The sequence below is a fragment of the Miscanthus floridulus genome, chromosome 19 (assembly GCF_019320115.1).
Source record: "Miscanthus floridulus cultivar M001 chromosome 19, ASM1932011v1, whole genome shotgun sequence".
NCBI classification, from domain to species: Eukaryota; Viridiplantae; Streptophyta; class Magnoliopsida; order Poales; family Poaceae; genus Miscanthus; species Miscanthus floridulus.
Window position 1 is genome coordinate 46,566,540 of NC_089598.1, and position 72,089 is coordinate 46,638,628.

Below are 72,089 nucleotides of genomic sequence, written 5' to 3' on the forward strand. Positions count from 1 at the left end.
TAGGTCCTAGGCACACGCATATGTTTCAGGAACCTGGACTTCGTCATTATGATGGAGGGAGAGTTGATGCGGTCTTCTGCTACCACACTACCCATCCTCTTCACTGGCCTCGGCGCAATCGCCGAGGTGCCCAAGGAGCTACAGCGGCCTACAACAGAGGTCCACACCCTAGGAAGCAATCAACTCCTCAGCTTCAATTATGGAAGGCCTCGCACCGTGATTTCGGTGCACGAGTGTCTCGAGCTCCACCACGATGCGCGTGACACCCTCGATGCTCATAGACATGAAGCACCCTCAGAACAACCCGACAAGGATGTATCAGTCCATCAGGCCCAACAGGGAGGCAGGCCACGCACCGCGATCCTAGAGCATGAGCGTCTTGGCCTCCACTACGACGCCCACGACACCCTCGATGCCCACAGGCATGCCTATGGCAATGCAAAGGAGGGGGCTAGCCATGGCTACCATCCACGTCGTGGTAGACGCTATGACAGCGGTGAGGACCAAAGCCCGAGCCCTAACTTGATGAGACCTTAGGCCTTTAGCTGACACACCCTCAAGGGCAAGGCAAAGCGGGACGAGGACACCGACAAAGGTGCCTCCAAGCCTCCCAACAAAAGGAAGAACAAGCGGCGGCACAGGAGCTCGCTAGTGGCCAACACTAACTGCACAGGGGGCTAGAAGCCCACGGAGGGCACCCCAAGCCACTTTGAGAAGCTGCTCGAAGGGCAATGCTTGAACCATGCTTTCCCCATCAAGCACCTATACAAGGCTATGTTCTTTTGAAGCTATTCTTGTCTGGAAGCTCTAACAAGGGGGAGCATAGGACGGAGCCTAGCTAGATGAAGTGCGTGACATCGCCCTCCTTCGCTCGGCCAAGTATGCAAGGACTGCCACAAGCTCTCCCCGCCATAGGAGGGGCTACGCGTCGTCATGGAGATGCTACGGCCAGGCACCTACAAGCTCAAAACCATCAACAGTGAGGTCTTCATCAACGCCTAGAACATTGAGCAGCTATGTCACTTTTACCCTTAATAAATGCACACTCTCTCTTATTATTAGTATCGCTGTCGAACTCCCTGATCTTTTGTGACACCCGACCCCAGCAAACAGCTGGGGGTCAAGCCTCACTCGGGGACTAATAAGGGCATATCTGTCTGGTTGATAATATCTGTGTCCGACCCTTTCTCACGATTAAGACCCAAAAGCAAAGTTTGCGAAAATAAACCCTGGGTAAAACTGGTCGGACCACGAGAAACCTATGCCCTAGTGGCTACGGCGCCTTTGCTCACCAGCGTAATCAGAGTTTCTTTTCCGCACCATGGGCTTTTTTGGCCTTACGCGTTTAAAAATCTATCCGCCTACCAAATATTCTCTGTACCTGACCCCCTTTCATGTTAAGACCTAGGAGCTAGGTTTGCAGGAACAAGCTCTAAGTATAACCAGTTGAGCTTCGAGAAACCTACACCCTAGCGGCTATGGCATCTTTGCTCACCAGAGTGATCAGAATTGGCTCACCCACATCCCGAGCTTTTATGACCTTAACAACAGAAAGGGTTAGAATGCACTAATCATTTTACACAAAAAGGCGAGAAGAGCTGAAAAAGTTGTTTGCTATAACGAAATTTAAGAGCTTGTCCATTTATTACAAAGTTCTCCGCCTGGCTTATCTACCTAACTAAATTCTTGCACAGGATGTCCTCATCCTCTATCTCTGTAGGAAAGTCTGGTCTCAGCAGGTAACACAAGTCTACTCGATGGCTTGGCCACTATAGGGAAATGGGTAGGGAGCAGCAGGATGCCCCATGCAGGTTATGCCGACCCTATCGTGAATGATGGACCTAGATCCTGCTCCATCATGTCTGGTAAGAGCTCCCCGAACCTATTGCTCTTACCATTGAAGTAAATCCTATGTCCAGGTCGGTCGAACGGCTCTAGGAAGCTGCCGAGAGACGAGTGCATGCCAGCCAAATCTTCCTGCAAAGGATCCATTGAGTGATGGTTTGCCTTCAAAGGCTATGGGCCACCATAGGTAAGTGGGATATGGAGCTAAAAATGCTCCCACAACCAATTAATGCCCAGGAGTTCAAAGGCTGGCCCACTAATGGGTTCACGGCCGCTCTAGGGCACCCTAGAGTGAGGAGAGGTTATGGACCAGCCCGCTAGCGACCAATACCCAAAGCGCATGAAGCGCCATGGGTGTCCCAACCCTCATTTTGAGTCTTGGATGTTGCAAGGACCATGGTTTTTCCTCGAAAGAAAGGCATCGAGCCCTTGGATTGGTTGAACAGATTCGGGAACTATATGGGTTAGCCACCAAGAATTTGGAGTCAGTCACCAGCTGACCTCGAACCGAGCCCCCGTGAAGGGGATGCTGGGGCTCCACTCGAACAAGCCCGTTAACAACTCACCGAGCACCGTGCTCCATCCAGCGAGGAAAGCACAGCGCGGCTCAGCCCCTCTATTCTAGCGAATGGACGCATGAGGGACGATGATCCTAAGACAAACTGACCCCCCGATAGGACCCCTGCTACGCGTGTGGGCTCGGAGGCTTGGCATCACAAAGAGACCAAACACGCAGTCATGGACAAACGACGAGTCACCTTTGTCTATGGAAACCAAGGATGGGGAGATGAATGAAACATGGTCGACCCCTATCGAGCCCCACGAGGCTCTGTGGCTCGAGCCACCTGACCCTAAAATTGGGAGACCAGGGTTCGAAGGCTGGCCTACATTGGGCCTGAGGCTGCCTCACGTTGAATAAGAGCCAGGGGAGAAAATGCAGATGAGCCCCAGTAGCCTTCGCTCGACCTGCCTAGAAGCGGATAGGATCATCTCAACCTTCTCATTCGATCCTAACTCCTAGCCAAGCCCATAGAATCCCCATTGAGGGGGCATCTGTTGGAAGGTGGGTTAAGGAGCAATGGAATGCCACATGAGGGCTTTGCTGAGCCCGTCATGAACGATGGACCTAGATTCCACTCGAACATGCCCGTTAGCGAGCTGACCGAGCATGTCACTTGAGCCATTGAGGCAAGTGACATTAGCTCAACCCCTCCGGTTGCGAAAGCCATGGATGGGGCAACAATCACAAAGTTGAGCTGACCCTTGATTGAACCCCCGCTACGCGTGGGGGCTCGAGGAAAGTTGGACTCATAAGAAGACCGAACGCGTGGTCATGGAACAATAGCTTGGATCCTAGGGAGGGGGTACGTACGAAAACAAGAGATGTTTTCTCCTACTAATTTAGCTATCCTCCCCTTGATCTTTAGTGACACCTGACCCCAGCAACAACAAGGGGTCGGAACTCACTCAGGGGAAGATAAGGGTATAAATACATCCTTTCTAAAATAGTCGCCGCCCCCGACCTCTTCCTCACATTAAACCTAGTGGCAAGGTCTGCGGAAATAAACAAATGAGCATGGCTAGTTGGACTATGAGAAACCTATGCCCCTATGGCTATAGCACTCTTACTCACAAGTGTGAATTAGAGCTTCCCTCCTACACGTCGGGCCCTGTGGTCTTAACAAATGGAAGGGGCAGAACACATGAACCCCTTTTCACACATAAAAGGGAGGAAAAACAAACTCAGTCAAACAAAACAAAATGATAAGTTTGTGCGATAGTACAGAAGGGTCAGAGTTTGTCTGCTTGTTACATGAACGATTACTCGACCTATCTGACTAACTAACCCCTCCAGGGGAGAACTATCTTCTATTTTGTCCGCCAGGTCCTGCAAAAGAGGAGCCACCGTCGTCTCTATCTCGTCCAGCTCATGGGCTTCATAGCCAGGCGTGAAGCCAAGGCTCATCGTCTCTAGGTCGATGTTGTCCCCATAATGAGAATGAGCAATCGTGAAGGATTAATGGACCCCGGCGCAAAGGGCATTCCTCTCGAGCTAGCACACCCGCGCCATGATCTCGACGGTATGGGCCACTAGCGAACTGGTCCCCTCTGACCGTACCACCTCTAGGTCATCATAGACCACTCCAAGGGTAGTGCTCGGGATACCGAGTTCATCGCTCTCCGCCTGAAGGTTCCTCCTCACCTCGGTGAGGTCCGTGGCCAGCATGGTAGAGATGCGCTTGGCCTCTAGCCTCTAGGTCATCGTGGTTCCAAGCTCGGCCTAGAGGGAGCTGATCTTCTGCTATGTGTCATCGTGCTCTCGAAGGGCCTAGTCGTGCTCCTTGCGAGCTGCACCATGCTCTGAGTGGAGCCTCCCCATGGTTTGGAGCAGCTCGTCCTGCTTCTTGTGTAGCCGGGCAACCACCACAGCGTCTAGACTCGCTTTCTTCTCCATGGTCGCGAGCTTCTCCTTGGCCCCTAGCTTTAGCTCCCGCTCCTTCTCTAGAAGGTCAAGGATCCACCGATGAGTCTCGGTGTCCTTCTAGAGTAGCTGGTCCCTCTCCCTCTTGACCTTGGTGGCTTCCTCATCATCCTTCTGCAACCTCACCGACAGAGCCTTGAATGCCCTCTCAGCCTCGTTCGCATGCCGATGGGCCTCGGTCACCCGCCATCGAAAACTGTTTGCCTCCTTGGCAATGGGAGTCAATTTGACCACCTTTTTCTAGGCAGCAGCAAGCTGGGCCATCACCTCCCTATGCAGCTATGCCTCCTCAACGAGGCGGTCCTAGGTTCACTTCTGCTCATGAAGGAACTGTGACTTCCCCTGACTATGAGCAATAAGGGACTAAAAGAAGATGATGGTCAGAATACAAGAATATGCGTAGAAAGGAAAAAGTAAGAAGCAGGATCAAAAGCAAGTACCTAGCTAGCGGGAATGACAACATTGACCAAGGCACCTTGAGCATGGTCTAGAGCTTTGAGCATGGACGTGACTCACACATCGAGGCTCTCCCACTCCATGCTCTCGGTGGCATCATCGAGGGTGAAGAGCGTTGATGATGGGTCCTCTGGATTTGACCACCGGAGCAGGGGTTCGCCCTACATAGGCAAGTGGCTGCCTCCCAATGTTAGGACTAGGGATGATTCCCTGCCGGTCCTCTCTGCCACTGCCACAATGTCTGGAGACCTCTTGGTCATGTCCCCCCCGTCTAGCCCACATTGGGTGCCGCTGCTAGGGCTGTCGGTGGCGTGGGTTGCAACATGGCCTCGGGCGCCGCCACGATTGCGTCTGGCTATGGCTTGCCTGTCATGGCCACCTCCACCTTTGCCTGCGTTAGTAGGACCTCGACTGCCTACGTCACACCCACCGCTGTTGGTGCCACCAGCGTGGAAGGTAGCTCCATCCGCCCCATCATCGGAAGTGGTATTGCCTCCATCGTCGGCTGCTCGGTGACATCCAAGGGCGTCCCTTGGGCCCCTGCACCCGCTTGTTCTACTGAGGGCACGGGCACCACCATGGGCGGCGCCTAACTGGACAGTGACGCGGTCACACCAGCACCGCTCCCGCCCAAAACAAGCGCGACACCAACCAATAGCTACCGCCCTGCTTGAAGGGTGATGCTCTTCTTTGGCACTAGCGCCAAACGATTACGCCGCTTCATGACGCTGCAAAGAAAGAAAATCATAAGTCATGATGAAAATAGACAAAAACAGATGAACTGATGACTTACATTGGTGTTGTTGGGCGGCGGATACGTTTGGGGGCGAACCCCCAGACCCCTGCTCCACCTCATTGGGGCAGGGCCATTTCGACCCCGCCCCCTGCTCCCTAGCAGAGGGCTCACTCCCCTTGCATCTTGGGGCATGTTGGAGGAGCCACCTATCTACACTTGCACCTCGGGCGCTGCGGCAGATCCGCCCACCCCTTTTGGCTCTTGGGCCAGGCCGATGGTCGGTCCTATCTTCACTGATCCCACGGACACACCCTCCCCTCTATGGAATGGGAAGGGCCCTGACTCCTGCCAGGATGAGCGGATACCTATCAGCACATCCTCGCTCTCTAGGTCATCCCACTCGATGTTGTCGAGTACCTCGTTGTCGTCTTCCTCATCATCATTGTCATCACTATCGGTGGCCTCCCCTCACTCCCACGCCCACAGCTTCCACTGCCTCTTCCTCCTCTTGTCCTCCTTCACCTTCCTAAGCCGCTCGCCCTCAGCGCGATTCGCCACCCTCACGGACAAATCCCTTGGCAGCGGAGCTAGGTGATATGAGAGGATGAGCTCCCATGGCTGGTCCCCCCATCTCAATGTTAGTGTCAAGGGGTCCAGAGATCAATTGTAGAGGAGGCATGAGGAGAGGAAACTTACAAAGATAGTGTAGCCTGGTTCCAGCCACATCAGAGGATGCCCTGGCACTAGGTACACAAAATCAAGAGGGATGCCTGTGTTGTCCTATGAAAGCTCCATCACCTCCTTGATGCGCTACGTGACTTCAGAGGGGGAGAGCTCTCCCTCGGCCAGCACCGTCCCAACGAATGATGCCTCGAGTGCCATCCCATATAGCGGAAGTGTGCGCCTCATTAGCGGTGCCACCCTCCTCGCATGGTAGGCCCTGATGATGCCCGACCCCTTCAGGCCCCTCTCCTTCAGGATGCTGATGGCGGCGAGGTGGTCCTAGATCTTCTTCTTGTCCTTCTCTAGGGCACCCCACTTCCTTCATGAATCTGAGGCCTCTTCGATTAGGCATCCGGTGAACTCCAGCAGGGGAGCGGTAGTGTTGTTCTTGAGATAAAACCACTATGAATGCCACCCCTTATTGGAGGTCGACAGCTGCATCACTGGGTACTCATCAACCCGGTTGTTCCAGAGGTGGATGCCGGTGCATCCCATCGACGTATGTAGCTCCTGCTTGTTACTCTTCTCCCACTTCTTCTAGAGGGCGATGGTGAAGAAGTACCACCACAGATTGAAGTGGGGACCAGTCCCTAGGAATCCCTCACATAGGGTGATGAATGCCACCATGTGCTAGATTCCATTGAGATTGAGGTGCTATAGCTCAATCTTGTAGTAGTGCAGCAGCCCCCCAAAGAAATCTATGAGCAGGGGTAGCGAACCCACACTCATGGAAGTGCGTGAACGACACCACATAGCCATCGGGCAGTGACGACATGTCCTCCTCATCCTCATCGGGCAGCAGCCACTCCTCGGCCGCGCTCCATGAGCAGAGAAGACCACGATAGAAGAGGCCCTCCATGCGCTGGAAGGTGATGTCAGAGAGGCACCATGGATCCATTAGAAGATGAGGGCAGGTGGATGCAAGCTCGATGGCAACTAGGATGCGGATGAAGGAAGCCTAGGCGATTGGTGGTAGAGGTTGCAGATATGAAGGCAAGAAGGCAAAGTATGAAACCATAGGGGCAAACCCTTTGGTTTTATAGGAGCGACAGATGCAAGGAAACCAACCTTCTGCCTAGATCTTCGCACCTGCCACGATCTGCTATAATGTCATGTCATGGGATATGCGCACGCAATCCCTATCCTTTCCCTTAGAAGACTCGCTAGACATTTTGCCTCCCTAGGCGGGCCATGACTCATTGCGAATGAGAAGAATACAGATAAAAAACACCTCTACATCCTGTCTAGGCCTAGGGGTTTGACGGTTGGCCCATCAATAGGTTCGACAGCCGCTCTAGGCACCCTTACGATAGGGGATGGAAAGGGATGAGCCCCGCAAGTGGCTAGTACCTAGGCACATGAGTGCCATGGGCATCTCAGTCCATGATCGAGTCTCAGCCAGGCTGACCCTAGCCAGATCCCCGTGAAATGGGATGCCAGGACCGCAATCGAACTATCCAGCTAACGAACCACAAAATCTCATGGCCATACCCGTGAAGGGTCTAACCTCAGCAAGAAGGAATCACCATTCCCAGGACATGCCATGGACAACAAAAGAAGGCCAAGACCCTCGAAGTCCTCCCTTTTGAAAAACATCCAAAGGAGTATTCTACTGCTCCGTAGGCTCAAGGGCTACACCCACTAGGTGCGCTCTCATGCACCTACTGACAAGTCAAAAAAACACCCAAGTGATTCTACCCGAATCACCCGGTGGCTCGGGGGCTACTATCAGGGACCAATACTAGGGTACCCTAAGAGGAGGAGCTAATAACTATCAACACTGATTCATCCAAGCGGTCAAGAGCACAACTACACCTCTTGCTAGGCTCTGCCTCGTCTGACCACCGAGGCCATGGGCTCCGCCTCGTCTGACCCCCAAGGGTTGGCTCTGCCTCGATGCACACTGGGGCCACAGGCTCCGCCTCGCCCAACCCCTGAGGGTTGGCACCACCTTGGCTAACTTTCAAGGGTTGGCTCCATCTCGTCCGACCCTTGAGGGTTGGCTCTACCTCACCTGACGTATGAGGGCTGGCTCCACCTCACCCAACGTCTGAGGGCTAGCTCTACCTCACCCAACATCTGAGGACCGGCTCCACCTTGTGGCACCCTTACAATAAGGGATGGAAAGGGATGAGCCCCACAAGTGGCTAGTACCTAGGCACACGAGTGCCATGGGCATCTTGGTCCACGATCTAGTCTTAACTAGGCTGACCCTAGCCAGATCCCCGTGAAACGGGATGCTAAGACCGCAATCAAACTATCCAGCTAACAAACCACCAAATCTCATGGCCATACCTGCGAAGGGTCTAACCTCAGCAAGAAGGAATCACCATTCCCTAGACATGCCATGGACGACAAAAGAAGGCCAGGACCCTCAGAGTCCTCCCTTTTGAAAAACATCCAAAGGAGTATTCTACTCCTCTGTAGGCTCGAGGGCTACACCCACCAGGTGCGCTCACGCACACCCACTGACAAGTCAAAAAACACCCAGGTGATTCTACCTGAATCACCCGGGGGCTCAGGGGCTACTGTCAGGGACCAATACTAGGGTACCCTAAGAGGAGGAGCTAATAACCATCAACATTGATTCATCTGATTGGTCAAGAGCGCGACTACACCTCTTGCTGGGCTCCGCCTCATCTGACCACTGAGGCCATGGGCTCTGCCACGTCTGACCCCAAGGGTTGGCTTTGCCTCAGTGAACACTGGGGCCACAGGCTCCGCCTCGCCCAACCCCCGAGGGTTGGCACCACCTCGGCTAACTTTCAAGGGTTGGCTCCATCTCGTCCGACCCCCGAGGGTTGGCTCCTCCTCGCCCGACATCTAAGGGTCGGCTCCGCCTCACCCGACGTCTGAGGGCCGGCTCCACCTCGCCTAATGTCTGAGGACAAGCTCTGCCTCATGTGACGTCTAAGGGCAGGCTCTGCTTTGGCTGACTCCCAAGGATAGACCATGCTTCAGCAGACTCTTGAGGGTAGACTCCGCCTCGGCCGACCCCTGAGGGTAGGTTCCACCTCGGCCAACATCTAAGGGCTGGCTCCACCTCACCCAATCCCTCAGATATACTTCCTAATGGAAGCTTACGTCACCGCCAACCACTACGGGCCAGAAAGTACTACTCGAGGTCAAACTTCTAGCATCATGCAGGGAGCGGTCACATCTTAGCATGACCCATCCCCACAACATGTCATTACAGGGAACTCACATCACCCACAGTGATGGACATGTGGTCACTATGCTACCAACTCCCTGCCTAACCACCATCCAACATTAGTCGATCGGTATCAGTTAACTAGCATTGTACCGCTAGCCCCCTGCATGGCCCCTGTCAGGGGACTCTTTGACCATTCCATCCGCTCAAATGGGATGCAAGACAAGAACAACGCATGACGCCCGCACGCATGCTACAGCAGCCAATAGGACCCCAGTATGACGCTGATGCTACCACGATCTACAGGGTCAGAGAGACCCACGTGAAGAGGAGAACGGCACACCTCTGGGAGCCTATTTTATCTTTCTCTTTCCCTCTTCCCTTCGGCTATAACCCCTGCTTTCCCTTGGCTATAAAAGGGAAAGTAGGGCATCCCACTAAGGGACATCGAACAAGTGCATCACGCAGCATCAGTTCACCGCACCTCATCACGAGCAACACATCACCAGAGACTTGGGACCAGTCCCTCTCTCGCCCATTTGTAACCCCTACTATGAACTTTCAGTGCTAAGTAATACAAGCAGCAGCCAAGAACTAGACATAGGGACATTCTGCCTGAACTAGTATAAACCTTGTGTCTTCTTAGCACACCATCTAGACCAGACGCACAATAATACAATTTTACTTGTTGGTGTTTACTCAAAACACCGACACAAAGTTTCCCTATGGATATGAAACTTTGAATACTTGTGGTTGAAAGCTTACGGATTTATCTATGTGCGTTAATAAATACCAATAGCTGGTGTGGTTAGCCGGGCAGGAGCCAAGGGCTAGGCCTGGATGCACCGTAGATCGGGTGCTTGAGGCCCAGGTGGAGGTCATGGCCAAGTCAGGCTTGGCTGGGTCTCTTTACAAGAGGGCGCGCATGAGCATGCCCGATGGGCATAGCCCCCGAGCCTCTAGGCGATCCTAAAGGGGTCAGTCAGAGGGGTCTTCTTTGATCAAGAACCAATGGACCCGAGGCTTAATATACCCATATGTTAGGATCTTGTTAGGAGCCCCCGAGCCCTTTGTGGCCTCTCTTGGCGTGCTGGTGACCGAACCCTCCTTGGTGGGGATGTCTTCTACTAACAAGGGTGTTGCGCCTTGCTTGGGGCCTTCTTCTCCAATGTGTTGGGTGTTCCTCGGCTGTCGAGGCCAAGCAAAGATGGAGCTGATCCCTTCATGAGTCTATGTCGCATGGGTCTCTGACTCGAGCGAGGGCTCGGTGAACTCATTTGGGAGTCACCGACCCTAGGCCTGGGGGTGCCCTCCTTTCTGATCGGAGCCTACTGTGGGCCAAGTGATCAAGAGCGTTGGGCTCTGGCTCCAATCTGATCATCCAAAGTGCCACACCTTTCTGTGGGCTGTGGTAGCCAGCCCCAATCTTCTCAAGCTAGCCTTTTGGGGCTGACCTCTAGCATCCATACATCGGGGAGTGGGGAGCGCGCTGAGCCTTGGACGAGGACCCTTGTTGGGCCCTTCGCTCAGCGTCTCCTGACCCAACTCTGAGGAGTTGGTTGTTTTTTGGGGGATGCGCCACTCGAGCGCCTATCGATCGAAGGGTCGGGCTGCTCCTTCTCGGGTGCTGGCGCAGCCCCTGAGGCTGTTGGTGGGCCTCCTTGCTAGTGGAAAGGGTGGCTTCTGAGCATGTCCTATCTATTGATGTCTTGTGTGGGCGGTTGATGGCGTCTAGGCTGTCGTGCCTGGTGGAGTTATGGCGCGCACCCCCACGCCATCCCGTCTCGTTTGGGAGATGGGACATCGGGGCCACGAGGAGCAGATGTGGTGGAGGAGGAGCCGCTGCACTTGCTACGTGTGGATCCAAGCCATCGATGATAGCCGATGGGCCCTAGGGGGAGCCGAATCCCTCTAAGTCCCACGAGGAGGTGAGCACAGAGTGGGCATCGCATGTGGTGGAAAGTGGAGTAGGGACTTGACTTGTTGTCAGTGGTTCCCTGACTCCGCCTTTACTACATGGCCGTCATTACGCAACTACCTAGGGTCATGCTGTGGGAATTGAAGGGGCGCCTAGCCGGTTCCCTAGGGCCCCTTCTAGCCACTGATGGCTGATCGGAGGGCCTAGAGCCGCTCATAGAACACCATCTGGGCTATAAAGGGGGAGCCCTCGAGGGACGCGGTGCCCTCAATCCCTTCCTCTGGCCCCTTCTCTTCTTCTTCTTCTTTAGATCTGTCTTCTCAGCGGTGATGACGGTGATGATGAAGTGCGATGCTTCCCTCTAGGTGAGCTTGGTCTTGTCCACTAGGCGATTACTTCTTCGAGGGTGGAAGGACTCCAGCAACAGGAAGGTCATGGTGTTGCATGGAGGGGGTGAGGGTTGGCGCTGAGGGACATTGTCCTTTCCTCGTTTGCTACCACCCTCGGCACTTCCATGACCGTGTGCGTCGCCATGCTCCTTCCCTTTTGTCTTCCTCTATGGGGCGAATAACTCCAGCGATGTGGATCATTGGGGCTTCCCTCTTTTATCAGCAGAAGAGCACCTTGGCAGTCATGGGGGTCGTCGGCCAACGCAGAGATGGAGTCCAAGTGGGAGAGAGGATGCGGCCAGGGCCTAGCCCTATCCCACCGCCCTATCCCTCATCATCGCTGCTACTATAGAGGCACCCCTAACTTCTGGGTTGGGAGAGCGGTGCCGGGCCTTCCTGGGCTTGTCATCGAACTACGCGACCCCAACCGAGGCCTGGTCTAGGGTCAGGGTAGTGGCATAGGTGGGTTTAGGGTAGCAATTTTGGCCGCTATATATTGTAATTGGGTTGTTCCCATTTAATGGAATGAAATCACTTTCATTTGTAATCTCACTTGCTCTTGAGTCATGCTCAGAGACTTAGTCCCTCATTGCGATGGGCTGTTATGATGATGGCCTCGTTGGCCAAGACCACCATGCCCGTGCTGCTAATGGGTTACACTACTAGGAATATCCACTTCTATGACGATCAGCTTTCATCACTGAAGGAGCCAAATTCATCATAATTTCAGTTTTATGGCGAATTTATGATGAAAAACAGTTTGTCATAGAAGTCATGTCATTCTTGCAATTCTATGACGATTCTAGAAAATCATCATAGAATTGGATTGATCTATGATGAAAACTGATCGTCATAGAACTATCTTGGCATGCGTGGTAGGGGGCGGCCACGCTGGCGGGTGCTTCCGTTGGAAATGCTTTCCACGTGTACATGCTATAGCCGGTTCCATTGGAGATGGTTTGGGTACGTGTCACCTTCTTATTGCACAACATGGTCATCTCTAGTTCTTGCACGTTTCAGGTTCTTACTAGACCACATGTCGAGAACCTGTTGTTCCACATGTCAGTTTTCTATTGGCACACGGGTCATGTTGCGGTTGGGTCACATGTCACTTCTTCATTGGACCAAGTGTCATGTTTTTATTGGTCCACTTGGCATGTCCACAATACCCCATGTGTCTTTCTTTTACTCGACCACGTGTCTCGATGTTATACGTCTGCGTGTCAGTATTTTATCGGGCCATGTGTCGTGCCCTGAGCTACCCACATTTCTTTTTCTTATTCAACCATGTGTTTGGATGGATTTATACCACGTATTTTATTTGTATTGGCCCACATGCCGTGCATGGCTATTACATGTATCATTCACTGGTTTGTCCACGTGTTACATTCTTATTTAACAACATGCTTGTGCCAAATCTACCACGTCCACAGCAATCTTTACATTAGAGAAAATGATTTTAGATTTACACTGCTGCACAAAATTAGTACATGCATAATCATATTGAACCTGAATCAAATAACAATAGTTTAGCTCAGCAGCAGACCACTGATAGAGTTCACATATCAAGCCACCAAAATTTCACATCAAAATAGCAAACAAACCACATGTTCACTGCATCAACAAGACTGAGAGTTACCAGTGCTTAAGAGCATGAATGCTCATGGAGCTTATTGTACTCCTCCTGTTGTTGTTTCTTGAACTTCGCAAACTCCCTATTAGTGTTTTCTGCCTTCCTCTTTAGTTGATCCACTTGTTTGACGAGGATAGCTAAACTTTCCTAATGAGTAGCAAGCCATTCCCGGAGTCTGGAGCAGCTTGTCCTAATACCAGCATTCTTCAAAGAAAAGGTGTTGCAGCCGGCCTGGGAGAGGACCTTGGAAACAACATCAGCAACAAGTTTTGCTCGTATAGTTTCCATAGCTTCCAGCAAAAACCAAGGAGTAAACATTAGGAAGAGGACTTAAATTGCAGAACCAAGAGATTATTTCAGTACAAGTAATGCATAGGTCTTCCTCAGCCTACTATCGATAGAGATTCATAAGCACAATGCATAGTAACATATTAACCGTTGTAATATTACAACTTCAAAATGATGGTGCCACTTTAGACTCCTACTTTTCCTTCTTTTATGCTAATGAATTCAGCAGATTTCAAGGAAAGCAAATGAAGGTACTTACCACTGCTTCTCTTGCAGCATTGCTTAGTCCCATGTTGCTACTGGAATGGAAGTTGTTGAGGATTCTCACTGCATCAACATCTTCATGAGGTTGATCATGTTCTTCAATGAGCATTTCTTGATTGTGTCCTGCGTCCTTCATGTTTTTGTCCTGTTAAAATTGCACATGCCTTTCTATTGACACAAAAGACATTGCGTATTTGATATAAAAAGAGTAACACAACCATCACTTACATATGATTGTAGGTAGGCAATATAGGAGCGAGATCCTATAACCTAGTGGCACTTGACTTTTGCACGATTTCGCTTGTTCTACTCCGAGACTGCCTATAACCACAATTGTGTTAGACTATAGCACAAGTAGACCACATAAAGACTAGACAAGAAATAAATGAGTTCACACACACACCTTGTTCTCGGAACTTAACCACATGTGGAAAAGTGCACACCACTATGTGCCATTCATGCAAGACACAGGAGAGGTCTTTCTGATTTCATCAGTGGGGACGCCGTTGAAGTAAGATCGCTTGAACCTATATCGTGTCTGTCATACAATAGATTTTAATACACTCATGCATGCTTCTTTTGTTGCTTCATCATTGTCATCAATGGCTAGCCTCAACTGCAGAAGTGTGAATGCAAATTAAATCCATTACTAAGTTGCTCAAGGTAGAGTTGAATGTCAAAGAGGATATACATACTTCCTGATAGCTTGGCCACAAATCCATTGAGAAGTTCGATCTGTTGCTTGTATTGTTTCTAGTGCAAGAAAATTGGTACCTGAGACCTGACTACTACACCTATTGATGAGATGCTAACATACACGTATGTTAAGCCTCGGGTCCAATTTTGGGAGCTCTTGAGTATAAGGATTTTGGGTGCTCTTGAGTATAAGGATCATTAGCTGCTGGACGTAGGGACCGAATTGGCCTAAACTAGGATAAACCATTGCATCTTCTCTATGTGATTCTTGTGTTCTTGAGTCGACTTGAGCCACTAGAGACCCCATACTCTGATACCAACTCGAACAACATGCTTGTCGTTGTTTTGACCCCGCAACACTTGTCTATGAGGCAAACTTGGCAGCTTGCAATGGATCATGTGGCCTTCTGTTCCCCTTGACAACCAAGATGGGCATCCTTGTTCCCATTTCTTGGGTTATTTTGTGAAGCCCAACCCCCTTAGTTGCTTGCCTCGACTTCCTCGCTCTTCTCTGCAATGGTACTATATAGTTTTCATACATTCAAATTGTTAGAAAAGTAACATGGATATCAAATAGTGTGACTTGATTTATAGACATGTCTAAGGTAGTACCAACTTTCGCAAGTTTGATCATTCTGTTGGTGGGGAGCTGGAGTCTCCCCTTCAGCATGGCTAAGATCATCTTCACGTGACCAGTCCCTCACAGGGCTTTGTTCGCCTTGTGCATGCTGACTTTTGGACCTATTTGGAACTACAAGATGCTACAACTCTGCTAGACTAGTTGGCTTCACTCTCTTTGATTGCCATCGCCAAGGATCCATATCGGTGCTGCCTTTTGCCCTACTGGCAGGGACTTCTCTATAGCTTGTTCAACCCACAACCTAAAATTGGAGAAACAAACTTAAGCGGCAAGCATGTAAAAATTGCATTGCTATCCACACTACAAAGAATTGAATTGCACTGCTACCTAAACCAACCCCCTCCCATCCCAACATGACAAGATAGAACAAGCACCTCAATTGCAAGAGGTAGTCGCTCTTCTAAATCTGTATCTGTATCACCTTATCCCTAAACACACTCCACTGCTTCAAGGAGATATTCTGGATGTCAACATGTAGATCACAAAGGCATTTATTGAGTTAACCTTGTACCAAATGTCAACAAAATAGAGCAGGAGCATGCAAACTAGGCACCTAAACTACAGCTTATACAGAAGCCATTACTTGAATAAAGCACATGTGAACTACATTTCAACTAAGAAACATGTAACCCCGTCACTATATATCTACATGTCCCAGGTTCAACCACTAGAGTACAGCACGCATCATAAAAGAAATTTGGGTACCTCCTCTCCTATTCCTGGCTACGCTACGCCATCGGCATAGCCCTCTTGTCATCCTAGTTGCGAAAGTGGTGCAGCCAGCGTCGACAAAGGGGTAGCAGATCTGGTGTGGCAGTCATCAACGATGACACTGGGGCTCGATCATGACAAGTGTTGATGTAAGAGGTCCAGATCTAGCATGTACCACCGCTGATGGTGGTCCTTCCGATGTTAGCAGTGTTGGGAGTATGCCCTAGAGATAATCATAGAGATGATTATATTGCCTTGTATCCATGATATATTACGAGTTCATTGAACTTCCATTAAAGACAACCTGTATCGATTAACAATTATGTGAATTGTTCATGAAACTCTTTTACTTGTATGGTTATTCTAATGTTTTCCCAAGTTAGAGTTCGTATGAGGACACACATGAATGATGGATCAGCACATTATTAGTTGATGACTATGTTTCACAAGTCATAGACATGGAGATGTCAAACTAATAATGTGGGCACATGTATGACATGGGGCTGGACTGACCCAACGTGAGATGTTGTTATTATCTCTATACACATCATGTACGTTATGTCCTTAGACCTAAGATTGTTGTATGTATTCAATATGTGAAATGACCTACTCAGGGACTATCAAATGCTACTCTATAACAGGGTAGTTACAAAGGTGGTTTTTTGGTTTTGTTGGGAAACATGCTATGAGACATAGATAATCAAGAAGGAATTTGCCCCTCTATATGAGAGAGATATCACTGGATCACTCTAATGATTAGATCAAGAAATGCATGGCTGCGCTTGGGTTAAGTGTTAACCTATGAGTTGGACCAAATATCGTGAAGCAAGGGAATAACAAGTATGCGGTTTTGTGGTGGTTTGTCTGATATGATCTTTGCGTACGCATAGGAGTTGACATGCCTTGCTAGAGACCGCTATCAACTAATGGTCAAGTAGGAGTACTCGGGCCATGTCTATGTGTGCGTGAACCCATAGGGTCACACGCTTAAGGGGCTGGAAGCCTAATTCAGATTGGATCCGAGTTAGACAAGGCTTAGGGTTACTAATGGGCCTCCAACTCGGGAGCTCATTAGGGACGCCTATAAATAAGGGGGTGGGCAATAGGGCTAGGGATCCATGACTTTTGGTAGCTGCCACCACCCATCCTATGCCCGCGCCTATTGCTCCTCGTGGACCTAGCAGTCCGGAGGCGCGACGCTTTCTCCCTGTACGTGTGGATACCTTGGAGGTGCTGCATCTAGAGCACAAGGATGAATTGCACGAATGGGACAGACGTACGGATGACCCTACAACTGCACAGCACTGCTATGACACGTTCGACTACATCAAGTCGCTTCCGTTGCACCTGCGCATCTAGTGGTAATCCTATGATCTATAACTAGCAGTAGATCCTGGTTTATGAGGTCGAATTTTTGTTTTCTGGCTGATGTAGCATCCTCATAACCCTATAGTGGTATCAGAGCCATTACTGCATTGTTATAGGTTCGGATGAGTGCATATGGAGATATGCGCGGTTGTAGATGAGTCTCTAATCATGGTTCATGATTTTACCGTGTTGGTCTTGTAACGATCTACTCGTACCGGTCAGAATTCTGCCATCCGAGTTAAGTGATACATGTAAATCCAGTCATGGCAAGATGGAGATCAATCAGATTGATCAAATCGAACCTAGGTCAAGTGCCAAGTGCATGTGATGCGCAGCGGTGATAGATTGGATCTACTGCCGGGCGCCGGGGTGCAAGAAAAAGTGTTGTTCGGTAAAACAGCCATAACTTTTGCATACGACCTCGGATTGAGACGAACTCTAAATGAAAATTGTAGAGAAAAATTTTTTACATCCGATTCTCACCCCGTTCGGCGGTTTCGCTGAAATTAGATTTGCAAAAAATGGCCGGGAAGATGGTCTTTTTGGCGTTTTAAGATTAGACGTCGGAATCGGTTAACTCTGTTTTGCAGGAATTTATGACTGGTATAGCCCTTATGTGTATGTGATGCATGTATGTAATTAATTCATGGCTTGCATGTCGTGAGTATGACAATATGGCTGGAGCCACAAAGATATTGTCAATTTGATGTAATGGCCTGCATGCCAAACTATGATGATCTTATCCGCGACTATGTAATTTTCTTCACTGCCTTGCGTTAGTGATAGCTAGTCTTGGTGGACTCATCACTGGAGGATGGCATACATGGATCATGAAGATGGATATCATCATGAGGAACAGTTCGATGGAGATGGAGATCCCCAAAGGAACAATGGGCTATACCATGTCATATATGTGTTAATGTCGTTCTTACTATGTTCTACTTTCACGTGCGATAATGGTTCTTGTCTACATGCGATGGTGAAGTAGAACGATCCCTCGGCAATGTTTAAGTTAAAATGCTTCCCCAAACCTTGCACTGTCATGTGTCTTGTACAATCGGTGGTGGGTCTATGAAATTAGGGTGCCACTAGTTTTCCTTGACTAGACAGGTTCGTATTGGATACTTAAAGCAGAAGGGTTGGTTACTTGGACAAGGTCATCCTAACGGTTAGGGACCTTGGAGCATGAGTAGTTGGGCACCAAAGCATAGAGATGCTACCCAACAACAAGAGTCATATGTGATATGATTAGCAAAGAGTTGCTTACCAATCTACCATGTCTTCTAGCGGTGATGCTAAAGCTCACTAGTAGACTTGTTAGTTGTGGGTCTTGAATCACTAAGTTTCAATAGAGGGATATTGATTTTAGTGGGAGTAGATTATATTAAAGGTTTAATATTGTTTACTCTATCTTGGATACATTGTCTTAGTATTTTGCATTACTTTTGTTGTAGATAAATGGCGCCTAGCAATCAACCATTTACTTTGCGTTCAATTCTTGAGAAAGATAAGTTGAATGGAACAAACTATGCGGATTGGATCCGCAACCTGAGAATTGTTCTCAAGGCTGAGAAAAAGGAAGAAATTCTAGACACCCCATTACCAGAAGAGCCTACTGATAATGCACCTACTGCAGAGAAAAACACTTACAAGAGAGCATGTGATGCTGATCTTGAAGTGAGTTGCCTTATGCTTGCTTGTATGGAACCAGATTTGTAGTTGCAGTTTGACAATAACCATGTAGCGCACGATATGATCGTGGCGCTCAATGATATGTTCTAGACTCAAGCCAGGACTAAAAGGTTCAATGTCTAAAAGGCTTTTACTAAAACCAAGCTAGCAGAGGGCGCAGCAGTTGGGCCACATGTTATCAAAATGGTTGGTTACACTTAGAGGTTCGAGAAGCTGGGCTTCCCAATTGGCCCTGAATTAGGTACTGATTTTATTCTCGTGTCTCTTCTGCCTAGCTATGAAAATTTTGTTGTGAACTACCATATGCATGGGGCGGAGAAGGGCTTGAATGAATTATGTGGCATGCTTAAAATAGCAGAGGCTAATATCAAGAAAGGTGCTGGCAGTAACCATGTGATGGCGGTCCAAAACAAGCCTAAGTTTAAGAAGAAGGTCAATTCTTGGAAGAAGAAAAAGGGCAAGGCTAAAGATGAGATCTCTAAGCCAAACCCACCTGCGCCCAAGGCTAGACCAACTGCTGATGTTGAGTGCTTTCATTGTCATGGGAAAGGTCACTGGAAGAGGAACTGCATGCTGTACTTGGAATCCATAAAGGATCACGGCAGTAAAGGTACTCCCGCAGCTTGTACACTTATTGTTTATGTTACGGACATTTTCCTTGCTAACTCTTATATTAATTCTTGGGTATTTGATACCAGATCGGTTGCTCATATTTGCAATACGATGCAGGGAATGATAAGAAGTAGAAGTATGGAAAAGGGAGAAGTTGATTTCCGCGTGGGCAATAATGCAAGAGTTACTGCGTTGAACGTCGGGACGATGCAACTCCACCTCCCATCAGGATTTATTATGGAGTTGAATAATTGTTATTTTGTTCCTAGTTTAAGTCGAAACATTGTGTCACCTTCATGTTTGATGAAGGATGGTTATTCATTTGCGAGTAAAGACAATGGTTGTGTGATCTCTAAAAATGGCATATTTGTGGCTTCTGCATCCATTGTGAATGGGTTATTTATTTTAAATCTTGAAGATGCTCCTGTCTATAATATAAGTGCTAAAAGGCCTTGGCTTAATGAGTTAAGTCCTACCTATATGTGGCATTGTCGTTTAGGTCATATAAGTGAGAATCGCATGAAGAGGCTCCATTCTGATGGGCTTTTAACTTCGTTTGATTTTGAATCATACGAGACATGTGAGGCTTGCCTGCTGGGCAAGATGACCAAGATGCCCTTCACAGGTTTTCCTGAGAGGGTGGTAGACTTGCTGGAACACATACATACTGATGTGTGTAGACCAATGAGTACGACAACAAGAGGCAGATTCCAGTACTTCATAACCTTCACTGATGACTTTAGTAGATATGGCTATGTCTACTTAATGAGACATAAGTCTGAGACATTTGAAAAGTTCAAGGAGTTTCAGAATGAAGTAAAGAATCAACGTGGCAAGAAAATTAAGGCTTTGTGATCTGATCATGGAGGCAAATATTTGAGCCATGAGTTTAGCAATCATCTAAAGAGTTGCAGAATTGTTCCACAGCTTACGCCACCTGGAATGCCTCAGAGAAATGGTGTGTCCGAGAGACATAATCGGACTTTGTTGGACGTGGTTCGGTCTATGATAAGCCAGTCAGACCTACCGTTATCATTTTGGGGATACGCTCTGGAAATAGCTGCTTTCACATTGAATAGGGGACCGTCTAAGTCTATAGTTAAGACACCACATGAGATGTGGACTGGTAAGAGTCCCAGTTTGTCTTTTCTAAAAATTTGGGGTTGTGAAATTTATGTCAAACGACTTATGACAAATAAACTAACACCCAAGTTAGACAAATGCTTTTTCGTGGGATGTCTGAAGGAAACTTTAGGGTATTACTTCTACAACCGATCAGAGGGCAAAGTGTTTGTTGCTTGGAACGGTGTTTTCTTAGAGAAAGAGTTTCTCAAAAGAGAGAAAAGTGGTCAGAAGGTGTATCTTGAAGAAGTTCAAGATGAGCCAGTTGGGAAGGACCTACGAGTGATGCTAATGTAGCAGAACAAGTTGAGATACCCGTAGCAATAGAAACACCGCCACAACCACGAAGGTCAGCAAGAATCCATGAGTTGCATGGGGATTTGTTATTGTTAGACGATGACGAACCTACGACTTATGCGGAAGCAATGATGGACCTAGATTCCAAGAAATGGCAAAGTGCCATGAGATCTGAGATAGATTCCATGGGAAACAATCAGGTTTGGAACTTGGTTGACCCGCCTGATGGGACTAGACCCATAGAGTGCAAATGGATCTATAAAAAGAAAAAGGATATGGATGGAAACATTCACATCTATAAAGCTCAACTTGTTGCAAGGGTTTTCGGCAAGTTCAAGGAATTGACTACGATGAGACTTTCTCGCCGGTAGCGATGCTTAAATCTATCCGGGTCATTCTAGCAATAGATGCTTATTTCGATTATGAGATATGGCAGATGGATGTTAAAACAGCCTTTCTAAATGGAAATTTGGATGAGGACGTGTATATGATACAGCCCAAAGGTTTTGTTGATCCAAACAATGCTGGAAAAATTTGCAAGCTTCAGAAATCCATTTATGGGTTAAAGCAAGCATCTCGGAGTTGGAACATTTGTTTTGATGAAGTGGTCAAAGGGTTTGGCTTCCGTCAGAATGAAGAAGAACCTTGTGTTTACAAGAAGGAAAGTGGGAGCGTTGTTGTATTTCTGATCTTGTATGTGGATGACATATTATTGATTGGGAATGACATTCCTATGTTGCAATCCATAAAGACTTCACTGAATAATAATTTTTCTATGAGGGATTTAGGAGAAGTAGCATACATTTTGGGCATCAAGATCTATAGAGATAGATCAAAGGGGCTTATAGGATTAAGCCAAGATATGTACATTGACAAGGTGTTGAAACGATTCAACATGGAACAGTCCAAGAAAGGGTTCTTGCCTATGTCACATGGTATGCGCTTTAGCGATAAACAGTGTCCTTCGACAGTTGATGAGCGGAAGCGCATGAGTAAGGTTCCATACGCCTCGGCAGTTGGTTCCATCATGTACGCCATGATATGTACTCACCTAGATGTCTCATATGCTCTAAGTGTTGCGAGTAGGTACCAAGCTGATCCAGGAGAGAGTCACTAGACACTTGTTAAAAACATTCTTAAGTACTTGAGAAGGACTACAGATGTGTTCCTAATCTATGGAGGTGAGGAGGAGCTCGTTGTAAATGGTTACACCGATGCTAGCTTCCAAACTGACACAGATGATTCACATTCTCAATCAGGTTTTGTGTTCACAATAAATGGTGGTGCTGTAAGTTGGAAAAGTTCCAAGCAGGAGACGGTGACCGATTCTACAGCAGAGGCCGAGTACATTGCAGCTTCTAGAGCTTCGAAGGAAGGTGTTTGGATGAGGAGGTTCCTCATTGAACTTGGTGTGTTTCCGAATGTGTCTAGCCTATTGAATCTACATTGTGACAACAATGGGGCAATTGCACAGGCTAAGGAGACAAGGAATCACCAAAAGAACAAACATGAACTGCGGAAATTTCATCTCATTCGAGAGTTTGTTAGACAAGATGAGATCAAGATGTGCAAGATACACATAGATTTGAATGTTGCAGATCCTTTGACAAAGGCTCTTCCACAGCCTAAGCATGAGGCGCACATGAGAGTTATGGGTATTAGATATCTTTGAGATTAACTCTAGTGCAAGTGGGAGATTGTTGGGAGTGTGCCCTAGAGATAATCATAGAGATGATTATATTGCCTTGTATCCATGATATATTATGAGTTCATTGAATTTCCATTAAAGACAACCTGTATCGATTAGCAATTATGTGAATTGTTTGTGAAACTCTTTTACTTGTATGGTTATTCTAATGTTGTCCCTGGTCAGAGTTCATGTGAGGACACACATGAATGATGGATTAGCACATTATTAGTTGATGACTATGTTTCACAAGTCATAGACATGGAGATGTCAAACTAATAATGTGGGCACATGTATGACATGGGGCTGGACTGACCCAACGTGAGATGTTGTTATTATCTCTATACACATCATGTACGTTATGTCCTTAGACCTGAGATTGTTGTATGTATTCAAGATGTGAAACGACCTACTCAGGGACTATCAAACGCTACTCCGTAACAGGGTAGTTATAAAGGTAGTTTTTTGGTTTTGTCGGGAAACATGCTATGATACATAGACAATCAAGAAGGAATTTGCCCCTCTCTATATGAGAGAGATATCACTGGATCACTCTAATGATTAGATCAAGAAATGCATGGTCGTGCTTGGGTTAAGTGTTAACCTATGAGTTGGACCAAATATCGTGAGGCAAGGGAATAACAAGTATGTGGTTTTGTGGTGGTTCGTCTAATATGATCTTTGCGTACGCATAGGAGTTGACATGCCTTGCTAGAGGCCGCTATCAACTAATGGTCTAGTAGGAGTACTCGGGCTATGTCTATGTGTGCGTGAACCCATAGGGTCGCACGCTTAAGGGGCTGGAAGCCTAATTTGGATTGGATCCGAGTTAGACAAGGCTTAGGGTTACTAATGGGCCTCCAACTCGGGAGCTCATTAGGGACACCTATAAATAAGTGGGGTGGGCAATGGGGCTAGGGATCCATGCCTTTTGGTAACCGCTGCCGCCCATCCTACGCCCGCGCCTGCTGCTCCTCACAGACCTAGCAGTTCAGAGGCGCGACGCTTCCTCCCTGTATGTGTGGATACCTCAGAGGTGCTGCATCTAGAGCACAAGGACAAACCGCACGAAGGGGACGGATGTACGGACAACCCTACAACTAAACGGCACTGCTACGACACGTTCGACTACATCGAGTCACTTCCGCTACACCTGCGCATCTAGTGGTAATCCCATGATCTATAACTAGCAGTAGATCCTAGTTTATGAGGTCAAATTTTTTTTTCTGGCTAGCGTAGCATCCTCATAACCCTACAAGTGGACCTGCTGTCGACAAAGGGGATCAGATCTGGATCTAGCTCTAGCTTCGGCTAGGGTTCAAAAAGGTATGAGAGAGGGTGCGGCTAGAGAGTGGAGAGTTAGTCAAGCAGTTGTGCTGATGCGCCTAGCTAGGGTTCAGACCGGGGTGGTATAGGGGGCTAGGCTTTGGAGCTAGAGGAGAGACAGTGTGGCTGGTCCGGCTGGAGAATGGAGATAGAGGCCGAGATGATGACTCCTTGCACTTTTATGTGGCCATCACAATACAACAAATACCCTTATCTAAAATCAATGGCGTGGTAAACCAATTTTCTGTGAGGAGGGCAAAAGAGAGGGAGATCTAATTTTTGGTTCATGTTGGCGGCATTGCTGGGCGTGGGGATTTCATTTTCGCCCGAAATCAAATTTCCGTGCTTGCAGATCGCCGGCTCGTCAGGCGTCTTGTGAGCAGAGACCAAATTTTATATGACGAATGGTAACAATATATAGTACGAATGTGTATTAACCATCAGATCACCAATATTAATCCCCCAAGTTTCGGTGGAAGGCGACTGTTGACAGCGTTTATGTGTCTGTGATGCAATTATGTGACGCGTGGGATAGTCCGCTACTAAAGACATTCTCTGATTAGTACCCATATTTTCCTCTTTAGAGTGTCATTTCCATCGTCATTCGCCCCCTCCGGCGCCACCCAACCTACGTCGCCTCCCCCTCCCTCCTCCACCCACCCCCTCCCCATCGCACATTGAAACATCTTGCCTAGATCCTTCCGCACTATGGGGATCTACTACACCACGGTGATCTACCATGTCGCCATCTATCAGCGCGCCAATCCTCTAGCAAGCAAGCCAGTCAAGATCGCCTTCTCGCCTCGGCACAATGAGGCCATCTATGATCTCCTCTTTTTTTCTTCATGAATTTATGGTGTTTGATGAAATGCATGTGTAATTTTTTCTGATTGTTGCAGATGGCCCGAGTTAAATCAAAGCGGGTAGAACTACCACATCGTAAAAAAGAGCTAGAGGCAGGCAACCATTCTCCAAGAAGTAGAGGAACAGACACCACCATAGCCCAGAAAGAACCAGAGGAAGGCTTGCAGCAGTCCTAGAAGTAGAGGAACAAGCACCACCATAGTCTAGGAAGAGGTAGAGGAAGGCAGACAGTATCCGAGAAGCAAAGGAAGAAGCAACCAAAGCTATGCTAGCCCTGGTGTCTGAGAATTCTCACAGGCGGACTCGAACAGCCCGTCGACAGCAACAGCGTGAGGAGAGTGTTGAAATGGAACTCAAGGAGGAGGAGCTTACTAGGGAAAAACTACAGCAAATGATCGAGTTCCACTCCAAAAACCAGACCAGTCGCTTTGCACCTTCCTGGATCAAATCTGCAGCTACTCATGGGGGTGCGGGAGCTCGCACTCATAGAGGTTCGATGTGTGCCACAATTGGTGGCATGAGGAGTAGTCAAGGAGGTAATTTGATGCGTGCCACAATTGGTGGTATGAGGAGCAGTCGAGGAGGTAATTCGATGTCTGCTAATGGTGGTACGAGGAGCAGTCGAGGCAGTTTAGTGTCTGCCAATGGTTCTATGAGGAGCAGTAATATTAAGAGAAAAAAGAGGTGGTTTAGTTCTATGACTTTCGGTATTATAGCTCAAAGAAGATACAGAACATCAGGTTCTATGATATTGAGTTCTGGTTTTTGCTCCTCAAAGAGCCTGGCACAAAATCATAGTTCTAGACTATGACTCTTGAGAGTTTCTTTAGGAACTACCATGCTAGAGGGACAACACTAGCAGACCAAAGGATACTTGGTTGGGATGAGCTTGAGAGAGCAGCTGGTATACCCATCATGGCCCCTCTTTGAGCGGTTCCCAGGCTTCGCTCACCTTTTTAGTGAGGTTGATCAAATTGTTATAAGCTAGGCGCGTCAGTTCTATGCAACAGTGTGGATTCATCCAGAGCATGACTTCATTGCTTTTATGCTCGACTGGTCAGGCCAGAGCAAATGCCCTATAACCGCCTGCAACAACTCCTCGGGGTTGACACTTCAAATAGGAAGCTCCAACAGATAGTCTAAGGAGATGCTCTTCCTCTGCATCGTAGCAGGGCTAGATGTACTTTTCCTACATACCAGGAGATTCAACTGCTCTTCATGGAGCCCTTCACCTATGGCTCCTTGCGTACACCATACTAGACTGTGTCTAGAGGCTTACATTCTACACATGGCTCTGAGGAAGATTAGTCCTACCTTGTGGCGGCAACAGGGAGTCATTGTCTGGCTTGTAGTAGTGGCTACTACTATCAATATGGAGAGGTGAGCAGTTTGACTTCTTACACTTTTTCCTGTCTAAGATCAAGGATGTGATAGCTGACACTATCAGTACTAGACGGCAACATGTGTGCCCTCACATCATCAGCTATCTACTACTGCTCGATTGACTCTGAAAGGAATGGGCCATTGTATAATGAGTCGACCTACGAGGTTATGACCTACATGCCAGCAAGTCCAGATGATCATCATCATGGACTAGTGTGCCCTTAGGTTCTGTTCAAGAGCTGTTACCCATACAAGATAGAGAAAGACACTAAACAGTGGATGCAGCCCTAGAGCAGGCAGAGCACCAGTTTGGGATTGGAGGAATCTTGAATGTATGAATGCAAGATTCAGACTTCGATGATAGCGACTATTGTGACCCTTTGTTAGACGACCATGACGAGGGAGGGTTGTCCTCTAGTGGTGTGGCCGACAAAGAGATGGACGATGTTCCACCTACTACAGAGACATTAGCCAAGTAGGCACCTGCCTCCTAGTGTCCATTCAGCAATCATTAGAGCTTGGACCGATACTTGCTTGGCTAGATTGTCGGTTAGGAAGAAAACCAAGAGTGTATGGAATGACAAGAGAGGTGTTTGAAAGCAAGTATTGATAATCAAGTGGAGAGTGTGGTCCTTCTCAAAGAGCAACTGAGCCAACAATCATCTGCTTTTTGTGAGGCCATCAACCAACTGAGGCCAAAAAATCAACCCAATGTGCAATGTGTTCACCGGTTGCTTTAATCAACTAGTATAGTGCCACAGGGGTTAAGGCCTCTGACTTTTAGATGCTTCAGTTGCAATGTGGTAGTCAAGTCCACCCCATTGCTAGTTATCTGATTGGTCCTGATAATACAACTGTCCACACAGAGTTACCCATTGCGATGATGCTACATAACCAGAGTTCAGCTTCAGGTCCTGATCAGGCCGGTGATCCACCATCTTCACCCTCTTAGGTCAAGGTGCAAGTTGCATGAAGGCACATACAGAGCCTCTAAGGGCTTCTCCAATGCTTGAGATACTTGAGCTAGCTTTAGGTTCTAATAAGGAAGGTGACTCACCTTCTTCGCCCCCTTTGGTCGAGGTGCAAGCTACCACAGGGACACATATAGAGCCTCTCGGGGCTTCTCCAATGAACGAGATGCCATGAACCTGCTAATAATAGTATTACTATAGTCAAACATAAGCAGAGTTCAGTTTTAGCTCATGAGGCAGCTGATCGACCTTCTCTGCCCAATTAGGTCGAGGGGCCAGATACTACGTGCGACGCCATAGGGAAACATACAGAGCCTCCTAGGACTTCCCCAACAATTGCGGAGCCTGATACGACCACTAAGCCTACTAATCCTACCATTAATGGAGCTAAGTCGACCCTAGGGTCTAACACTACTACTTTAGTTCAGCAGACTGGAGAGTCCACCATTCGTCTAGGTAACCACTTCACTGAGCATGATGAGACATTGGATTTGGACGATGAGATTTTAGCATACTCACTAGGTGAGATGCACTCACTACACGAGTTGGACCTCAACAGCACCGTCATGACTTTCGATGCCTACTTCATCATCATCACCACATCTTTCAGATGCATAGTCACCTTGATTCCCTATTGAGGAAGGGATGTACAAGAGATTGGTGATAGTTTGACTGTCGAAGGGAGGGATGCGGTAGAAGGTGAGAGAATAGAGGCATCGAAATTTGGATTTCAAACGATTCTTGATGTAATAATTGAAGTTTTGCTTATGACACAATGTCTATTTTATGGTTCTGTAATAAATTGTACATGTTGAACCCTTTTTATCACTATGTTGCCATGTAGGCATCGAAATTTGGATTTAAAATGATTCTTGATGTAATATTTGAAGTCTTGCTTATGACACAATGTCTATTTTACGGTTCTATAATAAGTTGAACATGTTGAACCATTTTTAGCACTATGTTGCCACTGTAAATTAAACCTAACATCTTAGTGCGATATGAGCGACATCTATCTAGTCTGACTACCTCATTGCAACTTGAGTCATTCCTTTTAAGAGAGAAATACAGGGTTGAACAACCCCATTGCAAGTTGAGGAGTCGTCCAGACATGAAATCTATTGTCCAATGTGTTACAATCATAGAGTAGGGGACTTTCTTTCGTGCACAATTAAATCTTGCATGCGCATTCAGAAAAGTGTAATAGATGTTACAATCGCATAGTGTCAGACTTTCTCGTGTGTGCATTCAAAAAAGATTAATACACATTGTGTTGATGATTAACATTTACAATGCCTGACGCAGGTGGAAGCATTCAGAACAGAAATATGCAAAGTTACTAAGTTACCTATGGTGTTTCATAAGAGGGAAGGAAGCTTCCCTAAAACCTAACTCCCTTTCAAGAGGGGAGGCAGGATTCTCCCCATGACCTCCTAATCACCTATTTCGAGCATGTTGGCCGCACAAGCCAATCGCATCCATGCATAAGAAGCAAACATCGTGAAAGACAAAGCGACACACAAAAGTTGCTCTTCGAATTAAAGTAACAAACTAACCATTCATTAAGATTGGAATGACCCTAGATACAATCTATGGCTCAAAGAAGGCAGCGAGGATGGCGTTCCCACATGCGTGGCCACAACGATGGCCTCTGTGATGGCGGTAAAGTCGCTAATGAGCTCCTCCATCTCCTCATCGGTGCCAACTAGAAAGCTAGGTTCAAGCAAGCGGAGATCATGGCTAGAACGAAGCTGTGCCATGGCTAGGGCTAAGGTAGCCCCATGGCACACCCCGTTAAGGGCCACCATCCTAACCTGAGCTAGCATGGCCCATAGATGGTCTTCAAGCAGGACACCCCCTATGTTCACATCATTGATGATGATCAGGGTCACCTCTCGAAGAGCGGCCAACTCCTCCTACAGGGCTAACAACACTAAAAAATAACAAAACAAGGCTATGGACATTTGGATAGAGCTTCTTGGTAAAGGAAATCTTATTGATTGTCTTGGGCTGAGCATCAGTAGTCTCCTGCTCCGAGGTGGCAAGGGTAGTCTGGATGGCATCGAGGCAGAGCGTGAGCCGACTAACCTCACACCTAGGGTCAAAGCGCGAGTCGCAAGCCGCATCCCAATTATAGAGGGGCTCATGGACTTCCCAGCAGCCACGGGGAGAAGACCCCTCTGGTTCCGTAGGGCATGCATCCAAAGAGTGGGCAGCATGGGATAACTGCTCGACCTCTAGCATCACAACGTGAGAAATGGCCCTGAAAAGATTAAGGAGATTAGAATGAAACTGACTCCGGCAACTAAGAATAAGACCGCCTTACCCAAGGCACCGCAAATCAGAGTGGAAATGCGGCAGAGGCCCGCTCCCCTCTGAAGGGTTCTCCACCGGGTGCTTCCCATGGTCCATCACTCTAACCGAAGACATGACTCGCTCGAGGCTGGAGAGAAGGCAAAGGAGTACCGTAGGAAGACAGAGAAGAGCGGTTGCCTCGCTCTTACCTCTCTCATAGATTTATGGCTAAACCAGGCACACTGGGCTCTCCGGATTTTGTGCAAATTTAATATAGATTTAATTGTTGTGGATTTTCAAGCAATAGGTTGCAGCGGGTGCAGTCAGAAAAAGAGTAATACATATTGTTCAGCATGTTACAATCACATAGTATCAAAAAAGAGTAGTATCAGGACTTTCTTGATCTCAGCCTTAACCAAATAAGCTAAAATATTGTGTATCTTATCTTTGGAAGAAGATAGTCATAATCATGTAAGGTTTGATACATTATAGACAATCCTTCTATAGGTTAAGCAACTCCACTCTTTGTGACTAAATGTATTCAAATGTCATATTCATACTCACCTTTCTAATCTTATCATCCATGTTATAAGAATGAACAATGCACATAACATCAACCTTATCATATTCAATGTGCCAAAGGTTAGAGAAGAATAAAAAAGTTTTGGTTATGTTGGTGTTTTCTCACCAACAGAGCCCATGCACTTGATCTCTACCCTGTCTTTATGAGTATAACACACTTCGAGCAAAGTGTGGAGGAGTTGATCCTCCAAATTTACAAGTGAAAGTTCTAAACCAACAATTATTATGCACACAAGATGTCCCAGTTTCTACTACTGATAGTTGATTTCGAAACGTTAAACGAGAAGGATGAACCTATCAAACCAAAATCAATTTCAAAACCAAGACGGGTTTGGCAAAATAAGGTGGTACCACCATTGGAAAGCGCCATTACTGGAGGCACCACCTCAAGAATCCTCATCTTCAAGAGTGAACTAAGGTACTCGATCAATGAACTTCCATAGCTACCAAGGGCAAGATTATGAAGCAACCTCAAGTGGGCATCAGGGAGGACGCATGTCTTTCTCTGGCTGAGGGTATCATGACTCTTAGGAGGCATACCACCGCTTTGACAACAGACATGCAACCATTGAAGAGACAAATGTTACCATACAAGGTATGTTACATAATCATCCACAATGGCGGGTAAGCATGGGACACGAGATGGCCAGCCTCTAGCAACAACAACAATAGCAAAAATCAAAATTGGAAGGCTCTGTTCCAGCACCTCCACATCCGACCACCTCGTTGACCAACCACGACAACCAGCTTGGGGGAGAAGGCATCCTCTGTGTATCTAGATAAGTATTTCTTTTCCTTTTATTATTCTTAGTTTGCTTTATATATATATATATATATTAGAAAAAGATGAATAACTAAAAACAAAGTAAAAAGTTATCTTTATAGAAATATATATAGTTATAATGTGTGATCTAAAAAATAAAAACAAAATAAAAAGAGTGTGTCTAGTTTGTTTTAATTTATTTTTAAGAGCTAAATAAAATAAAAAGACTCTCAAGATAATCTTTTAAAATAAAAATGATGAATAGTTGCTCTTATGTAATTCCTTTCAAGTACCTAGTTTTCAGCCATGAATTCTCCCGAGTTTTGGATAAAATTATTTTGATATAAGGATTTACTCTGAACTCGAAACTCATGGGTAGCATATGCTTGATCGAAGTCTAGGTAATTGACGGATATGATATGAGAAGGTCTAAGTTGTTGTTTATCTTGTTCCAAGTGACACTAAAGTTTTGGAGATTTATCTTTTAAAAATACAAAAATGCTACATGATGAGTTCCTGTATGACAAAGCTTGAATTTCTACCAGAGCCATACATGTTATTTAGGCTAGAAAAACTTCCACATATATGTTGCTTGTTTTTCATTAAGTTTTGTCAAGCTTTGTTGACCCTTATGAGAGGTTTGTCATGCTCTTAAAATCAAGATGACGTACACTCCACCCAAATATGCACTACTCCTACACTGGGGATTGGCGCAAAAACATGCCTTCCATCTAGATCGATCCAAAAATATTCTACTCCTACACTGGGGTGAACACAAAAACATGCTTGTTAGGTTTTACATCCATCAAATAAATGCTCCAAGTTATTATTGCTATCTCTCAAAAGTTTTGTTATAGAAAAGAGACATGGGGCTATGCAAAAGTTATTCATAAAAAAAGAAAAATAAAAAAAAGAGTTGACAAAAAATGGATAAGTGTCCGAGATATTTAAAACAATGGGTACTTAGATGCCCGCCTAAAAGAAGAGAGAGATGAATAAGATATCCCTTGTTCTCTAGCAAATATTTTCAAGTTTTCAAAAGAGAGAGATAAGTTTTCAAGGAGCAAAGTAGAATTAGGTTAGCCACTAGATATATTCACCATATATCCACACACATGCACATCTTGATTTGATTGTATGACTCAACTCTCTTTGGATCTGAGGTTTGACTTTACAAAATATGTATCGCAAGTATGCTCTTTCATGCTTTCTCCACTCCTATGAGCTCCACATAAGCCTTAGTTGTAGGAAGAGAAGGGAATAACATCTTTATTGCCTTGGTGATGATCCATAAATACTACATATTTTGAGAGACTTGAGAGTGTCATACAATGGAATCTCTGAGTTTTCTATTGAAAACGTATAAAAAACTCTAGAACAATGGTGAAAAACAAAGAACTTGAGACAGTGCTTGATTTGATCGTTCTGTCTTTCAATTGCTCAAGACTCAAGTGAAGGCTAAGAAGCCCAATGGTTAAAGATAATATGGGTAAGTTTGAAAGTCAGATCAATTTACTCTAATCTAGAGGAGAATTTTTTATTGAATGCATGAATACTTTTGAGGCGTGAAAACATAGTAGCAACTCCTGATCCATTGCTAAGTTTAGCTTTGCTCAGGGACTGGCAAAGGTTAAGCTTGGGGGAGCTTGTTGACGGTCATTAACACCAATTATAAACCATCAACATAACCTGCATGTATACTTAATTCCATCACCAAACATAGTTATAGGGTTTGATTCTAACAAGTTCCACGAGTTTTGGTGCTCTCACTTGTCTCATAGGATATTTAATTTTTCATAGAATGAAATTATTTGAAATGGTGAATTAGAGTGCACCATTGCGAAGAGCTCATCGACCTAATCGAAACAAATATATTATTTGCTATATTTGGAGCTTGAAATGAAAAGATATGGATTTCGCAAATAAAAGAAAAACTCCACATCATGAGGCTGCGGGATTAATTGGGTCCGATTCAGAATTTGGCCCATAAAGGCCATGTGCATTTTAATGAGATATGGTAGAAAGTTTAGTACCAATGATGCTAACTAAGAGGGGGAAGGTGCCAAGCGCCCCCATATATAGCAGCCCCTACCCCGCTCCCTGGAGCCATCTTAGAAACCCTAATTCATATCTCTCATTCAGATCAAGACATACCAGGAGAAATAGGTCTAGAACTTTTCAATGTAGTAGATTAGTAGCTCGGGAGTGAGGGTCGAGTTGGGCTCATGCTCAAGTTTCAGATCTAGTCTTGGAGGCTCGGTAAAGCCTTGTATCTTCTCTTCAACATCTTGTAAGACTTATTATCAATTCATCATATTCCTATCTACATGGCTATGCTTACTTTTAATATGTATCATTCTTAGTTGTGGTTATCATTACTTTTTATGTATGGGTTTATAAAGCACTTAGCCTGCTAGTTTACCATGGTTGGGCTAAGTAGCCGAGCCACGTGTAAGCGTGGTGCTTATACGATGCTCTGCCTAGTGAGTACACCCTGTTCTCTAGTTGTATGGTAGCAGCGAGAGGTGATAGCCCCATCTATCCTTTGTAGTCCACACCAAATTGAGCTGGTTCTTAAATTGTAGGACTGTAGTCGTGTTAGTAGAGTTATCCTCTGTGATGCTCTACTGTCTAAGTGGCAGTCCCGAAGTGCACAAGAGTAGAGTTGGTTTTAGCTATAGTTGGGTGTATATATACTTTGACCATGTAATAAGAATATCATAGGAATCTACCTCACTCGTTGTTCTCCCGAGTTGACTAGTTTACATTATCTTAGTGATCTATCCCCTAAGTGTCATTATGCTTAATTCCTATAATACCTTTACCCCTTGCTTTAGCTATGCTGGTATGTTGATTAGTAGACATTCCTTTGTTATCCAACAAATCTTTATTCCATTGTTTCTCTATGGTAAAATATAAATAACGATACCTAGAATACTCCAGGTAAAATGCTACAATGGTATTCTGTGCGCTTGCAGAATCCTTCATATTCTATTTCTGCTTATAAATACTAACAGTGGGTACTGCTTGCGGTAGGTGGTAAGGTCGAAGACCTTGACGTTAATCCATAACCGGCCGTCATACCGCAATACAAAAGAGAACCCATCTTGGAGGTCGAGGGCACGGGCGAAGTGCTTCCATCCCCAGTGGAGGTACAAGTGACCACTATTGGGGAACACCTACACCTTCCATTGGGCTAGGCTCTGCTTGTCGTCTAGACAAAGCTCGAGTTTCTAGCGACCATCGATGGCCCGAGCCATTATAGCCAACAGTTTCTGCATGCACAACGATCAACATAGCTAGATAGAGGGACAAGTTCATTCCCAAAGGCAAACCCCAGTAGATCAGATTTAGCATACAAAAAATGGGCACTTACCCATGTTTCTGCATACAATCCAGGAAGAAGGATCTTCATGCACTCCAAGTCACTCTGGCTTGGTCCTATGATGTCTTCTTGTAGCCCCGCCATGCCAATTAGGGAACTTGATAGTCTAGAGGAATCCTTGCTGGTATGTCTCTATTCTCGTTCTCCTCTCGTGGGGGTGGCTTTCTTTTTCTGTGTTTCTAGTGTTTTTTAACAATATGTGTTTCTGGTGTTGTCACAAACACAAGGAGTGCACATAGTGTTGGGGCATCAGGGGAGGAGCTAACATGTACAGTAAAAACCAACGCCGAGACTGACGCCGTCTCATCGACATAAATGGAGGAGACCTGCTCTATTTTCATCAGTGTATGCTTGGGAACATCAATACTCCTACATCTCTAGTCGAACACACCTTCTATGGTATGACTGGTTGAGGTTCCTAAGGGAGTGCGACTAGCCCACGAGGGGTGGAAAGACCTATCACCACCGCACCAGGCTTTCAAGTCTCATCCGTGTCATGGTGGTCAATTCACTCCTGTCTAGCTTTCATCCTGCATTCACTTCACTCTCAGCAACCACGCAAGGTTTCTTTGAGAGGAGCAAGTCTCAAAAACCAAAAAGTCTTTCCACCGTATATTTGAATGCATCAGATAGTATTCCAAGTCATACGCATTTGTGCAAACATTTTTGTTCACAAAAGAACATTTACCATTGTCTCGTTGAACAGGTGATAGTCCTGAACATTATAAATCTGACTAGACCTAACACATCTCACTCTTGCCAACTACATAATGGTTGCTTTGTGCCTCAGTTTGGTGAACCAAACACGTATCAGTTGTGGTAGTAGTCATGAGTCGCTCTGATCATGCTCAAAATGAGTGGCTCTGATCCGTCGTGAACCCAACTCGTCTTATTTGCATGTGTCTGATAAAAATTGTTGAACTTGTAACAACCATGCAGCAAGGAGTTCATCTGAACATGTCTCAGCTTCATCTAATGCACAACGGAGGAGGCATAGATGTTGTATTTTTACTGCACACGCTAGAAAGTCCCCCGTTGTCCAATGGATCTCTCATCGGATAGTAAGTGTAGCCATCTCTAGCTAGCCATTGCATGTCTCTTCAAAAGAGAAATTGCTTGTCAAAGCAACTCCTCTACACTCTTCTATCTACCCCTCGACTATTGTGACTGCATGGATAGGAGTGAAAAGACCTATCACAACCACACCAGACTTTCAAGTCTCAACCAGTGTCATGGTGGTCAAAATCTCTTAAATTTTCACTCCTGTCCAGCTTTCATCATGCATTCACTTCACTCTCATCAACCTGCGCAAGGTTTCTTTGAGAGGAGGAAGCCTAGCCTAATGTAGAACAAATGAGCCATAGGTGTTGAAAATTCCACTGCACACGCAAGAAAGTTCTGCCACCTTATATTTGAACGCATCGGATAGTATACGTGTCGTACGCATTTGTGCAAATGTACTCCCGGTCCCATGTCATAGATTATGAAAAATGTTACTTTCTTTTAGGAATTATTAAATTAAAAGCCAAGAAGAACATGGTCACATGACCATGCTCCTACTACTTGTAATAGTAATATTAGATAAAATGATGAGTGAGTGTAGTCGATCACAAACTATGAAATTTTATTGCGCATGCCAGAAAGTCCACCGGACGCACAATTGATGTCGTCGTGCTAAGACTCATGCTATCTCATTAGCGTAAATGGAGGAGACATGCCCTATTTTTGCAACCCTCGGTGTAATACGGTTGCTATTCCTAAGGGAGCATGATGGCACCCACCTCCGGGAAAGATAAATCTTCATGGAGTATCTTGCCTTAGAAGCCTTAGCATCCCTATGTATAAATAAATCTTTATAGAGTATCTTGCCTTAGAAGCCCTAGTGTCCCTGTATATACATAAAGCCTGGCCTCACCCCAATTCATATTGTTTACCATTCCACCTTTCATTATGCAAAAGCCCTCTCCTCACCACGCACCTCCACCACCCCATCAGTTTCCATGAAGGCCGTCGGTGCCCCGGTTGTAGTCCCCGCTTCCTCTAGTGGTTTGGTGGAGGCGAGGCTGATGGCACACCCTGGGTTGGTGTTGGCAGAGGAGGCAGCGACGTCTAGTCCCCGTAGATTAGTGTTCCCGCCTGCTAAGACTCACACCATCTGCTAGGCTACTGCTTGTAGCAGAATCAACTAATTTATAAGAGCACAAGTACAATGGTAGCCCGCAAGCGGTCGCACTATCATACTTGAGCCCATATAAACCCGGTAGTCCATCGAGTACCATGATGGGTCTTGATTAACCATCAACATACAATCAAGATCGTACATGATTCAACATACATGTCACATGTTACATAAAGTTCACAAATATAGTTCATTCATCAGAGTATGACTTAAGGTTATTACAAACCAAGTTCAATAAAATAGTAGTGAAAGCAAATTAAAGTTTGAAACTAGCATCTGCCATCATAGTTCAAATACATAGTGCTAGTTCATGATCACACTCCCACAAAAGCATATACGAAGGATTAATAAGAGATGCCTTCCTAGGGCTCACTCCTCATCCACGGTGGGACAGAAGCTGTTCTTGCAATAGCCGTGATAAACTGTACCATTTGCAACAATGGGAATAAAACCTTGAGTATGAGAAGGTACTTAGCTAGACTTACCCATCATAAACCAAAAATCAAGTGACTCCAAGGATTATGCAAAGCTTTATAAGTGGAGGTAGCTTGGCCACATTTTGCATAAAAAGCGACTAACTCAGTTGTACTATTGTAATTCGGTCATCAAGTTAATTATAGCTATTCATCTCTAGATTAGCCACTAACCTATGCCAAGCATGTGGTATGTTATTTAGTAGCATACAATAGTAACCATAGCCGGTGTAGTAATTCCATGTTCATCGTAACCATCATTTCATAACACAGTTACTATGATGTTGGGGCTAGCCAAGTTTCTCACTATCCAGGAGAGATGGTGATTCAAATCGATTTCATCTAGCTAGGAATATATTCCTAACACAAACCTAGGTAGACTAGATCAACGGTCACCTTATGTCACCTTTGGTACAACTTAGGTACACATTTCGTGGGTTCACCCAGCGCCGCACAATCAGGGACAACCAGTTGCCAGGATGATCAGGACTACCCTACCCTTGGGCTCATGCATGGCTCCCCACACATCCTTACTACCATCCAGAGTGCGTATTGTAACATAACTGGGGCTGGCTTGAGTTGAGCTACTCAGCTTCGTGGTTGGAATGAGTTATCTGACCAGCTTCTTGTCAGAAGGGCCAACAACGGTACGGTCCTTAATCAGCACAAATGGAATCACATGAGCCAACCTACACATAGACTCTGCCCTGGCGTCCATTTACATTACCTCATGGTTCTTTTCCATGATATGCTTCGGTATCCACCTATTTCTCGCAGGTAACTGGAAATCACCCGACTTCTACCGGTCTAAGCATGGCTAAGCATATATTCGATCCTGGACCTATATAGGGTTAAAGGTATATGTATCTGGATAAGGTAGTTCCATGCATCAAGTGTTTCCAATCTACTCTTATAACCTAATGCATCAAACATAAAGGACTCAAGTAATATTTTGTAAAACATGGGAGACTTAGAAAGCTCTGGGACTTGCCTTTGAGGAAAGAGGTTGGCCAGTGATCCGGGCACTCAGGGAGATCTTCAAGAGTTTGCTCCACTTCTCCTAGAGCTATGGCTTGAGGCGTCTCCCTGCTGATCCTCGTCTTCTTCCTCATTGAACTCTAGGAGAGTTATCTCTTTGGACGATCCTATATGCATGAGCATGAAATAAGATATCATGAATGCATATATGTTGACATGTATAATAGGATATGATGTGATGAATGCATCCTCCCAAGTGTTTTCAATAGCTTTGCATTAAAGTAATAACAATTTGCAACTTATTTTAGTGAGTAGGTGCATATCTCGTTTCTAATAACTAAACAAACACTTATGTAAATCATTTTCAGGACTACAAGATAGCAGCCACTTGTTTTGACCATAATGGGAGTTATACACATCAAAATAATATGGTTATCGACATTCTGGAAATCATATGAAATTTCCTACAACTTTATTTTAATCATCATAATGTGATTTAGCAGTTATCTTTGTCAAACAAATCAATTATTCAAATCTATCCAGAGAGCAAGCAGACTTCTAACAGCCATAATTCTTAAACCATAAGGCCGGGTAGTTTAGCATAGTGAAAAGTGTTAAGAAATAGATTTAATATTTTTCTTACATTCCTCCAAGCATAAGAATATTGTGTAAAAATTTGCATGATCATATGTTATGTGTTTTCACCCAAATTAATTTCACTAGAAACTAGTAATTAATTAGGATTAAATATGAAGACAATATTCAAAGTATGACCATTGTAAGTTTAGTATTTTTTCTAGCGAGAGTATGTCAACACAAGACCAGCAAAATCAAAATTAAAATTTTATCACCTATCTAGCTCAAGTTATGCAATTTACAAGATTGAAACCATTTAAAAAAAACATTTATCTAGCTACATTTTATTCTCCTAGAAAAATACTAGAAATAGTACATCTCATATTTTTATCAAATACTACACTTCAATATGAAACTAACAAAATTTGGTTCACCAAAATTGGACACTCCTAGCTTGAGATATGAATTTTTGAAACATGCATTCAAATCTATGAAATAAATCATAAAATCAAATCGTATCCGACTGACAGTTGGGGCCCACGGTCAATGGGGACCCACCCGTTAGCAAGACAAAATAGGGGACGGCGCTGACCAACAAGAATCTCATCGACGGTGAGGTCTCCAGTGGTAGCGTCTTCACCATTGTACTCATCTCATCCACACGCATCGACTGGTAGGCTTGGTTGACTCCGTGGCTCGCCGAAGCAAGCTCGACAGCGACCATGGCAGACGGCGGAGGTCAGTGATGGTATGCCGGACATCTCTGGCTATGTCACACTTAGGCAAGGATGGCTACTCCATCCTGGTGACCTAGCGAAGCTACACGGTGCAGGTGAGGGCTCGGGGTGGCATCGGTGAGCTTGGCCGCACGCATGCCCGTGCGGCGGCGCATGGAGCATGGCAGTGCTCATGCTGTTCTAGCTAGATGGCGTTAAAAGGTGGGTCTCCATCATGCCACTAGCAAGGTCTAGGGTTACTCGACTTAAGGTGCGAGAGAAAGGAGGAAGATGGTGACCCAACTCGACAGCGGCAAGCTCGAGTGCCACGGTGGCCATGGCGAGAGCGATGGAGCGGCGACTCGTTCTGGCACTGTCAAGTGGTGGCATCATTCCTAACTCTGACCTAAGCTTCTAGACTCTAGCATGGTGCTGGACCAAAGAAAATGAATGCATGTGGTGTGGCGGAATGGCGGGGCCAAGGTGAGCCACGAGCGCAGTGGCGCTCCGGTGATGACGGTGGCTGTGATGAGGAGGAATGCCAATCCACCTAGGGTTGGTAAGAGGTGCTGGTGTCTCAAGAAGGTGGAGGTGATGGTGTAGCAGCTATGCCGGGATGAATTGGCCAGTGGAGCTACATCAGCGACAAGCAGCTATGGTGGAGCTGTGGTGGCTCACAACAAGCGCGGCGATGCGCTCGGAGAGGCAGAGCGAGCAGGAGTGGCGGGTGCGCAGCGCTTAAGTGCGTGCTCATGCCTGACTAGCCAGGCCAATGCCAGTGTGCTATCGCCACGCGATAGCCATAGCCTATGGCCAGTCGGCCATGACACAGCGCACGGGCGTGGGTTCAGACGCCGCCATCGTCGACTGACAGTGCAACTTAACGATGCTATACTTCCTAATCCTTTCATCCACTGCAAAAAACTTCCTTACTAAAAGTTGTAGAGCTACATGAGATCTCCATCTTTGCTTTAAGAACCATCATCTAATTCTCATTGGTTAACAAACTACATTGCTCCAAAGTGAGGTACTTTGAAACTGAAAACCGTTTCAACACAGAAATTTTTTGCAAGTCTCAAAACAGCATTTTGTTGATACTTATGAGCTATTTTTGAGCATGCTATGCACTGATTAGGCCTTGACCCAAAAATAAAAGTTGTTACCCTAGTCAAGTACTACAACTTTTATTTAGGTCACATAGCTATGTAAACACTCTAAGCTACTGTTCAACTTTAGTCAAACTATCATCATGAAAATGGCATTTCAAATGAAACCAACACTTAGAAGCAAAATTGGCCAAGGTCATGAATACAAACAGTGTTCCACTTACTATCCTAGACATGTCTAAAGTGTTTTCATGACCTCACAACCATCTCATACATTGGTCATACATAATTGCAAGCATAAACATATATATAAATCAACATTTTATGTGATAATGCATAAGGAGATGAAATTTCATATGCTCTTGTTCATGAATGCTTGGATGATAATTGTGCTCATGAGATGCAAGTGTCAATTGCAATGCCTAACACAGAGGTGTTAGAGCCCCTCCCCCTTATAGAAATCTCGTCCCGAGATTGGCAAGACCTACCTTTCTTCATTAAAGGCGGGATAAACCTCATATAAATAATCCTCTCATTCCCACATGGCATCTTGTTCACTATGGTTATTCCACACCACCTTGTAGAACTTAATGACCTTGGTTTGTGTTACTCTTTCCATCTCTTCTAACACTCGGATTGGTTTCTCTTCATACATCAAATCCGATTGGAGCTTAATGTTGGTGGGTGCAATGGCTTCCTCAGGTATGCGAAGACATATTTTCAACTAAGAAACAAGGAAGACATCGAATATCGCACTCATTTCTAGAGGAAGTTGTAATTTGTAAGCAACATTTCCTTTTCATTCAATAATCTTGTATGGCCCTACATAAATAGGCGTAAGCTTTCTTTTTAGTCCAAATCTCTGCATTCCTTTCATAGGTGACACTTTTAAGTATACATAATCTCCCACTTCAAAAGTTAGTGGTCTTCTTGTTTTATCAGCATAACTCTTTTGTCTTGATTGGGCTACTATTATATGCTATTGGATAATGCATACCTGCTCTTTAGCTTTGGTGACAAAGTCAATGCCAAAGTATCTTCTTTCATCGGGCTCAATCCAATTCAAAGGAGTTCTACATTTCTGACCATACAAGGCTTCAAAAGGAGCCATCTTGATGCTCGCTTGATAACTGCTGTTGTAGGAGAACTTGGCTAAAGGTAGCCATTTCTCCCATGAACCCTTGGAAGATATAACATAGGCTCTCAACATATCTTCTAGGATTTGATTCACTCGCTCAGTCTATCCAGAAGTTTGTGGATGGTATGCTGAACTTCTGATTAGTTTAGTTCCCAAAGCTCAGTGCAAGTGTTCCCAAAAATGAGCTATAAACTATGGTCCCCGATCTGAGATTATGGTCCTTGGTACTCCATGTAGTCTCACAATCTGAGAAACATACAGCTCAGCATATTTCCCTGCGCGATACGTTGTGTTAACCGGTATAAAATATGTTGACTTGGTGAGGCGATCTACAATAACCCATATTGAATCATGACATTGCTATGTCATCGGAAGGCCGGTAAGAAAGTCCATACATATTTCCTCCCATTTCCAGCCTAGAATAGGCAATGGTTGAAGTAATCCAGCAAATTTCAAATGAGCGGCCTTTACTCTACTGAAATTATCACACCTAGAGACATAGGCGGTGATCTCTTTCTTCATCTTGGTCCACCAAAAATGGGTTTTCAAATCTTGATACATTTTGCTACTACCTGGGTGGATAGACAACTTGGATGAATGATCTTCATCTAAAATTTGATTTCTAAGCTCATGGTCTTTCGGTACCACAAGTCGGTCCTTAAACCATAGCACACCTCTTTCATCCAACCTAAAATGCTTGGTTTCTTATTCTTTCATCTTTCTCTTGATTTGAAATACACCTACATCTATCTTCTGTAGTTCTATGAGTTTGCTCTCAAGTGAGCAACTAATGGTGATATTATGTAGCACAACAGGATGTAACAAATTAAATCCATCTTCCAACAATGTTTCTAAAGTGTTGTAATGAGATTTTTCAACTAAGTGCATCTGCTACAACATTGGCTTTTCTTGGATGGTAGTGCACTTCCAAATTGTAGTCCTTGACCAGCTCTAACCATCTTCGCTGCCTCATGTTTAGCTCAAGATGGGTGAAGATATATTTGAGACTTTTGTGGTCAGTATATATGTGACATACAGTTTCCCAACAAGTAGTGTCTCCATATCTTCAATGCAGGAACAACTGCTACAAGCTCTAAATCATGCATAGGATAATTGACTTCATGCTTCCTCAACTGCTGAGAAGCATAGGCAATAACTCTTCTTTCTTGCATGAGCACACACCCCAAACCTATACCCAATGCATCACAGAACACATCGAAAGGCTTTTCAATGTTGGGTTGTGCTAGAATAGGAGCTATAGTTAACAAGGTCCTTAGGGTGTGAAAAGTAGTTTCACACTCTGGCGTCCAACTGAACTTTTCATCTTTCTAAAGTAGTCTAGTCATGGGCTTAGCTATCTTGGAGAAATCAGGAATGAAACAACAATAGTAGCCTGCTAACCCTAGAAAACTCCAAACTTCATGAACCAAAGTCAGGGCCTTCCAATCCATGACCTCTTATACTTTAGATGGGTCTACAGATATTAAATCTCTAGATAAGATGTGACCCAAGAAAGGTACTTTACTCATACAAACCGTACCTAGTGGAGAAAGTTGTTTCAGGTATATCCTCTGGCCTGATCTTAATCTGATAATAGCCTAACCTCAAGTCAATCTTGGAGAATACCTTTGCTTTTGCCAACTGATCAAACAAGATATCGGCACGAGGCAAAGGATACTTGTTCTTAATGGTCATAGCATTAAGCGGCCTATAATCCACACACATTCTCAAAGACTTGTCCTTTTTCTTTACAAACAAAGCTAGACATCCCCATGGAGATGAACCAGGTTGAATGAGACCTTTGTCCAACAGTTCTTGTAACTAAATTTTAAGTTCAGCTAACTCATTTGGTGGCATCCTATAGGGTCTTCTTGAGATAGGTGTCGTACCTGGCACTAACTCAATCTTAAATTCCACAACCCTATTAGGTGGTAAACCTAGCAACTCATCTAGAAATACATCAGGAAACTCGCAAACCATTGGAATATCACAAAGGGTAGTGGCCTGGATAGAACAAGACAAGTTTTGGAGATCAAAACTTCAAGGAAGGGGTACTAGAAAAGCATTACCTCCCTTTGGTTCTCACAACATAATTGTCCGAGTGGATGTGTTAATGAGAACACCATGGTCACTCATCCAACTAATGTCTAAGATCACATATATGGCTAATCTAGGCAATACTATCAGATCCATCATGTACTCCCTCTCTTGTATAGAGATGAGCACATCTCTGACTATCTTATTTGTAGAGATAGTAGCCCCAGCCGAACTTATACTATAACCACCCTTGTTCACCTCAATTATTTTTTATCATACTTAGATGCAAATGATTGGCTCATAAATGAATGAGAGGCTCTAGAATCAAATATAACAATGGCGAGATGTTTGTTAACAAGAAACATACTAGCGGTGACAACCTCTCCCATAGGAACTTCTTCAACAACGGTGTAATGCACGTATCCAGGACGTGCTTTAGGATTTGCCTACCTCTAATTTCCCTGGCTTTGATTGTTGTTCTTCTTAGGATGGGGCCACTCTTTGGACCAATGGCTCAACTGATTATAGTTGAAGCATGGTTGATTGCTCCTAGGTCCTGCTGAGTTTCCTTGCCTTCTATTCCCCTTGGGTAGGACAATGGTGAATGCCTTATGAAACACCTTCTAAGGTCAGTTGGCCTAGGCTTTTGGCGGAGGAGGCCTAAACTTGGTCATGGGTGGACAAAACTGTGGCCTAGCTGCCACTGGAGTTCTAGACTGGGAAGACCCTGAGGCGCCTGCCTCAGCTGCTCTCTTGTAGCCTTTTGCTGCCACATGCAGATTGTTCTAATTCTCATGAGTCAAGGCATCACTGATAAACTCATTATATGTGGTGCACCTTGAGTTGGCCATAGTTTTCATTAGCTTAGTGTTAAGACCTCTCTTGAAGCTTTCAATCTTCTTTTCTTCTGTATCGACTGAACCCTAGGGAATAACGAGACAAATTGTTGAATGCATGCATGTACTCCGTAAGAGTCTTGGTCCCTTGTGTGAGTCGCATGAACTTGGCTGCTTTCATACGCATTAGCCCCGAGGGAATGTGATGTCCCCTAAAGCCTAACTTAAATTGTTCCCATGTGACCTGAGAATTGGTAGGTAGAGATGATAGGAAATGGGTCCACCATATTCTGGCCGGTCCCTATAGCTGATGGGACGCATATTCTGCCTTCTAATGCTATGTAACCCTCAATAGACAGAACTTTTGCTCGATTGTGTTTAGCCATTATCCACCTAAAGTGGTTCTTCGGCCACCTTGAAGATAGGAGGCTTGGTGTCCAGGAAATCCTTGAAAGAGCTATATTAATTTGGCTTAGGCCCCTGTTGTTGCTGATGGGTGTGAGCAGTGTTCTACGCAATGAGGCGCAGGGTTTTCTCCATTGTTCTCTGACTACCCAAGAACTATGCGAAGAATTCATTCACAGATGGTGGTGGCGGTGGTGGTAAGTCACCATCGTTGCCACCTTAGCTGTTGCTGGCTCCAGCGCAAGTGCGAGTCATCTACAAAGTTGCAACAATAAGTGATTATTGGATGATGTCAGGAGATTGTAGATGAATTGTATAATCATGCCAAACTAAAATTACTAGAGAGAATATTAAAGTCATATAATAAAATAGAGGCATAATAATTCATTCTCACAACATGACATCACCAATTTGATCACTTATTGGGCTTGCAGCGTGTTAACATGCATGTCATAATCACCAGTAAAACAAAACTAGAATTTCATTAAAGTTCAACCCATCATGAAACAACATGTAGAGTGCCAATATTACATGGAAGTCAAATCACGAATACCAAACTTCAAGCTACAAGTCCATTACATAAATAATAGGGATACATCTAGCACTTTAACTAGTCACTAGGCCATGCATATCTTTCGCATGCTCGCTGTCGAGGTTAGAGATAGGATCGTCCTCATCCTCTAGATCCACCTCTTCCTCCCAACTATCATCCTCGATCAACATCTCTAGATCTTCTCCTTCCTCATTAAGGATCGGGTGCAGTTGGTTGTTCAGGAAATGCACCTCATGTCGAAGATCGACCACCACATTCTAGGTTTGTGCAAGCTGCTGGCGCAAGTCCCTCTCAACACGGTCTTGCTGCACGTTCAAGGCTTGGGTCCTATCTCATTCTGCTTCTGCCATAGCTGCATGGTTGTTTTCTAGGATCCACTGGCGTGTAGCTGTGAACACCTCGACATGGGTGGCCTCCAGCTGCTCCCACAGTCCTGTTAGCACTGCCTGATCATCCGCTCTTACATCTTGGGCGGCAGCTCTCTGTTGATCAACTTGCTCCATTTGGGTGTGGATATTTCCCAGCGCTACATAAGCTTGATCAGTTTCCCATCGAGCCTCACTTGTTGCCTTTTTGTGCTTGCGCACATGCTTCTTTAGCTTATGCTGTGCAGCTTTGGCTCTCTTGAGCTTATCCATGCAAGTGGTATAGGACTCCTACCAGAAGTCCCTAGTGTCCTAATGAGTATAAAACATCTTCATCACTGCAAACATTACACTCATAGCGGGACTAGAACTATCTGCCCGCTCATCCTGATCTCTGATCAATGCATTGTTGTTGCGCTGTGCCCATACTATTGTGGATGGATCCACCCGAGGAAAAGTACCAATGGCACTATCGGTAAGCTCATCCCCGTGTTGCTGACAAATCTGACTCAGCACCTCAAAGGCCACTACTTAGGCAGCCTCCCAAGGAGTTTTTCCTTCAGATTCCGCCCTCCATTCCTGCCAGAAGGGTGCTTGGTTATGAGCTGGTATGGTTAGCTGTACTTCATACCATGGTTGTCCCTCTAGGTATACTTCATTCTAGTAATAGAGGGGTGGTTTATAATACCCTGCATAATGCAAGACTCTCCAAAGTAGGGCAGGAGTTCCAAACATCAACATGAAATTCTCACTTCTAGCCGGTGCTGCCATATGTACCAACAACATGTGCAACTCTCATGAGACAAAGTCATAATGGATAAGAGTTACATAACCAAGTAAGAGATTTATAAGGGGATGAACAATGCAAGTATGAAATAATGATTTATCATGATGCATGCATGTTCCGTACATTCTCACAAACTTAGGAAAATTAAAACTTCTACAGCATACACGGTGGCATATATATGTTCTCTCATAAATAATGTAACTAGTTGGGCTACACGTTTCATTGTTAGTGTACCTGCACAAGAATTCTATTTTAGCCCAACCCCACAATTATATGTGCGGAATGTAAATTTGGGCTCTAAGTTGCAATCTAAATACTTCCATATATATACCCATATATATATACTTCCATATAAAATCAACCCAAAAGTAAATACGTCCTATATATACATATAAATATGCATACACAGTTGTATCAAAGCTAACCCACAATTAAATACCTCCGCATATATATGAGACATATATATACTTTAGTATCAAAGCTTACTCTCCCCATAGACCGCACGCTCACATCTTACGGTTATGCCACTATGATGATGATTGGCATCTTACCTTGGGCGTAGAGGCATTTGATCCATATATTATCACTCAAGTGAATGGCATCCATACAATAGCACGCCGTATGGATGACAAAAAGGAAAACCCCCAAGTTAGTACTTAATTAGCCACCTGAAGTCCATAACTGGGCATAAAGGAAGTGATCACTGGCACACTTTAGATTCAACTCTAGGTCTTTAAAACACCTATATATAGCTATAAGTTGCTAAAAACTAGTTTTGGAAAATAAAAACCTTTGTTTTAAATACACATGTGGCAATTAATGTTGAATCTTGCTCTGATACCAGCTATAGCAGAACCGACAAATTTATAAGAGTACAAGTACAATGGCAGCCCGCAAGCGGTAGCACTATCATACTTGAGCCCATATAAACCTGGTAGTCCGTCGAGTACCATGATGGGTCTCGATTAACCATCAACATACAACCAAGATCGTACATGATTCAACATACATGTCACATGTTACATAAAGTTCACAAATACAGTTCATTCATCAGTACAAACCAATTTCAATAAAATAGTAGCGGAAGCAAATTAAAGTTTAAAACTAACATCTGCCATCATAGTTCAAATACATAGTGCCAGTTCGTGATCACACTCCCACAAAAGCATATAATAAGGATTAATAAGAGATGCCTGCCTAGGGCTCACTCCTCGTCCACGGCAGGATAGAAACAGTTCTTGCAATAGTCATGATAAACTATACCATCTGCAACAATGGGAATAAAACCCTGAGTATGAGAAGGTACTCAGCTAGACTTACCCATCATAAACCAAAAATCAAGTGACTCCAAGGATTATGCAAGGCTTTATAAGTGGAGGTAGCTTGGCCACATTTTGCATAAAAAGCGACTAACTCAGTTGTACTATTGTAATTCGGTCATCAAGTTAATTATAGCTATTCAACTCTAGATTAGCCACTAACCTATGCCAAACATGTGGTATGTCATTTAGTAGCATACAATAGTAACCATAGCCGGTGTAGTAATTCCATGTTCATCATAACCATCATTTCATAACACAGTTACTACGATGTTGGGGCTAGCCAAGTTTCTCACTGTCTGGGAAAGACGACGATTCTAATCGATTTCAACCAGCTGAGAATTTATTCCTAACACAAACCTAAGCAGACCAGATCAACTGTCACCTTAGGTCACCTTTGGTACAACTCAGGTACACATTTCGTGGGTTCACCCAGCACCGCACAATCAGGGACAACCAGCTGCTAGGACGATCAGGACTACACTACCCTTGGGCTCATGCTTGGCTCCTTTACTACCATCCAGAGTGCGCACTCTAACACAATGGGGCTCGGCCTGAGTTGAGCTACTCGGCTTTGTGGTCGGAACGAGTTATCCGGCCAACTAAGTGAGAGGCATGCGTTCAATCTTGTGATAAGGGCCAACAACGGTACGGTCCTTCATCGGCACAGACAAAATCACATGAGCCAACCTACACATAGACTCTGCCCAGCCTCCATTTACATTACCTCATGGTTCTTTTCCACGATAGCAAATATAGCCAATCGTGCTTCGGTGTCCACCTATATCTCGCAGGTGACAGGAAATCACCTGACTTTTATCGGTCCAGCATGGCTAAGCATATATTCAATACTGGACCTATGCAGAGTTAAAGGTATATGTATCTAAACAAGGTAGTTCCATGCATCAAGTGTTTCCAATCAACTCTTATAACCTAATGCATCAAACATAAAGGACTCAAGTAATATTTTGTAAAACATGGGAGACTTAGAATGATCTAGGGCTTGCCTTTGAGGAAAGAGGTTGGCCGGTGATCTGGGCACTCAGGGAGATCTTTGAGAGTTTGCTCCACTTCTCCTGGAGCTGCGGCTTGAGGCGTCTCCTGCTAATGCTCCTCTTCTTCCTCGTTGAACTCTAGGAGAGTTATCTCTTCGGACGATCCTATATGCATAAGCATGAAATAAAATATCATGAATGCATATATGATGACATGTATAATAAGATATGATGTGATGAATGCATCCTCCCAAGTGTTTTCAATAGCTTTGCATTAAAGTAATAACAAGTTGCAACTTATTTTACTAAGTAGGTGCATATCTTGTCTCTAATAACTAAACAAACACTTATGTAAATTATTTTCTGGACTGCAAGACAGCAGCCACTTGTTTTGACCATAACTTGAGTTATACATGTCAAAATAATATGGTTGTAGACATTCTGGAAAGCTTATTAAATTTCCTACAACTTTCTTTTAATCATCATAATGTTATTCAGTAGTTATATTGGTCAAAAAATAAATTATTCAAATCTATCTAGAGAGCAAGCATTTCTGATAGCAGAATTCTAACTGCCATAATTCTTAAACCATAAGGCCTATGACTATGAAACTTTAAGACAAGGTAGATCAGTAAGTTATCTACAACTTTGTTATTAACAAGTTTTACATAAAAGACCATTATCATCATGAAATTATCAACTCAACCGAAACTATACATGCAGCCATCTAGTTGAATTATAATGCAATAATTAACTAGTTGCATATAACCAATTACTTTTAATCCTAACTACTAACATCAACATATCATATGCATCACAAGAACCATATAAAACTTCATGGTTAAACATAACTAAATTATTTATATCCATTTATTAATTTCCTTAGATAATAAGGTGATTTAAAGGATAAATATTTCCAAAGCTTCATAAATTCTGATAAAATTATAGTAGCTCACATATGACCTTAATAGTCTACTGTACAAATTTGATGCCATTTGAATAAGTATAACTACCTCTACAAAAATGACAAGTTATATAGGCTTATTTTAGCAAAAATAGTTTAGCATAGTGAAATGTGTCAAGCAACAGATTTAATATTTTTCTTATAATCCTCCAAGCATAAGAATACTATGTAAAAATTTGCATGATCATATGTTATCTATTTTTACCCCAATTAATTTCACTAGAAAATAGTAATTAATTAGGATTAAATATGAAGACCATATTCAAAGTATGACCACTGTAAGTTTAGTATTTTTTCTAGCTAGAGCATAGCAACACAAGACCAGCAAAATTAGAATTACAATTTAATCACATATCTAGCTCAAGTTATGCAATTTACAAGATAGAAACCATTTAAAAAGCATTTATCTAGCTACATTTTATTCTCCTAAAAATACTAGAAATAGTACATCTCATATTTTTATCAAATACTACACTTCAATATGAAACTAACAAAATTTAGTTCACCAAAATTGGACACTCCTAGCTTGAGATATGAATTTTTGAAACATGTATTCAAATCTATGAAATAAATCAGAAAATCAAATCGTATCCGACTGACAGCTAGGGCCTGCGGTCAACGGGGACCCACCCGTCAGCGAGACAAAATAGGGGACGGCACTGACCGGTGAGAATCTCGCTGATAGCGAGGTCTCAAGCGGTAGCGTCTTCACCACTTCACTCATCTCATCCATGCACATCGACTCATAGGTTTGGTTGCCTCGGTGGCTCACCAGAGCAAGCTTGACGGCGACCATGGTGGATAGCGGAGGTCAGCGGTGGTACGCCGGCCATCTCAGGCTATGGCACACTCAAGTAAGGATGGCTACTTCATCCTGGTGATCTAGCGAAGCTGCATGGTGCAGGTGAGGACTCGGGGTGGCGTCGGTGAGCTCGGCCACGTGCATGCCCGTGTGGCGGCGCACGGAGCACGGCGGTGCTCACTCTATTCCAGCTAGACGGTGACAAAAGGTGGGTCTCTATCATGCCACTAGCGAGGTCTAGGGTTACTTGACCTAAGGAGCAAGAGAAAGGAGGAAGATGGTGAACCAACTCGACGGCGGCGAGCTCGAGTGCCATGGCAGCCATGCCAAGCGCGAGCGGAGCGGCGACTCATTCCGGCACCGTCAAGCGATAGCATCATTCCTAACTCTAACCTAAGCTTCTAGACTCTTGCATGGTGCTGGACCAAAGAAAATGAATGCATGCAATGCGGTGTGGTGGAATGGTGGGGCCACGGTGAGCCAAAAGTGCAGTGACGCTCTGGTGACAACAACGGCTGCGGCGAGGTGAAATGCCACTCTACCTAGGGTCGGTAGGTGGTGCTGGTGGCTCGAGGAGGTAGAGGTGATGGCATAGAAGCTATGGCCAAGACGAATTAGCCGATGGAGCTATGTCACGGTGAGCGGCTATGGCGAAGCTGCAGCGGCTCACAGCGAGCATGGTGCTGCGCTCGAAGAGGCAGAGCGAGTAGGAGGGAGTGAGAGCGGGCGAGTGGATGGAGTGGTGGGTGCATGTCCCTTAAGTGCGTGCTCATGCTTGACCGGCCAGGCCAATGCCGGCATGTTGCTGCCATGCGACGGCCATGGCCTGTGGCCCATCGGCCACGATGCCGCACGCGAGCGTGGGTTCAGACGATGCCATCGTCGACTGACGATGCAACTCAACAATGCTATACTTCCTAATATGTTCGTCCACTTTAAAAACTTCCTTAATGAAAGTTGTAGAGCTACATGAGATCTCCAACTTTGCTTTAAGAACCATCATCTAATTCTCACTGGTTAACAAACTACATTGCTCCAAATTGAGGTACTTTAAAACTAAAAACCGTTTCAACACTTAGAAATTTTTGCGAGTCTCAAAACAACATTTTGTTGATACTTGTGAGCCATTTTTTAGCATGCTATGCACTGAATTAGACCTTGACCCAAAAATAAAAGTTGTTGCCCTAGTCAAGTACTACAACTTTTATTTAGGTCACATAGCTATGCAAACACTCTAAGCTATTGTTCAACTTTAGTCAAACTATTATCATGAAAATGGCATTTCAAATGAAACCAACACTTAGAAGCAAAATTGGCCTAGGTCATGAATAAAAACATTGTTCCACTTACCATCCTAGACATGTCTGAAGTGTTTTCATGACCTCACAACCATATCATATATTGGTCATACTTAATTGCAAGCATAAACATATATATAAATCAACATTTCATGTGATAATGCATAAGAAGGAGATGAAATTTCATATGCTCTTGTTCATGAATGCTTGGATGATGCTTGTGCTCATGAGATGCAAGTGCCAATTGCAATGCTTAACACAAAGGTGTTACACTGCTCTCCTCAGTGGTTCACTCACCACCGCTGGCCCTGGTGTGGTCCCGCTCACCGTCGCTAGGTCCACTCACCGTCATCGGATTCGCTCCCCATGTGGGCGGGTCACCTGTACCATCATGGTCCCCTTCACCATCAACTGAGGCCAAGGCTAAGGCTGATGATGAGGCCAACATCTTGGCTGAGGCCAAGGCCGTGGCTGACATATTGGCCGATGCTGAGTTCGAGTCCGATGGCTCTCTGGACTACGTCATGATGGACTCGGAGGATGATTGTTTGCATGGCTACGCAACGCCTATTCTCCTAGGCCCAAATCTGTTCTTGCACATTAGCCCATATGGTGGCCTAGTGTGCCCCATCTGCCCCAACTGTAAGGCCCATGGTTGGATCGAGGCTGACGCCAAGGCACATGTGCTGGCAAGGGCACACGCCCCACTAGACGGTACCTACACCAACGACAAGAACATTGCCCACCATCTGAAAGGTCCTAATATGGCTAGAGTGGGGTGAATAGCCTATTTACAAATCTACAAACCAACTAGAGCAATTGGATTAGTATGACAAATAGCGAAATGCAAACTTGCTCTAGCTCTACAAGGGTTGCAAGCCACCTATTCAACAATTCTAGTTACTATGATCACTAGACACAAAATTTGCTAAGTCACTACTCACTAAGAGCTCTCACACTTGCTACACTAAAGAGCTCCACTAGATGAACTTAAGCTACAAAGCAAGCTCTCAATTCTAGCTACACTAAAGAGCTTGTTACAAATAGTTTGCGGGAATGTAAAAGAGTAAGTAATATGATTATACCAACACATAGAGGAGTGAACCAATCATGAGATGAATACTAATTCAATCACCAGGAGAATACCAAAGGGCAAGAGACAACCAATGTTTTCTCCTGAGGTTCACATGCTTGTCGGCACGCTAGTCCCCGTTGTGTCAACCAACACTTGGTGGTTCGGCGACTAAGAGGTGTTGCACTAATCTTGTCCACACAATTGGACATCGCAAGAACCTACCCACAAGTGAGATAACTCAATGACATGAGCATTCCACTAGAGTTACCTTTCGGTGCTCCACCGGGGAAGGCACAAGACCCCTCACAATCACCTGCGTTCAGAGCCAGAGACAATCACTGACCTCCACTCGACGATCCTCACTGCTCCAAGCCATCTAGGTGGTTGCAACCACCAAGAGTAACAAGTGAATCCCATAGCAAAATATGAACACCAAGTGCCTCTAGATGCAATCACTCAAGCAATCCACTTGGATTATGTCCCCATCTCATAAAGATGATGAATCAATGATGGAGATGAGTGGGAGGGCATTGGCTAAGCTCATAAGGTTGCTATGTCAATGCAAATGGCCAAGAGAGTGAGCTTGAGCTGACCATGGGGCTTAAATAGAGAGCCCCCATGAATAGAGCTATTGTCTCTCTGTTCCCTAAAAAATCGGGGTCGGTTTGACTGGATGCAGGACCCCAGCGTCTGGTCCTCAGATATTCACCATGTGTCCCTAACTTCAAATGCTGATCACCCGATCTCAACAGTCATCAGTGCACTTAAGTTGTGACCGGACGCACTATTGGAAGTGATCGGACGCTCCAACACTAGAGTCTGGTCGATTCCAATAAGGTTCCATTCATGACCGGATGCTCTGTTCAAAGTGACCGAACGCACCATCACTGGCATCTGGTCGTTTCTAGTAAGGTTCTAGAGATGGTTTTTCACGACCGGGCGCATCCAATGGCATATGACTGGACCCAGGCTAGCGTTCAGTCAACACAGTCTCTCTCGGTTGCTTGCATCAGTGTACATCACTAGGTGACCGGATGCACCCCCTACGCATCTGGTCCCTTTTTCACTTCAGTGTCCGGTCAAGGGACCGAGGTCAGCCTTCACTGCGTGCCACTGATTGGAGATAGGGTCAGAGTCCGGTCACTGCCCAAGGTAGAGTCCAGTCAATACGAAACTTCTCCTTTTGACCCCAAACTTCACCACCCTTGATCAAATGTGCCAACCACCAAGTGTATCACCTTGTGCACATGTGTTAGCATATTTTCACAAATGTTTTCAAGGGTGTTCGCACTCCACTAGATCCTAAATGCATATGCAATGAGTTAGAGCATCTAGTGGCACTTTGATAACAGCATTTCAATATGAGTTTCACCCCTCTCAATAGTACGGCTATCGATCCTAAATGTGATCACACTTGTTAAGTGTCTTGATCACTAAACCGAAAAGCTCTTACAAATTTCACCTTTGCCTTGAGCTTTTGTTTTTCTCTTTCTTCTTTTCCAAGTCCAAGCACTTGATCAATACCATGGCATCATGTCATGATCTTCATTTGCTTCACCACTTGGAATGTGCCACCTATCTCATAATCACTTTCATAAACTTGGTTAGCACTTAGGGTTTCATCAATTCACCAAAACCAAACTAGAGCTTTCAATCTCCCCCTTTTTGGTAATTTATGACAACCCTTTCTCAAAGATATGAATTGAAATTCAATTGAATCCATGTTGTTTGCCCAAGCATATTTACCATGTGTAAAAGGATATGGACAAGTTTCATGAATCCCAAATGGTAGCAATTGCTCCCCCTACATATGTGCTAAGAGTTTGGATTGTAGCTTGCACATATGCTTAGATAGGAAATATAGGAGACAATGTCTACCAAATGATGCTAAGGTATAAGAGATGAGCCTTTGACACGTGATACCAATCAGAGTGCACCAATATATCATCCTTAGCACCATTAGTAACTAGACATACACAAAAACTAGAATACCCCATGAGATCAACATTAGAAGCAAGGGTCTAGTTTCCATAAAATGAACATAAGTCTAGTTACCTAACCTATGCATGCTAGGTTTTCATTTCATCATTCAAACCTACAACTAGCACACATCACACAAGCATGGATATTGAAATTTAAAACTTGTGCCATGCAAGCAAATATATGAAATTCACATTCAAATGCAACATACAAGTTTATGTGCTTGCTCCCCCTACTTGTGTAAAATTTTGATTAATCCCCTTACAATGTGATCCAAGGGCAAGCTTCTTCACACCTCCAAAAGAGGGTTATCATGCACCATGTTGAGTTAAACACTTATAGCTCATTTTCTAGATTAAGCACTAGGTTTACAATCCCACAAACATGTCATATGCTACCACTAGATCATTTCAAGCATACAAGCAATAGTGGTACCATACAAGCATTAATTTCATTTGATTTTAATGAATGAGCTTAGGACATGATAGGAATGACTAGATGCACTAAACAAGTCATTAGCAATGGATGAATGACATGTTAATCAACTTTACCTTGCTTTGCTCGAAGGAGAGGCATGTCATATAATGGGGGTGCATCAACACAGATTTGAGAAGTCAAGTATGATCAATTCATTCCTTAGCTTGCAAAACCTCTTCTCATCAAGTGGCTTGGTGAAGATATCGACAAGTTGATCATCGGTGACAACACTTTTAATACAAATATCCTCCTTTTGTTGGTGATCTCTTATGAAATGATGGTGGACATCTATATGCTTTGTTCTTGAATGTTGTACCGGGTTGTTGATGACCTTTACGGCACTCTCATTGTCATATAGCAATGGCACTTGCTTGAATTTGATTCCAAAGTCACTCAAAGTAGCCTTCATCCAAAGTAATTGAGCACAACAACTACTGGCCGAAATGTACTCCACTTCGGTGGTTGAAAGTGCTACACTATTTTGCTTCTTTGATGACCAAGACACAAGTGATATTCCCAATAGTTGACATGTGCCCGATGTGCTCTTTCTCTCAACTTTGCATCCCGCATAATCGGAGTCTGAATATCCAATCAACTCAAATCTTGCTCCTTTGGGATACCACAATCCAACATTTTGTGTATGCTTCAAGTACCTCAATATTCTCTTTGTTGCCTTCAAATGACTTTCTCTTGGTGAGGCTTGAAATCTAGCACACATGCATACACTAAGCATCACATCTGGCCTAGATGCGGTCACATAGAGTAGGCTTCCAATCATAGACCGATATATCTTTTGATCCACCATGTTGCCACAAGCATCACTATCCAAGCTTCCATTTGTCCCCATTGGTGTACTAATAGCTTTAACATCATCCATTCCAAACTTCTTGAGCATGTCTTTGATGTACTTGCCTTGACTCACAAATGTGTCATTCTTCATTTGCTTGATGTAAAGACCAAGGAAGTAACTAAGCTCTCCAATCATGGACATCTCAAACTCACTTGCCATCATCTTGCCAAACTCCTCACAAAAATCTTGATTGGTTGACCCAAATATGATATCATTAACATAGATTTGCAATATAAACAAGTCATTTCCAAGCTTCTTGGTGAAGAGAGTGGTGTCGACCTTTCCCATCTTGAATCCCTTAGAGAGTAGGAAATCCCTCAATCTCTCATACCATGCTCTTGGTGCTTGTTTCAATCCATACAAAGCCTTTCTCAACTTGTAAACATGGTTGGGTTTCTTTTCATCTTCAAAACCTGGGAGGTTGCTCAACATACACAAGCTCATTGATGTACCCATTGAGAAATGCACTCTTCACATTCATTTGATACAACTTGATGTTGTGGGCACAAGCATAGGCTAACAAGATCCTAATTGCTTCCAATCTTGCAACCAGGGCATATGTTTCTCTAAAGTCAAGACCTTCAACTTGAGTATAACCTTGAGCCACTAATCTTGCTTTGTTCCTTATTACTATCCCATCTTGATCTTGCTTGTTCCAAAAGACCCACTTGGTTCCAATTACATTATGATCCATAGGCCTCTCAACTAACTCCCATACTTGACTTCTCTTGAAGTTGTTTAGTTCTTCATGCATAGCATTGACCCAATCAACATCCTTCAAAGCTTCATCTATCTTCTTAGGTTCAATGGATGACACAAATGAGAAATATTCACAAAATGATGCCAATTTAGATCTTGTTTATACACCTCTAGAAATATCACCAGTTATAGAGTCCAAAGGATGATCTCTTTGTGACATTGGTTGGTTGGAGCACTTGCACTTGATTGCTTGTATTTGATCCATCATTTGGTTGAGATGATGAACTAGACACTTGTTGTTGATCTTGCACTTTGTCAACACTAGCACTTGCTTGACTTTGATCTTGAGAACCACTAGTTTGTACATTTGAGTTAGAGAGCACTTGATTCTTGTCATCTTCAACATCAATCACCTCTCTAGGTCTTATATCACCAATATCCATGTTCTTCATTATATTGACTAATTGAGTGCCTCTCACATCATCTAGATTCTCATTTTCCTCTTGGGAACCATTTGTTTCATCAAATTCCACATCATGAACCTCCTTAAGAGTACCACTAGCCAAATTCTAAACTCTATATGCCTTGCTAGTAGTTGAGTATCCAAGGAGGAACCCTTCATCACATTTCTTGTCAAACTTGCCCTGATCTAGTGCCTTTCTTCAAGATATAGCATTTGTGACCAAAAACCCAAAAGTATGCTATGTTGGGCTTTCTTCCATTCAATAGCTCATAAGGTGTCTTCTCCATCATGGGGTGACAATAGAGTGGGTTGCTATAGTAGCAAGCCGTGTTGATTGCTTTGGCCCAAAATGAATGACTCACATTATACTCACTCAATATTGATCTTGTCATGTCAATCAAAGTTATATTTTTTCTTTCAACTAGGCCATTTGATTGTGGAGTATACTTAGCCAAAAATTGATGCCTAATTCCAAACTCGTCACACAAATCATCCACTCTTGTGTTATTGAACTCACTTCCATTGTCACTTCTCACTTTCATGATGGTTGTTTCAAACTCAATATGAATTCTCTTGATGAATGTCTTGAAGGTTACAAACACATCACTTTTGTCAACAAGAAAGAACACCCATGTGTATCTAGTGAAATCATCCACAATCACAAATCCGTATTTGTTTCCACCAATGCTAGTGTATGTGGTTGGTCCAAACAAGTCTATGTGCACCAACTCAAATGCCTTAGATGTGCTCATCATGCTCTTCTTAGGATGTGTGTTACCAACTTGCTTTCCAGCTTGACATGCACTACATAGCTTATCCTTCTCAAATGTGACATCTTTCAAGCCTCTAAGTCATCTATGCCATAACCAACCCATGCTAGACTTAGTGAGCAAACATGCTGACAATTTAGCTTCTCTAGCATTGAAATCAACTAAGTATAGATTCTCATATCTAAATCCTTTGAATATCAAGTTAGATCCATCTACACTTATGATCTCTACATCATCCACACCAAATATGCACTCAAAACGAAGATCACACAACTAAGCTACCAACAATAGGTCGAAGTTCAAGCTCTCTACTAGTAGCACATTGGAAATGCTCAAGTCATTGGATATTGCAATCTTACCAAGACCTTTGACCCTGCCTTTGCCATTGTCACCAAATGTGATACTATTAATCCCATTGCTCTTATTTTCATTGATTGAATTGAACATTCTTAGATCACTGGTCATGTGTTGTGTGCACCCACTATCAAGCACCCAATGCCTTCCTCTGGCTTTATAATTGACCTACAAAATAAGATCAATTCTTTTTGGGTACCCAAACTTGCTTGGGTCCTTGAAGGTTAGTTACCAAGGTCTTTGGTACCCAAATGGCCTCCTTCTTTGGGCCCAAAATTGGTGTACCAATGAACCTAGCCTTTACACCATTGGCACCCTTAACAAGCATGTAACAAGAATTAAATCTAATTGAGGATATATTAGGTTGCTTGTTCTTGTTAGTCTTGCAATATTGCTCTATATGCCCAACTTGCTTGCATCTATTGCAAAACCGACCATTGCCCTTCCCAAAGCTTGCTTTAGGAGTGACAAAGGCCGCCTTGCCTTTCTTGGGGCTATAGCCTAATCCCTCTTTGTTGAGAGAAAACCTTTGGCTACCCAAGCACTTTAGCAAGCGGGCATCTCCACCATAGGCATTGCCTAAGGCACGAGTGAGCTCATTCACCTCCTTCTTGAGGATCTCATTTTCCACCATTAATGAGGTGTCACAAGTAAAACCATCACTCAAAGGTGAAGTAGAAGTAGTAGTGCTACAAGAAGGGTTAGTAGGAGCAACAACAATAGACTTATAAAAAGATTCATCAATAATATCACATGTTACTCCCACATCACATGACACAATCACTTGCTCCTTCTTGGCTTTCTCCATTTTGACTTGCTCGATGAGAGAGGAGTGAGCCTTTTCAAGCTTAGTGAGATTTGCCAAGCTTCTCATGGGCTTCTATTAGCCTCTCATGAGTGGCATTTAGCTCATCAAAGGATTGCTCAAGAAATTTGACTTTCTTGCACAATTCTTTGCACTCCTTTCTCTTCATCTCAAAGCAAGTGTGCACTTGCTCACACATGTCCATGAGCTCCTCCTTGGTGTACTCCTCATCATCATCATCACTCCTACAAGCATCACTTTCACATTCATCAACATCACTCACAACATATTTTACCTTGGTACGCTTTGCTATGAGGCATGTCGATGGAGTGTCGAAGATGGAGGGCTTGTTGTTGATGGCGATGCTTGCTACTGCTTTCTTGATAGATTTCTTACCATCATCACTTGAGCCATCACTATCCGAAGAGCCATCACTATCCCATGTGACCACATAGCCTCCACCGTTCTTCTTCTTTCGGAAGGTCATCCTCTTCTCCTTCTTCTCGTTCTTTTCCTTCTTGTGCTTCTTCTTCTCATCCTCACCATTGTCACTATTGTAGGGACAATCCACTACAATGTGATTGGGGCTCTTGCAATTGTAGCATCTTCTCACATATTCTTTGCTTTTGGTGTGATCTCTTCTCTTTCTTGCACCATAGCCCTTCTTCTTCATGAATTTGCCCATCTTGCGCACAAAGAGAGCCATAAGCTTCATCATCAATATCACTAAGATCATCATCATCACTTGATTCTTTCTTGGACTTGCCCTTGTTCTTTGATGATGAGCTAGCCTTGAATGCTATACTCTTCTTCTTCTTGTCTTCATCTTCCTTCTTGTCATCCTTGTCAACCCCCTCCCTTTCCACATGGTATGTCTCTTGTGTCATGACATCACCTAGTACTTGGTTAGGGGTAATCTCCTTCAATCCTCCTCTTATGATAAGCAATCTCAACATCTCAAATCATGGAGGTAAGCACATCAAGAACTGCTGAGAGACATCATAATCATTGATCTTCTCTCCCAAAGCCTTCATGTCATTGACAATCACTTATAATCAATGGAACATCTCTGAAATGCTCTCATCTTCCTTCATCTTGAAGCTTGTCAACTTGTCCTTGAGAATATACAACTTGGCACTCTTCACCGCCGGTGTGCCCTCATATGTTTCCTCCAATCTCTTCCACATCTTATTAGCTCTATCACAATCCTTGATTTGCTCAAACACCTTGGAATCAATGGCATTGTATATGGTGTTGAGAGACATTGTATTGCATTGCTTGTTGGTCTTGTCCTAGTTGGTGAGATTGTTGGGATCAATGATAGCATAGTCACTATTGGTCACATCCCATACTTGATCATTGATTGAACCAAGATACATCTTCATTTTTCTCTTCCAATAATCAAAGCATGTGCCATCAAAGAATAGTGGTTTGCCCCCACATGGTTGAACACAACTTGAGCCATAATTTGACACCGAGGTTGTTAAGCCTTCAATCAAATGGTGACCACGGCTCTGATACCACTTGAAAGGTCCTAATATGGCTAGAGGGGGGGTAAATAACCTATTTACAAATCTACAAACCAACTAGAACAATTTGATTAGTATGACAAATAGCAAAATGCAAACTTGCTCTAGCTCTACAAGGTTTGCAAGCCACCTATTCAACAATTCTAGTTACTATGATCACTAGACACACAATTTGCTAAGTCACTACTCACTAAGAGCTCTCACACTTGCTACACTAAAGAGTTCCACTAAATGAACTTAAGCTACAAAGCAAGCTCTCAATTCTAGCTACACTAAAGAGCTTGTTACAACTAGTTTGCGGAAATGTAAAAGAGTAAGTAATGTGATTATACCTGCCATATAGAGGAGTGAACCAATCACAAGATGAATACTAATTCAATCACTGGGAGAATACCAAAGGGCAAGAGACAACCAATGTTTTTCTCCTGAGGTTCACATGCTTGCTGGCTCGCTAGTCCCCATTGTGTCGACCAAGACTTGGTGGTTCAGCGGCTAAGAGGTGTTGCACTAACCTCATCCACACAATTGGACACCGCAAGAACGTACCCACAAGTGAGGTAACTCAATGACACAAGCAATCCACTAGAGTTACCTTTCGGTGCTCTACCGGGGAAGGCACAAGACCCCTCACAATCACCGTGATCGGAGCCAGAGACAATCACTGACCTCCGCTCGACAATCCTCCCTGCTCCAAGCCATCTAGGTGGCGGCAACCACCCAGAGTAACAAGTGAATCCCATAGCAAAACATGAACACCAAGTGCCTCTAGATGCAATCACTCAAGCAATGCACTTGGATTCTCTCCTAATCTCACAAAGATGATGAATCAATGATGGAGATGAGTGGGAGGGCTTTGGCTAAGCTCACAAGGTTGCTATGTCAATGCAAATGTTTTCAAGGGTGTTCGCACTCCACTAGATCCTAAATGCATATGCAATGAGTTAGAGCATCTAGTGGCACTTTGATAACTGCATTTCGATACGAGTTTCACCCCTCTCAATAGTATGGCTATTGATCCTAAATGTGATCACACTCGCTAAGTGTCTTGATCACTAAACCGAAAAGCTCCTATAAATTTCACCTTTGCCTTGAGCTTTTTGTTTTTCTCTTTCTTCTTTTCCACATCTAAGCACTTGATCAATACCATGGCATCATGTCATGATCTTCATTTGCTTCACCACTTAGAATGTGCCACCTATCTCATAATCACTTTGATAAACTAGGTTAGCACTTAGGATTTCATCAATTCACCAAAACCAAACTAGACCTTTCACCATCGCATCCTACTAAGGAGCTAGGGCTAGATGGTAGAGAGGTTCGCCGTCGGTAGAGAGGTTTGCTGGCTTCAACCAAGGGTGGTTTACCTTGCAGGCATTGGATTTTGTTCACACCTGTTGGTGCCCTTGTTGCATGACTTACGTAGAGGTGTGGGATGGCACTCCTCATTAGTAGTATCAAGTCATGTCAACATATGTAGTTAGGACTAGTTTCCTGCCAGGTGTCGTTAGAATTAGTATGAAGTCATGTTAATCATCTGTAGTTAGAAATAGTATATCTAGGTAGTAGTTGGATGACTTTGAGTAGTGGGATGGCACTGCTCTCCTCTTATTATTATGGCAAATGAAGGGCATGGTTATGTAGGCTGAACTCATATTGTTATTGTAATCCACATATATATGAAGTCTAGTTTGCCATTATCTTTCTATCTAGTAGCATTGACATCCTCTTATTATGCATGTAATGTGTTCATTTGTGCAAACATTTTGTTTCACAAAGTATCATTTACCATTATCTTTGTGCTCACATGATGGTCCGAGCATTGTAAACCTGAACGGGCCAGACATATCTCAATCCAACCGAAACAAGGGTTGCTTTGTGCCTTGGTTTGGTGAACCAAACACATATCAGTAGTGGTAGTAGTAGTCATGAGTGGCTTTGATCTGTGTTGAACCCAACTTGTCACTTCACTCTTGGCAACCGCGCAAGGTTTCTTTGAGAGGAGCAAGCCTGGCCTAAATGTAGAACAGAGTATCCATAGGTGTTGAAATTCTACTATGCACGTATCTATGGTGAACCCAACTCATCTTGTTCGCATGTATCTTATAAAATTTGTTGAACTTGCAACAACCATGTTGCGAGGTGTTCATCTGAACAAGTCATGCCTAGACAGAAAGTCCGATGGCCATACATTTGGTATCATTGTGCTGGTTCGCCGTGGCAGAGAGGACTAGTATGCTGCCTCATGTGAAGTCATGTTAATCATCTGTAGCTAGAACTAGTATGTCTAGGTAATAGCTGGATGCCTTGTGAGTAGTGGGATGGCACTGCTCTCCTCTTATGGTCAGATGGCACTATGCATTTGTGCAAACATTTTGGTTCAGAAAGTAACATCCATCTGACCGGGCCAGACAGTTCTCACTCTTGCCAACCATGCAAGGATACCTTTGTGCCTTGGTTTGGTGAACAAAAAACATATCAGTAGTGGTAGTAGTCATGAGTGGCTTTGATCTGTGGTGAACCCAACTCATGTCTTTGATAAAATTTGTTGAATTTGCAAGAACCATGCAGCGAGGAGTTCATCTGAACAAGTGTTGCCTTGATCTAATGCACAATGGAGGAGGCATAGTTGTTGCATTTTTTTACTACACACGCCAAAAAGTCCGCTGCTGTCCATTTGATCTCTCATCGTATAATAAAAAGTGTAGCCATCTCTAGCCAGCTACTGCATGCCTCTACAAAACCTACCAAGAGAAATTACTTATGAAAGCAACTCCTCTTCACTAGTTCAGTCTACCCCTCGATTGTTGTGACTACGTTTTTTGAGTGAAATAACTATAGAGGCTTTCCTCCTGCATCCAATTCACTATTGGCAACTGTGCAAGGGTTGCTTTGTGCCTCCATTTGGTAAACCAGACACATATTAGTATACGTACTTGGCATGTTGGTCGAACTGATTAATGATCTCACCGTAGTGGTTGAAGCATACTGTGTGAAAGGAATGCTTTATGTCAATCGCTTATGCAGTGTATATGAACCTATAACAAGTACTAGTTGCAGTTGAATGGAATAGTCATGTACACAACAGACAGTCCGCATAGTGTAGTACTGACACTGGTGGACAAAGCCTATGTGTTCGCTGAAGCACAAGTTTATAACAACTGAGCATACCAAACATGTTCAGAATACAAACCAAGAAATCCAAGGCAAAGTGCAGTTTTAAAATACATGTTCTCCCAAAGATTATACATGAAATCTCCTACAAGTCATCATCATCTCCAGACATGTGATCTCTGCCACCACAGTTACTGGCATCACTGCAATACTAGTTTCTAGTATCATCTTCATCCTCATCTTCATCCTCGCTGCCTTCAAGTATCCCTCTTATCTCTTAGAAGGTCTTCTAAATTGGCTTGAATGACAGTGCCTTCTCCACCATGACTAGCTTCGTGCATAACCAGATCACCATCACCCAGTAGGACTTCATGCTCGTTGCCATAATAGTGATCATCTTGGTGCACTACAGGCTCTATTTCATTCACGTCATACATATCCCTATGTTCAAACTTCTACATGACCTGCCAATCTTTGCCCAAAGAGGTGTCCTACAGATAAAAAATCTTCCTTGCCTATGTCACGAGAATGAAAGGGTCATCCTTGTACTAGAATGATTTAATGCTGATGGATTCATAATGTTCGTCATCGTCAATGCCTGCACACTTTGTAGTCCCATCTAGATTGTACCAGTCACAGTGCAGAACAACCACCTGTCCTATGGCTTTGTACGCTGGAATTATACATCAACCGAATAACTTCTCTAAGGACACCATAAAATTGCACTGATTAGCCTTCATTTGTGATGGTGGTCATGACACCATTATTCTATGTATGTAGGGATTTCTCGTGGTCAACAGTGCTATACCTGACTCCATTAATACTGAAAGCAGCATAGACTTAGACTCGGGTATCAGGACCACATGACAGTGCATACAAACCTTCACTGACCTCTGTTGGTTTCTCTCTATGTAGCACCTGGATCTACACACAAACATGAAACTACTGTCCCCACTAAGTTATCATATAATTATGCCAATGATCGGCCTAACAGAACTAAAATATGCTAATCATGTACATGAGACTTAAACCACGCTAGAAACTCTGCTGCTAGCCTACTATCAACATCATCGCTTGCCCCTTGTTCCTCTAAAATTTGTCTGTATATTCTATAGCACATATAAGCATTATTATTGGTAACATTTCATACTGTAATATAGAAAATAGCAAATCAGCATATAAAAAATCATACTTACTGCACATATGGTCCAACCCCATCATAATTATTAAGCACATACCAAGCTAGCTTATTGATTTCGACTTTATCCTTGATGTTCTTTATCCTAATCTAGGCTAATGGGCTTGACACCATGCATGAAAATAGAGGTCTCACCAGATGCTGGCCCATCATGTGACATATTGTCGTCCCGGTTATATCTTGTTTTAACATCATCCATGAACCTCTCCCAAAATGCCAACGTCTCACTTTTTAAGTAAGCCTCCACAATTGATCCTTCAGACCTGGCCCTTTTCCTTAATAAATTCTTCAACATGCCCAGTCGTTGTTCTATTGGGTACATCCATCCATACTATATGGGCCCTCTAAGAAGTGCCTCGTTAGGTAGATGGACAGCCAAGTGCACCATAACATCAAAAAAGGCCAGCGGAAAAATCTTCTCAAGCTTGCAAAAGATGAGTAGGATGTCCCGTTTTAGCTTTTCCAAGACTTCTTTCCTCAGAGTTCTACTGCACAATTGCCAGAAGAAGTTCCCAAGTTCTAAAACAAGCTTCAGTATACATCTTTAGGGAACAAAACCTCTTAAGCCTACAGGTATGATTCTCTAGAGAAGGACATGGCAAGTATGCATTTTTAGCTTGCCAACTACCTTGGTACCATCTGCACTTATGGATTTTGCTATGTTGGCTGCATAACCATCTAGGAACTTGACACCTTAAGGAACTTGCAAAATTTTGCTCTATGTTTTTCCATCATGACATAGTGAGCTTCTAGGGGTTTAAGCGAGCTGCCTTGCTGCACGCCGTGATATTGAGGCTGTATCTTCATATCATGCAAATCTAGCCTAGCGTTCGTTGTGTCCTTTGTCTTGCCCTCCACTTTCAGCAATGTCCAAAGAATGTTTTCACATATGTTATTCTCAATGTGCATGACATCAAGATTACATGGTAGCAATAGGTCCTTCCAATACAGTAGCCCCTACCAAGCAGATTTTCAATTATAAATCACTGGCTCTTCTCCACGCTTTTGTTTCCATTTTCCATCGTGATTACCTAGGCAAACATCTTTCCCCTTCTCGAGTTCCTCAAGGACCTCCTGTAAGGTGAACTTTTCCGATGCATCTTGGTCCTTAGTTTTTCCATCAAAATCCAAGCTCTTCCTCCAAGGGTGATCCCTAGGAAGGTAACGACTGGTGTCCAAGGTAGCCTAGCTTCTTTCTTAGGCTCCTTGACAATGGATTTTTATCACAATAAATACATGCATAATAACCTTTTGTAGTTCGTCCTAATAAGGTGGTCAATGCTAGAAAATGGTGTATGCACCAAAGCACGGTAGTGCGTAGAGTGAAGCCTTTCTTATTATCACGATGTTGTACATGAAAAGTGTTAACACCCTTCCATAGTTCTTTCAGTTCTTCTATAAGAGGCTCCAAGAATACATCAAAATCCTTTCCTAGAGAGGTTGGGCCCAGGATCAGTAGAGAAATAAAGCAATTCGATGGGTTCACACATTCCCATGGTGGCAGGTTCAGATGAGTTACAAGAACAGGCCACATACTATATGTCAGCTAAAGTTGCCAAATGGATTGAAACCATCTATGGTGATGGACAAGCCATAAGTTCCTTAGATCATCTGCAAAAGTTGGGTGCTTTCTATTAAAGTCCTGCCATGTCTCCCCGTCTGCTGGATGGCTCATTTCACCGGTATTCTTCTCTAGCTTAGTCTCAGTGCCATTCGGCGTCCACTAGTTGTTCCTCGAGCAGCAAAGATCCTTTGCAAGCCTCAGTATTAGAGGAAAATGCCTCAAAACCTTATGAGAAACCTGCCTGCTACCATCTGCATCCTCCCATCTAGACTCTTTGCATTTTAGGCATGCTTGGAATTCCTCACAATCACCCCAAAACAACACAAAGTTGTTCTTGCACACATGGATACTTTCATAACCTTATCCCAATTCTTGAATATATTTGTAGGCCTCCTCATAGGATTTTGGTATATTGCTACTAGGGAATGCATCTGATAGCAATGCCAATAGTGCATCGAAATAGTTGTTGCTAACTCGATAGTGGGACTTGATATAGAGCAACCTAACAAGGAAGGAGAATCTTGAGAAGGTAGATCTAGAAGAAACTGATTGCTTCAACTCATCCAACACTCTTTCAAACTTTGGGACTCTTCCTAGCCCACTCTTCATACGTCAATAGGTTTTGAACTAAATCAACAAAATCTGGTAATATGTTATCATCGTGGTCCTCTTGCTCCTCCTCCGCAATCCAACCATCACGATGAGATCCATGCACATTTGATGGCTCTATAATGTTAGTACCTCCTCCCACTTCCCCATGATGAATCCATGTGGTGTATGTGGGTGACATTCTATTTATAAGTAAGTCATCCTTGACCTCCTTCCAAGTTTTAACCATCTGGTTAAGACAATGGGTACACGGGCAAGGGATGTTTTGCTTTGGATATTTTTGTTTAACCATATCCATGAACTCTTCAACTCCTATGATGAACGTCGGCAAGAATGGTCCTCCCATTAGGAATCTAGGATCTAGTCCATCTGTTGCAGCAAATGTATGCAAAGTCCATTAGAGTTTCGACCATTGGGTGGACAATGGCAAAACTAGCATTTGAACAAAGCATATAATGTTCGAGAGCACTAATATATGCATTTAGTTCCTATCATACTATGGGATAGTCTGGTTTTCTATTTTTGTGAGACAAAAGCATTAATTTCAATCAAAATTCATATAGAATAGCCTTTCTTTATGTATTCTTTAATTTATCGTGTACAATAAATGGAGTCCTATAATCACAAAAGAAGGTACTCATACATTGTTCTATGAACTGGCATGGCTCTGGCTGCAAGCCGCCTCTACCACATCACACACCAAATCACATGGACGCCTAATGCCACCACTGCTCCACTAGGAGAGCCCCTGCCACACCACCAAAAGGACGTGTGAGCCACCACAGCAGACTAGGGATCCTTCGCCTCCACCGTCCACTGCCGCCGCCATAAGTCCAGCGGGCACAGATTTGTTTCTACATGCAGGGATATATCCAATTTAGGTCAACCTACAACATAGCCAATAGGATACTATAGCAACTCCAAAGAGATGTCAGCACAGCCAGGCATCTAGCGCAATGGTAAAAAATCTCCAATCCTTAGTCCAGATCTAGTGTTTGACTCCTAGGTATCATACCTTTTTTAGAGAAATTAAACCCCAATGGCACACATGGTACAAGTGACATGCAAATCAGTCAGGTCCCATAGGTCAGGATGCAGATGGAGAAAGGTCCTATAGGTACACGTGACACGTAAGCTATCGGGTCCCATAGGTTGGATGTAGAAGGCCCGAGTAGAGACTTTTATGATGAATTACAAGCATCAAGTGACACGCAAGCCGTCAGGACCCACAGGTCAGATGGAGATGGGTCGTCGGGTCCCACAAGTCGGATGGAGATGGAGAACGGTCCTACAGGTACACTGTGACACATAAGCCATCGGGTCCCACAGGTTGGATGCTGAAGGGTCCCGCAGGTACATCGTCGGACGGAGAAAGGACCAAGCAGAGACTTTTATGATGAATTGCAATCATCACAGATAAGTAACTGTAGGTCCCACAGGTACATGTCGGATGGAGAAGGATCCCATAGGTACACATCAAATGGAGATATGATCGAGCAAAGACTTTTATGATGAATTGCAAGCATCACGGATGAGTAACTACAGGTCCCACAGGTACATGTCGGATAGAGAAAGTATCATGTGTGGAGATCTATGACAAAGACGTTCATTACAAATTGAATATTGTTCATCATAGATGTGTAATTAGTTCAATGACAAAGTCCTGTTCATCATAGTCTTAAAGGAGATCGTCATAGATGAGTCACGCGAGTGATCTATGATGAAACCCTACGCTCTTCTATGACAATTTTTGTGATGATGCCTGATTTCATCATAGAAAGAGAGGGTCGCAGGATCGTCACCACCGATCTATGATGAAACTAGAAATATTCATCATAAAAAGTGCTCTTCTATGATAGTTTCGGATTCATCATTAACATTTTTGTCACTAGAAGTGCATATTTCTAGTAGCGTGGGTCCGTGAGAACCCCAGGTTTATGGTCGTTTCATGCCCCGGTCATGTTCCCCTAGATGGGATATCCTTGGCTTCCTGACCGAGCCACTCGTATAGTTCCTAAGCCCATTTGTCGGTGCTCAGGGGCTCACTGCCTTCCTCATTAGGTACCAAGAGCAGCTCTAATTAAGTACTCAGACATCGTTCATCTAGATTAGTCGGGGCGCTTCTAGGTGACCCGGCTACAGTCGCAGTAGGCTTCATCTCCCGAACATCCCTCGCACTTTTAGTTGCTTTGGGTGGCCTCAAAGCCTAGTGGGCCTAGCCTTAGAAGCCTCGGTGATGCCCCTTCTGGGGGGCCTAGATCGTTGTGTGGTGGGGTGGCACGATCCGATGAAGGATCGGGAGATAGGTAGATACTTGCAAAGAAAACAGAATGGACACAAGAGAAGGGAAAGATAACATAGCTGGTAACACGGTGGTCGAAGCCATTCCATTAGCGCCATGCTAATCCCTTGCCTAGTTCTCTTGCTCTGTCCATCCCATCCTTGCCTCACTCGAGGGCTTTCTGCGGTAGTCCTCCTTTAGAAAGGTCAGCAGGTGGTTAGCTCAGTCGGTCCTCTGGTGTAACCGAGCTACTGCTTGGCTGGCTCGGGTTAAAGGAGACAACTATAGAAATAAGCGAGGTGAGAGGGTCGGGAAGATGAGACTTATCGTGTTTTTTGTTGTTCAAGATGTGGGCTGGTGAAGGAGGTCGACAGGTGGGTCATGGCTTAGGAGATGACGCTTCTAGGTGGATGGCTCCATGATGGCCTTCCCTCATAGGGAAAGGTCAGAACACCTCAATCGGGTCAACCCCTTCTAGGGGGTCAAGCGCCTAGATGGAGGGGCCAGTCGAGCCACCGCTGCAGCTAGGAGTGTTGGTCATCTCACTGATGTGGTAGAACCAGCAGAAATAACACACCTTTGGAGGCGCTTGTCTTCCACCAGACACTAACCACCCTAAAAGCAAGCTACATCGGACAGATTCCGTCGAGCACACCCCAAGGGAGAACTCAAATAATCCACATTTTTCCTCTAGGATCCAAAAATGAGAATGAGTTTACAATACTTAATCCATTTCATACAACCTAGAGTTCTTAGAAATACACTATTACAGTACCAAGTCAGAGTGCGGAATTTAAACAGCAGGAATTACAATAAACATCTAACGGTAGAATACAAGGATCCATCTATGCCCACCAGAAGAATCCTCTACACAACAGCTACCCTTCAAGCTACACCTACAATAGGGTAAATAAATCCTAAGTACACAATGTACTCGCAAGACTTACCCGACTAGTCGGAATAATTTCCCGACTCCAAAGGATATGATAAGCTTTATGGTTTGCTGGGTTTCCTTTTTGCGGAAAGCAACACTAGTAGTGAATCCTTATGTATGTTTCTTATTAGCAATCATGATTAGTTCATTATCTAACCATTCTAGGTAAGCACCTATTCTACTTTCAAGCAAGAGTTGAGCAAACAGATCCATTTCACCATCTTTCATCTTCTAGTTCTTACTACGGTGCTAGATCGTAGACAAGTCATACCAGATTACCCAGCGATTCATGACTCAACGTGCCTAGCTGGGTACCCTGAAACACACACCCCACTTGTACCCCAGGCACAAGCAGGACCAATCCATCACTCTCCTATCAAGGGGTCTAGGTCCCTGTCCAAAGTTGGACCCCAAAGCCCCCACACCTGAGTCCCGAACTCAGTATGGTGCTTAGACCTCCACCATCCCCGCCTCCAATCAGTCAGTCTAGAAAGAGCCTGAACCCACAACAAGAGAGCAACAAGCCTTCCCTGCTCCCATAAACAACTATGTGGTTAGGATAATAAGTCTATGACCTGACTAGAATCCAATGCAACAGTCGATCCTTAACCGACACGGACTAGGGAAAATAGGTGTAACCAAGCTATGCCCCATTGGCCATGGGATACAACCCCTTACACCCACCAATACCCTATACCATATCCCTACTCGGTATCCATTTCCTTTCACCATTTTGTCATGAGTGATAATAATAATCACCTATTGTGAGTAACGGCAGCCGGCAGGTTACTCATGCTACCGATAGACTAAGCATAGTAGCTACTCGACCTATGCTAGTAGGACTCATAGGTAAGTTATCTATGCATGTAGTTTCCATAAAATGCCTGTAACGTAAATGCACATCACAAATATATCCAGTGATCATTCAAAATAAGGGTTATGCATCGGCCCTTGCCTTGGGCAGGCGTTGTGTCAGCTCAGTCAGAACATGGCGGCTCCGAGACCTCCTCCTGCAAAAGAATCTCCTCGTACTCCTTGATCACCTCCTCGAACTTATGGTCTTCGATGGTCATGATCAACACCAACTTGTTCTCTACATGCATGCGATGATGATGCAACACTTAGTATTTTAGCAACAGCAGCTCCTTAAAATAAGAATACATCTACTAAGCCACTAAGCTAGCTCTAATGACTAAGATACCAAGATAATCATCATTCCCATCAAACCAGCAGGGTTTCACCTACAAGTGCTACTTAGCAATTAAAATATATTCTTACTCTTATTAACGATTTCCTATATACTACAATAGGGAGTACTTAGCTATCATATTTTTCAACCGATTCTAAGGCTACAAAAATTACAGTAAGCACATAATAATACAATGAATCTACTGTAAAAATTTCAAGGTCAAAGCTATTACCAATTTGCGACAAAAAATCCTACAAATACTAACCTAAATAAAACTAAACACTCACAAATGATTTAATTGCTGCTAGTATCAACAAATATATATATGAACTAAATACACTAACAGATAGAGCACACTTTTAGGAACCTAACAAAATTAGTTTCATAATTTTTGG